This window comes from Lactuca virosa, chromosome 6 (genome assembly GCF_052849685.1).
Source record: "Lactuca virosa cultivar CGN04683 chromosome 6, Lactuca_virosa_CGN04683_v6, whole genome shotgun sequence".
Classification (NCBI taxonomy): domain Eukaryota; kingdom Viridiplantae; phylum Streptophyta; class Magnoliopsida; order Asterales; family Asteraceae; genus Lactuca; species Lactuca virosa.
The window spans coordinates 12,975,472-13,047,246 of record NC_136431.1 but is presented as its reverse complement, the minus strand read 5'-3'; the positions used below and the strand labels follow the sequence as shown (position 1 = coordinate 13,047,246).

The following is a 71,775-nucleotide window of genomic DNA, read 5'->3' as shown; positions in this document are numbered from 1 at the left end:
TCGGAACAACAATGGTGGTAAAGCATTTACATATAACAAAGCATGAGAAGTTCTCAAAATGGTTCCAAATGGCACTTAAGGGGAATGTATTACGCAATCAACAAAATCCAACAAATGGTCCAAAACATCTAAATCAAACGAATAAACGCAAACTTCGAACTCTCGTACGTCAATCAACATCAACAATGATGTCAAAGAGATTACACTATAAGACCCCATTCAACCACCGATTTGAATAATAAAGGGATGCAAAAGCAAATTCAATCAGAAAGACCAAATCACTTAAACTTTTAAGGAAAAGCTTCAGACATCTTCAATTGCAAAAAGCATAAAAATAGAACTGAAAAGAGAAGCCAGACACGAATAAATAAATAAATAAATAATAATAACAATAATATGCAAATCTTGAAGATGTCGACCGATGATGTTGCACTAAAGGACCTCGAAATGACATTAGCAATGAAAAGGAAAATCCACGAAAAAAATAAAAACCAAATGTAAATTTTATTTAAGTTTATTATAGTAGTTTAATAGTTTTTATTTAGTTTATTTAATTTTATTAATTTAATTTTTTTATTTAATTTGTATTTAAATGTGCAGGTTGTCAAATAACACAATTGTGTTTTTATTTGTCTGATGTCGTTAGCTTGTTATACAGTCTTCAGTATTGAACGTGACAAACTCTTACACACATTCTGTACTTTAAGGGACACGGATCACTTTCGTATTTGAACTTGTAGTCTAGTTGCAACTTTGTTTTAGTTTAAATAGAAGATTTTAGATATTTTTAACTTTTTTTTGAAGTTTCACTCTGTAATTCTCTCAATAAACTTTTGATTAGTAAAATATATTTAACATTTTATCTCCGTGTTCATCGTTTGATTTCTTAAAAAAATTAAAAAATAATAATAATAATAGGGCCAAACAGGTCGAGAAAAGCCTCCCTCGGAGCCACCCTGAAATCCATTGTTTCCTCCTCCCATGCCCTCGTAATTCTTTGTTACCCTCGCTTCCTTCATTTTCCTATTTCCCTTGAAATCATTTTTTATCTAGTTCGTCCTTTTTACGTATGTTTACCTCGTTTAACATTATATATTGTACTAATAATTGACATATAATACAAATGTTACTATAAGGCAAGGTTGTAAAAATCGTTCGACGTTAGCTAGTCGGTGGACTGGGGTTAAGGGATTGATCGGCTAGGCGGAGATTAATCGGGGACCATTAATTGTTAATTTGTAAGATTTTAAAAAATTAAATATGATTAATATCATATAAAAGTTCATAAATACCACTAATATCATAACAAAATAGGTTAATATGATAAATACAATACTATTCATATTTCAAATAGTTTCTATTGAGATATAACTTCTTCAAAGTGTTAAAATTTCACCGGGTTCTACTATTTCAGTCATTCTGTATGCATGGATTAATCGTTAGGCGCTCTCTAATCCGTCGAGTAACGCCTAGGGATTAATCGGGACCTAATCGGGATTTTTACAACACTGCTATAAGGTTACTTAATATTTATATTCTATTGATAAAATTATTTAGATACAAGGTGTTTTTTGGGCTCTCCGGGCCTGAGGGCCTCAAGAGGTCCATTTCCCTTGCCCCCCAATATTAATATTAATAGATGGTTGAACCCACCCCCGGCCCCATCCTTAAATTCTTTTAGAAAGTACCCCCTTTGGAAAGAAGTAAGGCTTTCTGCGATTTTTTTGTTATTTTTAAGGTATGGATCCTGGCTTTAGATCTAAACTGATTATCCCTTTCGTGATTACGTGTTCCTGTTGCTTGTTAAGGTGGATTATCGTAGCCTAATTAGACCAAGAAAGCGACTACATGATGAATTTGTTATTGACAAATTTCGGGTCAAAAGAAGGATTACATTCTAAGAGGGTGTTTGGGATTGCTTTACTTTTGGACTTTTTACTTTTCCAAAAAGTCAAAAATATTCAAAAGATGTTTGGCAATTTTAAAAGTTCTTTTTAAAACAAATTTTGGGCAAGGGAAAAAAGATTGATTCTAAAAGTCACAATTTGTGACTTTTTGTGACTTTTGTGTCTTTTAAAAGCAATTTTTGTCTTTTGCCCATCCAAACACTTTTTAAACCACTCCTTTTGAAAAAAGTTCTTTTATAAAAATGACTTTTGAACTGAAAAAGTTATCCCAAACACCCCCTAAGTTTTTCAACTTTGAGCTGAAAAAAGTTATCCCAAACATTCCCTAAGTTTTTCAACGTTTTGTCAATGCTGATGTAGGCCTGCTTTATTTTTGGTTGAATGTAGTCGGCCGAGCCCATGAAAAGGAAAAGAAAGGAGCTGCCAGTGCCAGCTGACTGTTTCTTAAAACATGTTTATTCCTTGTTCTTTGAGATAATTTTGTGGAAAAGGTTTAATGCAAAAGTATATTCAGAATTTAATATCAATTAATGATATCTATCATCACCCATCACTATTACAGTTTACAAGCTTAAGATCTGATTTAATTATTCTTAAAACTAATTTGAAATTTACAGAGAGTTTATACATTAAATATAATATAAGATTCTTTTAGTCGAATAGAATGTGATGTTTAGAGGCATTTTTAGGATATTGTTTTATTTCCTTTCAATAATTTTAATAGTTTCCTAAGCTTGATACGCTATGAGTCCCCAATTAAGGTTTTCGACAATTATAAATAGGTTGTTTATCATCTAAGATATTAATTACAATGAGTTTTGATAATTGATGTGATTTATATGCGACAATCAATTCTTCAAGAACAACGATTGCTCTTATTTTTCTGTCTTTGTCAAGTATCATCATTCATTCATTCTGATTATGTTTCGTATCTTTATACATCATTATATGTTTTCTGTAGTTTACAATAACATTTGACTTATACAACTCGTGACCAACTACATTTTGTTAGACTCGTTGAGCATGTCAATATGACTTTTGAATTGCTATTTTGATGCATATATGACGCCAATGTTAAATATGATGTATTTTATAAGTTTTTCTAAATTTGAAATTATTTTAAAAGTCTTCATTAATTATTCATCTAAACTGTTATCCAGGTTAATGTGTATGTATGTGATATGATTGATCGATAGGGATGGTGATAGAGATGGTAATGAGAAGGATATTTGTGATTTCAGTCATATACCCGAATATGACATCATATCATTGTCATGTTTTGTCGGTTACTTGATTAGTTAATAACCATCAAGTTTGCGGGTATATATGCGAATTTCATGTATCTCACTTGTTATCTTAATATGTTAAAATTTACCCTTTGGAATTTCCATTACCTAAAACTTAATTGCAATTTCATCCAAAAAATAATATCTTAGAGTGCATTTAGCTATAGAAAACGGTTTTCGGTTTTGTGGGAAAAGATTATACAAAAAGAGTGGGGTTTTTATTTTTAGTGTTTAGTAGAAAATTTAAAAAACGTGTTTGGTTAAAAATAATTGAGCTTTTATTCTTCATTTTAGAAAAATTCTAAAACGTGTTCGAATGTGTATTTTCTATCAATTTTCATTTTTCATTTTTGTTATTTCAAATAATACAATATTTAACATACTACCTACGTAACATTTAGTAAAGGTTGTGCATTATTCCCAAGGGCACATCAAACTATAGCTCTCCCAAGCAAGAATTACAAAAATGCCTTATGTGTTATAAATTTGAAGAATTGCATAATACATTTTGCATGAAATAGAAAAAAAAATTACAAAAATTGTCCCGGTATAATAACAGTATTTGTCCTTATATCTTTACATTTTTGTTGATTGGGATAAAGATGGGTACAAAGTGGTAGGTGTGATTATGGGGTAGCCGAGTAGAGATGGGGCGTAATTGCGGATGTGGCATGTAGGTATAGATGTAAGGTATAGGTGTAAGACTATCTGCATCGATTCTTGCAGATGGCTTTCAACTTCCCACATAGATATATTAATGTTCCACGTAAGCTCACTTCTTGCAAACATTGCAACATGATTTGTGGGCCCATCAACCATTAACTTCATCTTTTTTCAATGTTTAAAAATCAATCAAATATTGTGTCATTATTTTCTCTTTCTAAAATTGATAAATAGGTTAACTGATCCACCATTTGCAAGGAGTTAGATATTACATCGGTGTGGATGTTCTAAGGACCATAGTTTAGCCTGACAAATGTAGGAATCATAGTGTGTGAAGATGCGCCTTTCCTTCGTGCACTATGGTCTGCATTGGTGATTTAAAGTGCCCCCACTGGGCGCATCTCTGTTTCCTTTGTCTTGCACACCGCGACTGCATCCAACCGTGATCTATTCGCCCATCAAGTGGTTGAGAATGTGGTTTATGGCTCTAAAGCGGGGAACATTTTGAAGATGCGTAGGGTCCATTGAAGGACTAATTCTGACCATGTTGACTGATGTTGACCAAGTTCTATGGTATCTTTCTTTTTCTCTTTTTAGTTTAGCTCATTCCGAGCTCATTTTAGTCTTGTTCTAACTTGAGGACAAGTTAGGTTTAAGCTTGGGGTGATTTGATAGCTTATTTTATTTCCTTATTTTTATTAGTTTATCTTAGATTTTTAGCTCTTTTTATTAGTATTGCATTGTATATTCTTTATTTTCTTTATCATGGATCGTATCGGGGGCTTGTTATGTTGCATGAGGAATTTTGCAGGGTTTTGGAGCTTTTTGTGATTGTGGATTTGAGTGAAGACGGCTTAGTGGGCTCCCGAAGCATTATTGGGCTTGGTGGAATCAAAGAAGAAGAATTGGGCTTCGAAAGTTATTGGCTTGGATTGTTTGGGCTTGTGAAGATGGATCATAAATTTCTAATTTTGGTCTTGGAGCATCCATTTAGTGGCTAAATGATGATTGGTGGATTCAAATTACATGGACAAGGGGGGACCAAAGGAATCTTTGGTAGTGGAAGGGTGGAGTAGTGGAATGGTGGACCAATAGCATTCCAGCAGCATTTGCGCGGGTGAAATTTTGGCTGCGCGGGTACCCGCGCAACTGCCCAGTTTGGGTATTTTGGTCATTTGGCTCACAATAACTCTAGGGGATCAGATCTAGAGGCTCATTCACGAATTTTCCACCATTGGAGACCTGCAAGTGACGATTTGGAGAGCAAAATACTCAATTTCTTTCATCTTTTCAAGTCTTAGGTAGATTCTTGATGCAAATTAATTATTGTTCTTGTTACTTTGTTGCCATGAGTGGCTAATACTCTTATTTGGTTGACTTTGGCTGAAAACCAATGAATGTTTGTGGGTTTTGAAGGATTTATGTTGATTATCAATTTATTCCATGTTTATGATTCTAGTTTACAATTCTTATGCTTATTTGATGCTTTGATCATGAGCTTAGTATTTGATTGAGCAATGGTTGATTTGTTTCATTGATTTTGCATTGGATCATTGAATTTATCTAGAACAAAGGCTTTATGATGGTAGAAATCATCTCTAGCTTATGAATCATAGCTCCTTTATGGATGTGTAAGCATTTGACATCCTCTAGGAATTGGGGATTCCTTCATTCTTAAGGCTAATTGATTTCTTGGGATTAATTGCTTCATTTGACCCTTGATCTTAATTAAGAAGGTGTGTTGTGGGCTTCCCCAACCTCCATACTACCTATGAGGAATCTTGGCATATCATGCTTCATGATTGCTATAACCAATTTGGGATGAAGGATAAGCTTTGTATTAGATCCTAATGATAAACACACAAATGTTCATTGTGTTGAATTGCCTTAGTTAACCAATTATTCCCAACCTTTGAGCATCTCATCAACTTGCTTAATTGCAAGGTTTTTAGTTATTCAAGTATTTTAGTTTTCAAGTAATCAAACACCCCCCCCCCCCCCTTTTTAGTTTAATTGTAGTTAGTTAGTTTAATTTCACTAGTTCTATTGAATTGCATTGGTGATTGAATACAACCATTTCCCCGAGGATCGATACCCCTTTTTACCATTATATTACGTTTATTTAGAAATCAAAGGGTGTAATTTGCTTGGTGGACTTGACATCCCACCAAGTTTTGGCGCCGTTGCCGGGGAAACTGGTTATTGTTATTTGATTGTTTATGCCTAGGTCTACAAGAACCGGTGAACTACTCTACAATCCGGAAATTGAAAAAGAAGCAAAAAGGTTGAAAAAGTTAGCCAAACAAGCAAAGCAACAACAACTAGTTCAAGCTTCTTCCTCTTCTCCAATAATCAACATAGAAGATCAAGTTCACACTTCAAGTGATACCGACACCGAGCCGAGTTCTCCAATTGTTGGTCAATCCTTTGAAGACATTCCGTTTGAAAACCACATAGCCATGAATCACACTCTACCTCACAATCCTAACCCAAACCCAAACAATCAAGATGCTAATACCCCACCCCATCAACCAAGACAACAACAACAAGAACCTCTCATTGATATGCCACCTTGGAATCAAGCCCCTCCTCAAAACCAACCCAATTATCCGCAACCACAAAACCAACAATTCCACCATAACAACCAACCTCAAAACAATGCTTTTCAAGTTCAACAAGTACATTACCCAAATCAACCCAATTACCAACACCCTCCAATATACCAAAACCCAATGTACCCCCAACAACAACCTCCCTACGACCAATACCCTAACTACCAACCTTATCCACCACCAATCTACAATCATCAACCATACCCATATCCACCTTACCAACAACCACCCAATTACTTGCAACAATATCCCAATAACCCCAATCCACCCAATCCCCCTCAAGAGTTGACACTTCGGCAAATGATGGAGACGGATGTTACTCATACACCTCTTGCTATTGTTTATCCCGCAAACCGCCGAGGGATTGAATTGAAGTCAAGTTTCATCCATCAACTAACCAAGTTCCATGGTTTGGATAGAGAAGATCCTCAAAAGCATTTGAAGTCCTTTCATATGATATGTGTTAGCATGTTGCCCGACAATGTGACATTGGATGATTTCAAGTTAACCGCATTCCCACTCACCTTGGAAGATAAAGCTAGAGAGTGGTTATTCAACTTACCACCGGGATCTATTCACACATGGGAAGAGTTACTCAAAGCCTTCAATAGCAAGTTCTATCCCACCTCCCGAATTTCAAGCCAAAGAAGTGACATTTTGGGGATTCGTCAAGGGGAGAATGAGACTTTTCATGATTTTTGGGAGCGATTCAACAACTTATGTACAAGTTGTCCTCAACACAATATACCCGAACAACTACTTCTTCAACAATTTTATGAGGGTATGAATGAAAAAGATCGAAGGATGATTGATGCTTCAAGTGGTGGTGACATCTTCAACAAGACACCTCAAGAGATAAGATCACTTTTTGGAACCATTTCTCAAAATCAAAGGAACTTTGGGACTAGAAATGACATGAAGAGAAATTCTCCACAAGTGGTTGGTGAAGTTAGCAACACTCAACACTTGGAATCAAAGCTCTTGGATTTGACTAATGTGTTAAGTCAAATGGTGGTGGGAAGTGGTCAACAACTGATGGTATGTGGTATTTGTGCAATGACGGGCCATTATACGGATAAGTGTCCCACACTTGGAAGTGAACCGGAAGATGTGAATGCAATGGGCGGATATCAAAGTCAACCAAGACCCATGGGATTTCAAAACAATTTCAACCCAAATTTGAGGAATAACCAAAACAACCCTTATCCACCAAAGCAAAATCCACCAAATCTTTTGATGAGACCCCAACATCCACAATACCAATCCCAAAAACCTCCATATCCACAAAATTCTTATAACCCTCCAAATTACCAACAACCTCCACAACAAGGCCAATCAAGTGGTACCCATCAAATGAGCCTTCAAGAACTTGTCACTTCTCTTGCTCAAAGCCAAACCCAATTTCAACAAGAAACCAAGAATACTTTCTCCAACATTCAAGCACAAATTGGAGACTTGGCAACCGCTCTCAACAAGATGGAACAAAGGGGTAAACTTCCATCACAAACCGAGAAGAACCCCAATGTGAGTGCCATCACCTTGCGAAGTGGGAAAACACTTGGAGAAAGTCAACCTAAAAGAGTTTCAAGAGAAGACGAAGATGAAGTGATCATTGTGGAACCTCCAAAAGTTGTAGTTCCTCCAAAGGAACCGGTTGTGCCAAATGTTAATCAACCCGATCCTTCCAACAAACCCATCAAACCATTGGTCATACCACCGCCTTTTCCATCCCGGTTGGCTTCCTCAAAGAAACAAGAAGAAGAGAAAGAGTTTCTTCAGACTTTCCGCAAGGTTCAACTCAACATTTCACTATTGGATGTCATTAAGCAAATCCCACGTTACGCCAAATTTCTTAAGGATTTGTGCACCAACAAGAGAAAATTCAAGACAAATGAGAAGATTCAAGTCAATGCAAATGTATCCGCGGTCATCCAAAAGAAGCTTCCACCCAAATGCAAAGACCCGGGAATGTTTGCTATACCTTGTACCATTGGTGATTTACATGTTGAAAGTGCCATGCTAGATCTTGGAGCCTCAATCAATGTCATGCCATACTCGGTTTTTCAATCTCTCAATGTTGGACCTTTGGAAGAAACCGGAGTCATCATTCAATTAGCGGACAAGTCAAGTGTATTTCCAAGAGGCGTGTTGGAGGATGTACTAGTTCAAGTCAATCAACTAGTATTTCCCGCAGATTTCTATGTTATTGACCTTGAAGAAAAGACTCCTTCCAAGTCATCTATGATTCTCCTTGGAAGACCCTTCATGAATACCGCTCACACGATTATTGATGTCCACAATGGGAAGATCACCATGGAGTTTGATGGAGAGACCATTCACTTCAACATCTTTGAAGCAATGAGATATCCTAGCAACATATCTCCATTGTATCGAGTTGATGTGATTGAGCCAATCACCCAACAATTATTCGAGTTATCAAATGGGGATCTTTTGAAGATGGTGCTTAACATGAGTCTTGAAGGTGAAAGTTTGAAGAATACCTTGGATTTGTATACATTGGATTCCGAAGTTGAAGATATTGTGAAGGCTCTAGAAATTACTAATTCCACAAAGAAGGATGTTTCTCAAGTTGCCTTATCTCATTCTCCAATCAAGATGCCACCTTCCATAATCCAACCACCCACACTTGAATTGAAAGTCTTACCTAGCCATTTGAAATATGTTTATCTGGGTCAAGATGAGACTCTACCGGTGATTATCTCTTCTCAATTGAAAGACTTTGAAGAAAACCAATTGATTGAAGTCTTGAAAGAGCATAAAGAGGCCATGGGGTGGACCATAGCGGACATCAAGGGGATAAGTCCTAATGTATGCACTCACAAGATACTCATGGAAGATGATTGCAAGCCTAGGAGGGAAGCCCAAAGACGATTAAACCCTCCCATGATGAAAGTTGTCAAGAAGGAGATAATCAAGTTACTTGATGCGGATATGATTTACCCAATTTCCGACTCCAAATGGGTTAGTCCGGTGCAAGTGGTTCCCAAGAAAACGGGAATCACGGTTGTTGAGAATAACAAAGGCGTAATGGTACCCACTCGAGTTCAAAATGGATGGAAGGTGTGCATTGATTATAGAAAGTTGAATTCAAGCACACGGAAAGATCACTTCCCTCTTCCTTTCATTGATCAAATGCTCGAGCGATTGGCGGGCAAATCGCATTATTGTTGCCTTGATGGATACTCGGGTTTTCACCAAATACCCGTTGCCCCCGAAGATCAAGACAAAACGACTTTTACATGCCCCTTTGGCACATTTGCCTACAAGCGGATGCCATTTGGATTATGCAATGCCCCCGCCACATTCCAAAGATGCATGGTGAGTATCTTCTCCGAGTATGTTGAAAATATAATCGAAGTGTTCATGGATGATTTCACCGTGTATGGCAATTCGTTTGATGAATGCTTGGGTAACCTTAAGAAGATTTTGAAAAGGTGCATTGAGAAAAAGTTGGTGTTAAACTTTGAGAAATGTCACTTCATGGTCAATCAAGGAATCATTTTGGGACACATCGTCTCCAAAAAGGGCATCGAAGTTGATAAAGCCAAAATTGATGTCATCCAAACCCTTCCTTACCCAACATGTGTTAGAGAAGTGAGATCTTTCTTGGGCCATGCGGGATTCTATAGAAGATTCATCAAAGATTTCTCAAAGATCACGCAACCAATGTGCCTCCTTCTTCAAAAAGATGTCGATTTTGACTTCAATATTGCATGCCAAGAAGCCTTTGACAAACTTAAAGACTTGCTCACTTCCGCCCCAATAATCCAACCTCCAAATTGGGAGCTTCCATTTGAAATAATGTGTGATGCAAGCAATTTTGCTATTGGCGCGGTCTTAGGTCAAAAAGAGGGCAAAGCATCCCATGTCATCTACTATGCCTCCAAAACCTTGGATAATGCTCAAGCCAATTACTCCACCATCGAGAAGGAACTTCTAGCCATTGTATTCGCCTTGGAGAAATTCCAGCAATACCTTCTTGGGACAAAAGTAATTGTGTATTCCGACCATGCCGCATTGAAGTATCTCATGACCAAGAAAGATGCCAAGCCACGGTTGATTCGTTGGATTCTTCTTTTACAAGAATTCGATCTTGAGATAAAGGATAAAAGTGGTGCCGAAAACCTAGTTGCGGATCACTTAAGTCGGTTGAATATTGGTGATTCTTATTCTCCTATCCTTGATGAATTCCCGGATGTTTGCCCGGAGGCCGTGCTGCAAAACCCTATTTCGTACTATACACTTTAGCCTGACAAATGTAGGAATCATAGTGTGTGAAGAGGCGCCTTTCCTTCGTGCACTATGTTCTGCATTGGTGATTTAAAGTGCCCCCACTGGGCGCATCTCTGTTTCCTTTGTCTTGCACACCGCGACTGCATCCAACCGTGATCTATTCGCCCATCAAGTGGTTGAGAATGTGGTTTATGGCTCTAAAGCGGGGAACATTTTGAAGATGCGTAGGGTCCATTGAAGGACTAATTTTGACCATGTTGACTGATGTTGACCAAGTTCTATGGTATCTTTCTTTTTCTCTTTTTAGTTTAGCTCATTCCGAGCTCATTTTAGTCTTGTTCTAACTTGAGGACAAGTTAGGTTTAAGCTTGGGGTGATTTGATAGCTTATTTTATTTCCTTATTTTTATTAGTTTATCTTAGATTTTTAGCTCTTTTTATTAGTATTGCATTGTATATTCTTTATTTTCTTTATCATGGATCGTATCGGGGGCTTGTTATGTTGCATGAGGAATTTTGCAGGGTTTTGGAGCTTTTTGTGATTGTGGATTTGAGTGAAGACGGCTTAGTGGGCTCCCGAAGCATTATTGGGCTTGGCGGAATCAAAGAAGAAGAATTGGGCTTTGAAAGTTATTGGCTTGGATTATTTGGGCTTGTGAAGATGGATCATAAATTTCTAATTTTGGGCTTGGAGCATCCATTTAGTGGCTAAATGATGATTAGTGGATTCAAATTACATGGACAAGGGGGGGACCAAAGGAATCTTTGGTAGTGGAAGGGTGGAGTAGTGGAATGATGGACCAATAGCATTCCAGCAGCATTTGCGCGGGTGGAATTTTGGCTGTGCGGGTACCCGCGCAACTGCCCAGTTTGGGTATTTTGGTCATTTGGCTCACAATAACTCTGGGGGATCAGATCTAGAGGCTCATTCACGAATTTTCCACCATTGGAGACCTGCAAGTGACGATTTGGAGAGCAAAATACTCAATTTCTTTCATCTTTTCAAGTCTTAGGTAGATTCTTGATGCAAATTAATTATTGTTCTTGTTACTTTGTTGCCATGAGTGGCTAATACTCTTATTTGGTTGACTTTGGCTGAAAACCAATGAATGTTTGTGGGTTTTGAAGGATTTATGTTGATTATCAATTTATTCCATGTTTATGATTCTAGTTTACAATTCTTATGCTTATTTGATGCTTTGATCATGAGCTTAGTATTTGATTGAGCAATGGTTGATTTGTTTCATTGATTTTGCATTGGATCATTGAATTTATCTAGAACAAAGGCTTTATGATGGTAGAAATCATCTCTAGCTTATGAATCATAGCTCCTTTATGGATGTGTAAGCATTTGACATCCTCTAGGAATTGGGGATTCCTTCATTCTTAAGGCTAATTGATTTCTTGGGATTAATTGCTTCATTTGACCCTTGATCTTAATTAAGAAGGTGTGTTGTGGGCTTCCCCAACCTCCATACTACCTATGAGGAATCTTGGCATATCATGCTTCATGATTGCTATAACTAATTTGGGATGAAGGATAAGCTTTGTATTAGATCCTAATGATAAACACACAAATGTTCATTGTGTTGAATTGCCTTAGTTAACAAATTATTCCCAACCTTTGAGCATCTCATCAACTTGCTTAATTGCAAGGTTTTTAGTTATTCAAGTATTTTAGTTTTCAAGTAATCAAACACCCCCCCCCCCCCCTTTTTAGTTTAATTGTAGTTAGTTAGTTTAATTTCACTAGTTCTATTGAATTGCATTGGTGATTGAATACAACCATTTCCCCGAGGATCGATACCCCTTTTTACCATTATATTACGTTTATTTAGAAATCAAAGGGTGTAATTTGCTTGGTGGACTTGACATCCCACCAGTAATCCCCACGGACTCTCCCTCCGAAGAACTTCACTCTCACTCATCTCTCTCGTTATTCTTTTCGATTTTGTCAAAATGTCAATATACAATACAGTACACAATTTGACAATACGACATCTTAACTTTCTTATCTGCGGGCTGAAGTAAAATGGGTTGGCTTTTGGATGGCTCGAGCCAAGCCTCAAAGGCTCAAACCGCTAATGACTATCGGTGGTCGACTGGTCAGGCGATGATCGATGAAGCACGGATGGATCGGCGATGGAGAGGAGGAGCGTTGGTAGAAGGTTCGCCGCCACAGATGGAGCAGCGACGGCGAAAGCTTGCCTCGCCTGAGATGGAGCAACATCGACGATGGAAGGAGGCAAGGGAATGGAGATGGATTTGAAGCAAGGAACGACGATAGATAGATGATGAGTTAGGTTAGGTTAGCGTCGGGTGGGAGATTGAGGAAGACACGCTTATTTATTTAGGTCTAAAGTCAGTACCATAATTATAGGGATTATTTTTGGAAGTTACTAAACAAATTACTAAATTACCCTTATTTATTTATTTATTTATTTAATTTTTTATTTAATTTTGATTGGTCCACATTTAAGCATACAATAACACAATAATTATTTAATTTTCATTGGTCCATATATATATATATATATATATATATATATATATATATATATATATATATATATATATATATATATATATATATATGAAACAACAATTAGTACTTTTAAAGTTATACTTAATTAAAAAAAATCTCTATTCTTACAAAACTTTTGGAATATTTTTTGAATCAAGTATGTTTTATAACTCTTTTTCATTTTTCTGAGAAAAAAATTCAAGAAAACTAAAAAAAATCACAGCCAAACTAAATTTTTTTTACAACAAAACACATCGTTAACAATTCATATTTCCAACAACATCAGGTTTAATATATAATAAATATTATATAAGACAAAACTGTACAAATGGTCCATGTGGTTAGCTGAAAATTGTCACTTTGGTCCAAAAAAGTTTGGACTAGCACCGGAGGTCCAAACTTTTCATTTTGTTGCGACTTTGGTCCATTTTGGTTTTAACTTTTTTATAATGACGAATTTGCCCCTGATATTTACTTTTTTTTATTTCTTTTATATTACAATAATTAAAAAAACAAAAACATTTTTTTTTAAATAACCACTGGAGAACAAAATTCTTACAATAATTTCTCTCTCTCTCTCTCTCTCTCTCTCTCTCTCTCTCTCTCTCTCTCTCTCAAATCCATCAATTTTTCCACAGAAATCCTAGTCTTGACTTGAAATAACCATCGGAGAAAAAAAAAACGGCCACCGGAGAAGACGAACAGAGAAAACAGTGGTGAATCCGGCGACTCTGACGTCTAGCACGAGAATGTGTTCGGCGACTCCTGTGTATGGCAACCAATATTGTTAGCGTATCTGCCCAGATCTAGTCGTTCCTAGTATCATCGTCATCTTCCCCACAAAGAAACCCTCAACCACAAGTGTTGCAACCACTGTCTTGAAACCCTAACGAAAATGTGAAAACCCTCGAAGGAAAATCTGTCTCTCCTTCTCTATCTTCCTCAGAAAACCCTAGATCTTTCATATCTTCGTTCTTATCCATCGATTCTTCTCTGGTTGACGAAGGCTATCAAATCGGAGGGTTTTCAAGATCAAAGGGTTTTCATAGAGGTTCAACAGTGGAGGCGGTGTGGACACGTGGTCGTGGTAACAACTCCGACGAAGGGTTTCCAGATCGAAGGGTTTCTAGATCGATGACTCCGCCGGCTCCGATGAAGGGTTTCTAGATCGACGACTCCAATAGGTGGGGGCATTTGGGTTGCTATGAAGCCGACGATAAGCACAAGGAAAACGGGAGGGGGTTGTTGCCCTCTTGACAGCCGAAAAACCCCACCTCCGGTGAAGGTTTTCTCGATTAAAATAGAAGAAGAAAAAGGGAGGCAGTAACAATAAGTATGGGGTGTTTGGGTTGCTTGTCATCGAGAAAGAAGAAGAAAATATGGTTGGAACGGAGGGTTTTCCAGAGAGAGAGAGAGAGACGGGTAGAGAGAGAGAGAGAGAGAGATTTATTTTTATTTTTTATTTTTTTTAAATCTAAATATCAGAAAAAAATAAATATGAGAGAGAAAGAGATATTTTTTTTTTATTTTTTATTTTTTATTTTTTTAAATCTGAAAATAAGAAAAAAAAAAAAGAAAATCATATTAACAAGGGCAAATTCATCATTTTGAAAAAAATCAAAATAGATAGGAAACAAGCAACAAAATGAAAACTTTAGACTCTGGTGCTAGTCCAAACCTTTTTAGACCAAAGTGGCAACTTTGAGCAAACCACATGGACCATTTGTGCAGTTTAGTCATTATATAAATATAAAAACAATATCGTCACTCTCTATTTCTTAATTTCCTTGACCCTACATAATGATGAAGTGATCAATAGAGTATATATTTACATCATCACCAACATCATAATAGTTATACTCGATTGTTTGACAATATGCTTCAAAGAGACATATACATGAATTGAACACGAAGCAACTTTGAAAATTCAGAGATTTATATATACATATTAAACACATATGATACATACACCATGCTATAACCGGTAATCTAATGAGACTACCACTTTACATTTTCCATTTCCCGCATTTATAAACTATAAAAAGTACACCAAATACACAGTTTCATCGTTTCAAATTAACACTATACCCATAAAACTACTGTACAAATCCAAACACAATTCACCACAAATCATCATCATCACCATCATCAACAGCCACCCTTGAAGAAGGAAGCACATTCCCCTCCTCCAACTCCATTTCCACCTCAGTTTCAGTTTCCACATCAGCAAGATTCTTCAAATCAACAACCGACAGCTCATCAAGCCACCTCACCACCAAGTCAGCAGCACTAAGCTCATAAACCGGATGCTTACTAGCCACAGCCACACACTTCATTTTAGCATCATGAGCAGCTTCAATACTCAAATTAGAATTCCCAAACACAATACATCTCTCAGGTATAAACTTCAACAACTGAGCTGCATACATGAACATTTCAGGATCAGGTTTCCCTCTATAAACATCTTCAGAAGTCACCACAACACTGAAAACGCCATTAATCCCAATTGCACCAATCGCTTCTTCAAGATTCTTTCGTGGACGGGTTGAAACTAAAGCCATTGGGATGTTGTAACGTGTTAGAACATTCACAAACTCGCGGGACCCATCACGGAATCTGTAGATTCCACCTTGTAGAGCTTGATGGATTTCTTCTTTTCTTGATGACATTCGTTTTAGTTGAGATGGATCTCTTGACCAACATAAGACTTCTGAGATTGCTTGTTCGTTCTTCATGCCTTCGATTCTTTTGAGGAGAAAAGCAGGAGGTGGGGATTTACCTTCTTCTTGTGAAAGTGCAAGCCATGATTGTTTTTCAAGATCTGGGTTGTCTTCTATCAAGACTCCTTCCCATTCGAATATGGCACCTAACCAGCCACAACCCATTTGGTGTTGACGAAGTAATGGGTTTTGTAATGATGGGTTATCTGCTTTATTCTTTGGAGGCCATGACCCTGGTTTTCTGTCTAGGTTATGGTTAGTGTTGAATTGGTTATCGGAATTCTTTTGAAATCTGTCTTCTTCTTTGAAATTGTAGATCTCTCTAGTCAACTCCATTGCTTGAGCTTTGATTGCGTAAACCTTGGACAAGCGATTAGGGTTCATTGCAACCCGTTTACCTGACGATTGTCTCCAATGGTGCCCTAAAATTGGTGTAGGCCCCAACAGGGATGTTGCAGCCATTGATTCGACCATTTTTCAGACTTGAAATTACAAGTTTGCGAAGCTCTCAATAATTGCGGAATCGAAAACCCTAATTTACTGGATTGATTCCGTGAACGGATGAGTATTAAATTGAAGGAATCACTTTTGTGGGAAAACTGGATTAATTATTCTTGATTGTCACCAAAAGGGGGAAAGGTACAACAACAATAAAGATACAAACTTTGGTCGACAACAATCAAAATCCAAAACAGAAATCCCCAAATTCACCCGAATTAAGAAATTACAACACCAAACAGCTTAAACACGTCCGATTCTATAACAATTGAACTCCAGAAATCGAAAAATATGAACAGAAAAATTAAAAAAAAAGGCAGTTAACTTAACCAAATTGAAACAAAAGAAGAAGCTTAAAGATTAAAGCTAGGGCTATATACAGTACATGTGATGATGATCATGATCATGGAAGAAAATAAAAAAGGAAAAAGGTGGTGAAAGAACCTGAATTAGGAAAGTGGATAGAGGATTGAGAAGAAGATTAGCGATTAATTTGGGGGAAAGAATTTATGTGGTTTATAGGAGGAGGAGAAGAGGGAAGTGTTGCGTGCCGCCGGAGACCGTAGAGTTTGGAATGCATACGTGTCGGATGGTGAACGTCATCCTTTATTTTCTAGAATTGATAATATTATAAATATATAGTATCGAACTATCGACACGATAAAAATAATCCGGAATAATTTTAAGGGATGAATAAATGAACAAATACATTTTCAAATTTATTAGGTTAGGATTACTAGTTTACTATTCCTTGTGAAATATGAAAATCTCTAAATGAGGGTGTTAGGAAGAAAATTATGAATTAAGGGTATAGATTTTTAGAGTTTTACATAATTTATTAGCATAAATTTAACAAAAACGATTAATAAATTCCAATGATGTCTTATATATATTCCAATACTATTGTAAAAGATTTATCAAGAGATTAGTATATCCTAAAATTGATGCGTGCTAAAATTTATTTGTGGATTAATATTGTAGGCCTTAGCCGGCATATAATTTATTAGGTTACTATTACTAGTTTACTATTAGATCGTTAATCACTAAAGTAAACCCATGAATCATAACCGAAACATAGACCAAATTCTGATTCTAGTTTGATTAACTCAAATGTGATGGTGTTTGTTGATTTTATAACCATTTACTCGGATTTTAAAGGTTAACTAAAATTCATAGCGCGGTGGCGGTAGTGCGTGAGTTTGAAAATTTTTGTAAACTTTTACATTTTCGCTTTTAAGATAAATTCAAATAATTAAAAAACTTTTATTCGTCAATAGAATCTTTTAGCTTTTGTTTTAAACAAAAAGTTCATAATACAAAACTCTTTTAACGAGAATTCACTATGCCTACGAGCATCTTGTACAAGACTACTTTGTCGATGATGTCAAGTACGCTGAAAAGTTTCGAAGACGATTCCAATTGATGAAACGATTATTATTGCATATAGTTGATGATTTGAAGAATATGTTTGAATTTGTTTCCAACTGAAATGGATGCAAGATGTAAGAAAGGTTTTACTCCGCTGCAAAAAAGCACAACTACGATTTGTTAATTAACATAGGGCATAAGAGTCAACTCATTAGATGAGTATATATGAGGATGTATGAGCAGACCACACATGATAGTGTCTATAAGTGTGCTAAATGTGTCATTAAGGTTTACGGCGTACGATATTTGTGTAAACATACGTTAAATGACATGTAACAAATGTATGTGAATTATGAAAACAATATGGGTTTCCTGAAATGCTAGGCAGCATTAATTATATGTAGTCGTAGACAATGTGCCTTAATGCATGACGTGGTTAACTCATGTGAGATGATCATAAAAGCAGTAGTGTCGTATCATCTATATATTTGACATGCACTATTTGATGTCGCGAGTCCCAACAATGACATTAATGTTTTTTACCAGATATCGAATGACATGCATCCTAGAAAGGCGTATGACTTGTCATTTGAAGTGAATGTAGTATAATACAAACGGGGATAATATCTTACTGATATGATATGTATCCTAAGTATTCTATATGTCAGTGGCGGAGGCTCTTAAAGGCCAGGAGGGGCCATGGCCTCCCCGATTTTGAGGATGATAATACATAATTACATATATGTATATAGGTCAGTTACGAAAAAAAATCATTAATATGACTAACTGGCCTCCTGATTATGAGCTTCATATAATTATGTAATATAACTCATAAAATTTACTTTAAGAAACTAGATAAAGAATCAACTAAAAAGTCCGCAAATCACTGAAAAAATCAAAACCAACCTTCATTCATTCGGAAATCAAATCAAAGAAGAAATTACTCTCACACTACATAAAAACAAATAATCATAATCTAATTAACAATTTTTTTAACTCAAGTTTTGAGTTTATAAAAACAATAAACCAAAAATACTTATTCCGGCCACCGGAAAAATATCTCAAAATTGCTCGTAAGAAAACATCATCGTTGAAAGAAGAAATCTCAAATCTGACCAGAAACCGCAACAAGTTGTTTTGCTCCTCACACCGGTCACGAGACTCCTTGCCTCTAACCTCCGTCGTGCTCTCTGTTGGCTGCTGCCCTTTCCTCTCATGTCTCCTCACCACCGGCGCAACAATGAAGTTGTACGTATTCCCTTTGCATCTCTCTTTTTCCTTCCATCCTACTCATAGATAATATTGTTTATACCTTGATTACTGTGAACAAATCTATAAAAAAGATATGATATAGACTTTTGAGTCTAGAAGCTGCTACTGTATAAATAAGTGAATACTATTACTTTATTAAATAGAAACTTTTATTTCTAGCTTGTTATTACTAGTTAGTATAGTTAGAAATTTATAAAGAAATCGTTAGTAGCTTTAGTATAGTTAGAAACTTATAATAAAACATATTTATTAAGTTTATTTATATGTTTTTGTTTTTTAAAAAAAAAATGATATAGTCCATGTAGACAATAAAGTAATTACTAATTATTAAGATATTAATATATAACAGTATGACATACAAGGTAACTAAAATCCTAATATAATAAAAATCATAATCCTTATATATTAGAAATCGTAATGTATCATGAAAATGTAAGACTATAAGACAAGCAAACAAAATAAAGAAATTTAGAAATCATTAGCATGGTTAGAAATTTATATTAAAAACTATATTTATTAAACTTGTTTATATGTTTTCGTTTTGAAAATCTTATTTCGGCCCCAGTAATTATAGTCTTCGTGTTCCGCCCCTGCTATATGTGTCGAATCATGGATATGTCCAGATGCAAAAAATGATTAAAGTTTAAGATAGTTCCATAAGAAGCTAGGAAGGATGTGGAAATAGCGTTTGATGTAAATATGCATCATATTATATAATATTGTTTTAGAAGATAAAGGAAATGTGACATACTACTGTGATGAAAACGAAATTTTACAATCCTTTGAAGTAGTAGAAATTGATATGTAACACTACATAGGAAACATAATGGAAGTACATAATTGAGATACACATCACAACATTTGCGCTAATTTAGTAAAACATATTTACAAAACTTGACTGCATATATTGTCGATGAGGATCCGGACAAGGCATCAGATGTGGATTCGAAACGAAGATTCAAAATGATATACTTAATAAATTATTCTTATGTTTTAGTTTCTTTTATGCAATTTTTATCATTTTAGTTTGAAATAATGAGTTTTTTTTATTAATTTTGAATTTATTTATAAATAAATTACATTTTTATATATTTATTAAAAAACTTAAAAAGTAAAGAAGTGAAATGTGACAATTTCCTATCCGTGAGAAGAGTAAAGAGAAAATGACGTGGCGATAAGTTCGATGAAATCAGACCCCTTTGTCTAACTCGGGTCAACTTCAGCATGAAAAATACGAAATCGGATTTCGTAACTCATAAACATACTCTTTTTCAAAATGATTTTGTTTTATATGTAAGCGACACTTATGCATCTACGATGTCATTTAAGTAGGCCTGTCGAAAAAACCCGAAACCCGTTCTACCCACCCGACCCGTTCCGAATTCGGGTAAAATGGGTCGGGTAGAACGGATAACGGGTATGAACATTCGGGTAATATGTTAACCCGATAATAATATAGGTCGGGTTTTAGGTATGAATATTTATTTTCGGGTATACCCGAATTCGTTTTTTAAATAATATCAAATATACAATGCAGTCACGTACGCACACTTCAAATAAAACAAAACCATTCGTTTCCTTCTTATGAACGACGGCTCGACAGTAGACGCAAACTTGCAAAGGGAATACGACGCTGAAGCTGAAGTCTTGAACCGTCATCACAATTCTCAGTTTCTCACCATCGCACGGAATGGAATTAAAAAAGTACATAACATATTATAAGGATTTGTGTTGTTATTATATATGTACTTGTTAATTGTATGAAGTATTTTCCTACCCGATTCTTTATTAAACCAACCAACATGTAAAAATAAAAAAATAAAAAAAAAATTATCAATAAATGTCATTTAAGAAATTTTCGGGTATACCTGATAATTACCCGACTCGACCTCAAACCCGAATACCTGAAACCCGAAAACCCGAATTATAATATAGGTCGGGTATCGGGTATTATTTTCTTAAGGAAATACCCGTTCTACCCGACCCGTTCTACCCGAAACCCGAAAATTTTACCCGTTCGATACCTCTACATTTAAGTTGTGGATTATAATATAGTGAATTTATGTCACCAACTACAAAACAACAAGATCAAGAACCTACCCCTCCTATCACACCACGTTCAAACCCCAAAAAAAATTAGAACCAGTCAATGATGTGGTCTATAACCCCCAATAAAACAAAATTACCAAATTCTCCCCACACATACGACTATTCATATCACACATTTAACGGATCCTTCTTTTTGACCCCAAAGCTTACATCAAACATCCTAAAGGTCCACATTTTCCCACGACAAAGATGCCCATGCCCACCAAACACAAAGACACCGAAAGAGAGCAGAAAACACACGGTATCAAAAGAAAAAATGAAGATGCTTTATACAGCAAGACAAAGAAGTTTCATGAGCTTAATAAATTAAGCACTTAATATGCACAGCTATATATGATTGTTTCTTTTTGACTTAATATGAACATAATAACTTAATGGGTCAAGCCAAAAAGCTTTTTTTCGCCCATTTTTTGTTCTTTTTTTTCGCCCAACTTTTCTCACGCTAATATTTTTAAAAATTGTAAAATTTGTATTTTTTGGAATGTAAGAAATTAGAATCCAATAGTCTTAAAAAAAAAAAAAAAAAAAAAAAAAAAAAAAAACCTTTTATCCAAACAAATATCATCATTTATTTTACCCATAATATATTTAAATGGGGGAAAATAAGAAAACATCCCCAAACTGAAACCCAAGGGCAAAACAGACCTTTCACAAAATTTCCTGGATGGACAACCTATCCGTCTAAAAAACACACAAGAATTTACCTAACTGTTGTTTTTGATTTGTAAGCTTTTCATAATAATGATAATGATATATCTCAAAGAGATGCATATACGATTCCAACTATTAAAAGTCAAAACTAGTCTACATGATGATCACTTGGTGGTGGTGGTGGTGGTGGGAGGTTATCTTGGTCCTCAACCTTAGACTTGTTAAAGGATCTCTGCTTTTCCGGCTCATTTACTTTTTTAACACCACCATCACTACTGGCGGCAGTAGGAGGAGTAGGGTGGTGGTCACGAGGACTGACCAGCTTCTTTTCAACATCTTCAAATTTTGCAGTGGCCCATGGTGCGGACCCCACAGTCTTTGCAGAACTGGGCCCATCTATTGTAAGACTCGATGCTTCATCTCTAGAAGCATACCACATGTTACCACATGCAGTACACTCAAGCTGTTACACAATAGAAAATACAAACCTACTTTACTCTTTTAACAAAAATAGCCCCTCTACTTTACTTTACTTTACTTTTCACCCATAACAAAGCTTCTTACCTGATATCTATCTGCATGTCCAGCTGATATGATCTCTATCAATCGCACTTTTTTCTCTGTGCATCTTTTACATCGTGCATCTGTCATCTGTTCACATATAATAAAAAAAACATACACCAAACTCTCATTTTACTTTTTTTTTTTTTTTTTTTTTTAAAACACCAAATTAATAGAAAGAAAGAAATATTACCTGCACTTGAGCATCCTCTTCAGGCTCTTTACTTGCTATCTCCTCAGCTGTCAATCCCTCCTAAAAGTTTTTTCTTTATTTAGATTCTGTGTTTTTTTTTCTAAAAAAAAATCAAGATTGTAAATAAAACACATACCTTCAACTCATTAGGTGACATGTTAAATATTTTTGAAGCTTCTAATTCTCCCTTAAGAAGGCGACGTGCTAACTGTGCATTTTTCTGTAAATAAAATATTGTACGCGTTAAAACATTGTTAATTAAAGATGCTAATTAAGAAGTGAAAAGTTAAAAAAAATAATAATAATAATAAACCTTGAGATTAAACCATAATTGACGCATTTTCTGATTATATTTCTGATAATCAGAAGAAAGAGACTCATGTGAAGCTTTCTCAAGTGCAGCTACAGCAACAACAGCATCAACAGGCCACAAAGGTTTTGAATTTGATCCTGTTACTTTATCATTCTTGTCTTCAGATACATTACTGCAGACATATTGAACACTTTCTAGAAGCTTCTCAAGCCATCTATCACGATGATGATCACTAGTTACAGCATTGTTCTTTGCAAGAATGTTGTAATATTCTGAAGGATTACTTGTACAGCTTCCTGGTGTTTCTGATCTTGATAATGGGCCAGATGACCTGTTTGTTGTTGTTTCTTCATCTCTACTAACATCTATTGGTGTCATGTTCATGTTCTTTCTTCTCAAGAGTCTTTTACTTTTTAATTGATCTTCTTCTGTGTCATGATCTTCAAGCTTGATGTCAGGAAGGTCTCCTAAACGTGACATGGTTTTCTGAACAAGTAAGTCGATTTCATGCTGCATGTTGTCTTCATAATCTTTGTCTGTAAGCTTGAAGAGTCTTTTGAAAATGGTGTCATAGACTTTTTGGACTATAAAACCAGGGTGGAGTTTACGACTTGGGATCTGTTTGTTTGCAGGGATGAAGTGGACAACACATTTGTGCATTACAGATTCAGCTGGGACTTCATCTCTGTGAAAACTGTAGAACAGTTCCCGTGTATCACTTGATAGCCAGTTTCCACCATTTTTCTTTTCAGCTTCTTCAGGTCTGTAAAACCATTGTCCTGTCACCATTACACTCCCATCTTTTGTCTCGGTAATATCCTGTGCATGATATGTAAGTTAAGAATCAAGTTTCCATAAAAGTTTTGATTTAGAAAAGTAGATAATACCTTGATTATAGCCACATATGGCTTCTTGTTTGGTCCTTCAGGATCAGGAACTAAAAGCACAGGATCCTCCTGCACATCCACAGAGACAGAAACATGGTTGCATGAACAACTTATTCATGGTCCACAAGTTTAACATCAAACAGAGTTGGAAATTTTCTATCTGACAGAATAACTGAACAGATAAATAGATCACAGTGTGTAGCTATCAACTGAATTTAGCAAAGCCAAATCCTAGAACTCCTCTTTCATGAGCTTGAAGAATCTGTTTCATAATTCACAAGTCCTACAATCTATTTAGATGCAGATAATAAAACTGCAAAATGCTTCTCTATAGAATAACCAACAGATACGTTAAAATTTTAGTTGAGAAGAAAGAGTTATTACTTTGCAGGCAGACCAATCCTAAACTCTAGACTAATTCCCTAGATTCTCATAAAATTGCTTTGTGATTCAGAAGTATGGCAGACTATGTAAGAGAACATCAAGCATGCTAAACCACATAACAAGGAACAAATGCAAAGGAATCTGAATTATTATATGAAAAGGCACTCACAAGTTCGTAAGAAAGGCCATCAAATTCGAACGATTTATAATGATTCCTCCTTGTTTTCCCCTTTCCTGAAACCCTAACAACGTCGCCGATTGGTTTCGCGTCTTCCACAGGTACTTCTTCTTCCTCGTCATCTTCTGGTGGCGGGGAAACTTCTTTCTCGTCCTCTTCATCGTCCTTGGGTTTTTTCTTGTCTCGTTTCGATTTGGCTACTTGCTTAATTGCTTCTTCTTCTTCTTCTTCGTCATCATCTTCGTAAAACTTCATCCTCTTTCTCTTCCGCTGACTAGACCTCATTTCCGGTTCTTTCGGTGATGGCTGCGGAGGCGCGTCGTCTTCCTCGTCATCGCTGGAAGCTAGGTACCTCCTGTCGCGCATTTTTGTTACTGGGAAATTCTGGTGATGCCTGTGTCTGTGACGAGAAGGCGGGGGAGCTCTATACTTTCTTTTTGGGCTAAAATAAAAATTACACGAAATTACGCAATCAAGTATTCAGTAGCGTGGTTTACCAATTTTAACACCGATCACAACCATAGAAAACGTTACGTCTTTTGTCTATAGGTTTTTTCTTCTTTTTTGGTAATTTATCTATGACAATATTGTAAGAATGGTGAATTTGGTTGTCAAATATGTTGTTTTGGTTAAAAGGTTTGATGGTGCATAATAGTCTTGTTTGATGGTGCATAGTAGTCCATACAACACCTAAAAGATGAATATGCTCTTAAAATAGTTATTTTTAATTTCCTTTTATTTATTTTATTATTCTTTTAATTAAAAAAACTAAAAAGAAATTTCATCCCACCCCACCTAAGTTATGACTCCTACCAATCCCTCTTAAGAAAACACACACATCATCTCCACCAAAAAGAAATCCCACCTCACAACCACCCTGCCACCACCACCTAGATTTTATATGAAAATGTCCCAAATGCCATGAAAAATCCAAGCTTTATGATCCACAAATACAATCAATTGAGTGTTGATTTACAAGATTTGAATTCTTGTAACAATTTCACGTCATGAATCCCAATAAGAAATTAGGTTAATCCTTCGATAAATGGAGTTGCTCGATACACAATTGTCACACTCAAAATCTCCAGTATCACATCATTCATCAGCCGATTCGCATCCATAAACATCTTTATCATCCCTTCCTCCATCTTCGCCACAACAGTTGTTGGAGACACCTTGCCTGAGCCAACTTTCACATTTCGATCACCACCACCACCATCGATCAACACCACTACCACCATTTAACACCACCACTCTCCGGTTGTTCAGAATCTATAAATGAACTACATCACCTTGATAGGGTTTTTAAATCTAACCTTGCTCTTTCTCTCTTTTTCTTTTTCTTTCTCTCTCTCTCCCCCCTTCTTCAGCGAGTTCGATTTCAACCATACTTCACTCTCTATTTCTTTCTCAAGTGTGAGTGATGTTGATTTGTGGTGAACTGTGTATTCTCTAGCGAGTTCGATTTCGACCATACATCTATTTAAGTTCGTCTCCTTCATGTGGAAATCAAAGCACAATAAAACCATAGATCAGAGAAGTGCAAAAAATCAAATTGAATCTGGAATAATTTGAAGTAGTTCAAGAACCTAGAGGGTTACAGCGATTCAAGATCATGCAAGAATTGAGAGCCACTAAATGGTTAATTGTCGAAAACATCAACATTCTCCATTAATGCTCGATTTCTTCATTGTTGTTTGATTTCTTGTCGAATAAGAAAGGGAATGGGATATTTGTTATGCTCGTTTTCTACATGTGTATGTGTGTGTGTTTTAATCTACATGTGTTTATGTACAAAAATGGTGCAAAGAGAGATAAAGAGAAGGGGATGGCATGATAGGGGTAAGGGTAGACGTAGAGAGATAAAGGAAAGGGAGATAGTAGGTCATTCTCTAATATTTGATTACTTAAAATCATTAAAATTAATATAAAAAACAAATATAAGGGGTACAAATCGTCTTTTTAGGTGTATAGGGACCAAAATCACTAAAAATATCTTAAATTGCACAAGTGATGCACCACTAAAACTTTTTTGACCAAAATCATAGTATTTTGTCAACCACGATGACCATTTTTGCAATTTTGTCTTTATCTATTGTAAGAGACTTTTATCTTTTTATTTTATTTTGAACGTTTCAAAATATTATTTATTTTTTAAAATTAAAATTAGGTTCTCTCTCCATTTCGGGTTTGTTTTCCATAACATTTATGTTTTCTTCTTGAGTTTTTAATAAATTGGGAGGGAGGTTATAGAAAGGGATTGAAAAGGAAATACAAGTAACACATGGTGTTATTGAAATGTCGTTTATACGATTTAAACAACCTTTAGTATAATATTTTTTTTAAGTTCAATTGTGGTAAATGGTTTCAAAACATCAATTTCAAAATAGTTTGTAAAACATATTTCAAAGTTGGATGCGAGACGAAGAGGTTTTCAGGATTTGATTGATTCACTTAATATGATGTTCATGAAGTCGGATGGATCTGCTGACATCCGTCAAATGAGGATTCAGTGATTAGTGTGACATCCATATTTTCACGGTCAGAAAATACCTTTTTATTTATGTCTATTTTAAAACATAATATTCTTTATATTGCGGAATTTGTCCCATAAAAAGTATTTACGAAGAAATTTTTTTTATTGATTTATTAAAACTTTGGGATGTCATAATTGATACGAGAAACATAAGAATAAACGTAGTCATTACATGTCTTACAATATCTTTTATACTATGACCTATATATCCTTGAATCTCTCATCAGATTCGAGCATCATTATCTTCGTATTGTTTCCTGTGATACAAAGAAATTGAGTTCTTTATATCCACACGCAGTTATCAAAGAAATCTACAACTTTCATTTTGACTCTGTCAGCTAATTCTCACTTTATTTTTAAAGTTATATTTTTATAGGCTTGGACTGTTAAAATCCATATAAAAATCATAACTCTCTCATGCGATATCCGTTTTTGACTGTCTTTATATTCATGGATAGGAATTGACGAGATCTTCAACTCTCATTTATATTGTTTTTCCTAACAATCTACTGATCTTAATTTCGGTTTCTGTGTCGCATACTGTTACGCTGAAACTTGGAAAAATCATAACTTCCTCATACAAAATTAGATTTGTATGTTCTCTATATGTACACCCTCGGGTTTATGACTACTATGACTTTTGTTTAGATCACTAAGGTTAATAAGTAATCTATCTCTGATTCATATTTTACGACGCGCATAGTCGTGTCGGTTTAATCGCGAAACTTCGAAGAAGCATAACTTCTTCATACGAAGTCGGATTCGGGTGTTCTATATATCTACGGAAATCGTGTTGATGTTTCCTACATTTTTATGATGATTAATTTGGATAAAAAGTAATATATCTATACTTCAAATTTTATAAAACGACTGTTTATATTGAATTCTATTGGAATGCGAAAATTGGGTGTTACAACTCTCCCCCAATTACAAAGATTTCGTCCGCGAAATCACGTTCCTTGCGCTCTTGGACGTCACCCTATTGGAGTCATCGAGATCAACTCGTGATCTTAGTTGACGTTGCTGCATCGAATTTGCCTATTTGCACTTATTTAACCGTAGAACTTTGTTTTCTTCGTAGACGTACTCCCAAATTCCTCGTGAAAATTTCCAAAACCGGAAATTCGTCGGTTTGCACTTCCAGAAATTACATTTACGATTGAAGATCGCCTTCAAACGTGAAATATCGACACAATAGACTCATTATAAAGCGACTAACTTGGGAAACGATCTCTTAATGGAATTTTTTTTCCGGAACATGCCTCTAAAAGGTGTATGGTATATCGTTCTTACTTTGTGTTCTTCGACAACTTTCTACACTATACGCTTAAAACACACACGAATCTAGATTGACAGTGGTTTTTCTACCTAATTCAGGTGTTCCAACATCCTGAAATTTATCTAAAACCACTGTAACAGGTTTGTTGGTTCGGAAAACACTGGAACCATTAATCTAATATTGATAACGGACTCGTTATAAGTCTTTCTCATCTTCCAACTTACTAGATTATAATGAACATTGGGTTACCAATAACCTTCTCGCATGGCTCTAACTACTTTACCTATATCAAGGTTCCACTATTGTTCGAGCAATTCGTTCTTATGCCCACTCACAATACGTCGTGACACTTATCCAACTATTGGTTGAACCTGGATCAACAACTTGATCTATCAATCCTATTATGTATAATGTTGATACATCTAAAATCCTTGTAAAGCACTACCACTCCTCTTAATCGACATGTCTATCCCGAATGATCATCTTCTAGGCGTCTCTATACGCATTTTAGACGATGTTCATACTATGCTTTTCTACTTGACATCGATCCTACGGTTTCTGTCCTTTTGGCATAGGACCACTAAGTCCTTATTACGAGCTTAACTAAGCTTTCCAATTCTGACGTATCCATTGAATATTTGACACCATCTATGGAAAACTACGCCATATATTGAACTCCTAATCCTCTGCTGCGAGGATATATTCTTCATTCGTGAACGTACGAACCTAAATGGTTTTCTTGGCTATCTGAGTCGTACTGACGTGACAGACAAAAAGTAAAGAAAAGTTAGGGAAATACTGACGTGACAGACAAAAAGTGAGAGATCCTTCTCGTACATACCATCGGGTCTTAGAGGAGGGAGTATAGGGCCTTTGAAAAATTAGTCTATTAGGCTTAAAATTAATAGGCTTTTGAAAAGTTAGTCAATTAAACTTAAATATAATATGTCACACCATATAACGATATAAAACCGAGGTCCTTTGGCATTTGAAGGGTCCATGACGATTATTCAGTTTGCCTTGGCCAATGGATCGGTCCCACATAAACAAGACAACTAGTAAACCTATGATGGGAGGTCAAAGTACTCAATTTTGTAAAAAATATCTCAAAATTATTGATTTTAATTGTTATAAATAAAAAATCAATGACTTAATAATGGAAGTGACTAAGAAAAGGTGTTACTATACATATTCATTCACTTAAATAAATTGTTAAATAGGAGATACATATATATTATTACATTTACATGGGCAGGGCCAGTCCCGACATTTTGGAGTCCCCGTACGATTTATATAGTTTGGGCCTTAAATTTCTTTATATATATATATATATATATATATATATATATATATATATATATTCAATCAAGTAGAATATAAAAAAAACTCATACCTTTTATTCCAACATTAAACAGTTTTATTTATTGTACAAGACAAATAAAAGTATGACTTCAAATATTTCAATGTAGAAACAATCATCAAGTTATGTCTTTTAGATTCATACTTTTCCAATTACAAATAGCATATCAAACTATATAAAAAGTATGAAATCAAGAAATTAAAGGAAATTGAAATCATATAATAAATATCAAATACCAATTTATGAATGGTAATGGTAATTCAAAATAAAACAGACATTTAGAACTCAAAAGGTAATTACAGATACTAAATTTTTAAAAACACTTGGTGAACAATTAGCAAGTTATTGGAAAAAAGTAAATGTAGAACAAAATACTAGCATCCATTACTAAAAGTAAATACAACACAATATTAGAAACAACATTTAGCTTTTTGCACTAAGATAATTACATCAATAGATATTATAACAAAAAACGGAAACCGATAAGAAAAATGGAAGGAATCGAAATAACACAACACAAACATGTTTGCATAGTGTTTAGGCCAACAAAAACCAAAAGTCGGAGACGGTATGTATATTGAAAAAAATGATAATGATGATTTATTTGAGCTAGCGACAATTCGCTTCCTGAAATTTTTTATTCCATGTTTGCTTTTGTGATTTTGCTTCCCAACTTCTCACCTCATACTAGAGCCGGATTGTTGCTTCTAGTTTTTGAGAAGTAAGAAATAACAAAAAAGTAAGAAAGAAGAACAAAAAAGTAAGAAAGAAGAAAGAAGTAAGAACTCAAACTTTCTGATTTGCTTATGATTTTCGAGGTTATTGGGACCAAATTGATTTCTTCTTACTTTGAATAAATAATGAGATCGTTGGTGCCCAGGATCGTAAACGATTCACTGCCCAATAGCCATCATTACTTTTTTCTCCATGCGTAAATCGTAATCAGCGACCAGGAAGGAACCGAATCGTTTTTTTCCCCAAAATTTTGGATTTCCCGCTCTACTACTCTCATGCGTCGCGCGATATTGGAAGTTGATAACACAAAACCTAATCTCATTTGGGCCAAAATCAGAATCAAGGCTAATACTCTAACCAAATTTTTGGGCCCTAGTGGGCCCTGTTCATGGACACCTTTTGAACACCCTCAGGGTCGGCCCTGTACATGGGATATACAGAACACAAAACGATTTAAGAATACATATAAATTTCCCTTAAGAAAGTAATCAAATTATAACTTTTATAAGTTAATCATAACTCGTTCAAATTGCATGCACCATGTTTAAATTCATATATAGAATCTATAATTTTTGGCGCCACAATTAATGCTCAAATCTTGTCCAATATTTAATTAAAAATATCTGTGCTTTTAATTACACGCAATTCCCAACAAAATATAATAATAGATATTGGTAATGAGTATATTCTATATTAGTTATTGAGACGTGTACTGTGGTAGTGTGGTTACACATTATCTTATAGGCCCTTTGTTTAAAACAAAGCATATCAAGTTTCGATCCAAATTTTTTCTTTCATTATATTATTGGTGATTGTAAAATATTTATATAGATTCAAAAGTTTGTTTTGTTTTATTTTAAATAGATTATACATAAGAAAGAAGGCATTTTTAATAGATTGACGTTTCAAATTTTATATCATACGTTGCTAACAAATTAAAAGAATACATTTACAATTTCATTGTAAATGTTTAGTGTTTATTTAATTAATATATTTATAATATATGATTTTAATGTTAATTATATATCTGTTAAAATAAAAGTTTCTTAAGTATATATTTTATTTGTTAGTATATCTCATATTGGTATGATAGTGCCTATAAAATATATGTATGTTGGAGTTCTTACTCTTTTTATTTTAAGAAATAATCTTAAATTCCATATATATCTTATATTGTTTATATATTCATATTCATTAAAAAATAACTTTAAGTGAAACTGATTTTTAGATTATGCATGAAGCAAATTTTACAAATCTTACAAGTGATTCCTCTCATTTGGTAACATTCACGAAACCCCTCAAGGTTTGAAGATGATCAATTGATCTCCAATCAAACAATTGTCTATTAATTGGATAAGTATTATAATATTATACTTAACACAATAATGACTAAGTACGGTTGAACTTACAAAACGTAAAAAATAGAAGCATAATTATGGATTATAATCGTTCACTTGAGTTGTTATTTTGAATTCAGTCGCTCAATTTTTGTAGTTAATAATAAAACCTGCAAAACTAGAACTAATAAAAAAAAGGTTTAGATTGTTATTTGTAACGAATTTATTTGTAAAGAATTTATTGTGTGTGCCTGTAAGTTAATAATACTAACTCGTCGTTTAGAAAAAAAAAATAGATCATATTTTCTTTTTAAACTTATATTTTCGGCCTAAAATTTTAACTTTTGTTATAAATTTGGTTTGAACATTTACGAATTCATCTCAAATTTAGTTTAATTTACAAATTTGTTTTCTTAAAACATTTTAAAGACCTTTTTTTATAACTTTTTACAACATCTATTAAGATTTTTTTTCTTAATATTTTACAAGTTTTTTATATACTTTCAAAAAAAAATTAAATTGTTTTAGCAATTTTTTTTTTACATTTTTATACAACTATTTTAAAACTTTTTTATAATATTCTTAAAACGTTTCATATACTTTATTTTATATATATATATATATATATATATATATATATATATATATACTTTTTTATAACATCTAATAATATTTTTAACCTGTATTAAAGTGTAAATAAGTTTTAAAAAATATAAAATAATTTTTCTTTAACAAAATATTTCTAAACATTATATAAAACTAAAAAAGTATATGTGAAATGGTTTAAAAATAGTGCAATTTTTTTAATAAGAAGTACTTAAAAATTATGAAAAATAATTTATAAATTAAATTAAATTTGAGATGAATTCTTAAAATGTTTAGACCAAATGCATAAAAAAACGATTACTTTTTTAAAATATAAAATGTTTGTTGCCAATTAGAAACAAACACGATGGTTTATTTCCAAATAACGATCTAAACCTTAAAACAAACCGATATAACATGCAGTTTATGTAAAACACAAAACTATTTGTCTGTAAAATATTATTTGGAAAAGGCACATAAATATTTCAAAGCACAAACATATTAACTTTATAACAATAATAAATAAAATGGAACCTTTAACCCCAAATAATTCTTCCATGCACAAAGTCTACATAGACAGTTTTGTCTATCGAAATCGCTAAGTTGGTCATCTTATACTCATGTTATGCATGTTCCCTTTTAAGAACATCTCATTATTTTTTTTTATTTTCGTCGAAGAAACATGATAATTACCAAAGTAGTGCGTTTATACTTTATATTGGAAGTTACTTTAACAAATCGATAGGAAATTTTATCTCATTTTAAAAATCAACACAAAATTACATAAATGAACCTTATGATTTATAAAAATCACAAAGCCAAGCACTACATTTTTTTTCTTGACGAAGATGGTCTTTATAGTTTCAATTATTTGCATAGTTGGTCACCGACCTATCTAAAATATATTTTCTACCCTTTTTATTATTGTGTATCTTTTACTTATTTAAGTAGTCCTTATATTATTCATAAATTAGAAAGAGCTCCACTATACCCATAGACTTGCACAATATTTTTTTTCACTTCATTCTTCTATTGTCCACTTGCCACCACCATACACATGTCATCACCATCGTCGCCGCACCTCCCATTCCCATAACCAAAAGACACGATGCAATATCAACCTAGGATGCTCACACTCACAATATCAGGGTCAGTCTTGAGGATTTAAATATTCTCAAATGTCCTGGACGAGCCAGGAAAAAATGGCCATTATCGCTATTATAAGTTTTTTATTTTTAAATAAATATATAAATACATATATAACATAATAAAAAAAAATGGTCCCCAAAAAAATTGGGTCTTGTGCAGCTGCTCACTTTGCCCCTCACTCCGCGCCCCATGCACAATATATTAACCAATTTAGTTGACTAATTCCATATAAATCAAAGAACACATAACACAATGTGCACACAAAAAACTTAAAATAATAATAGATACAAAGTCATTTAAATATGCACAACCAATCAATGTCAAAATGCATATAGATATGCACAACAAACAAATAATTCACCCATATATTGGTGAGAGAAATAAAGAAAACATAACACACAAAACATTAATCAAAACTAAAAAAAGATCGAGAATGCCAAGAAATACACCTCTTTGTGTGTATGTGCTTTGTATCCATATTCTTTTTGTAGGTTTGAGATTGAATTGCACATCATAGATAACATTAAAGAATAAAAATAACATCACATGTGTGAACGATGCCCGATAAATTAAATGAGGCAGAAGGGGAAAAACCTCTAGCGTCGCTATCCTCTTCTATCTACAAACAAAAATCATAGTTTCCATACCTCAGTCTTAATCGGGAGAGCAAAAGCGTCAACAAAGACGAAGGGTGACAATCCACAAATGAGTAAGAAAGGGAATAGCAACGACACAAGTGGTAATGGTGGCAATCCAAGTTAGTGTGGTATGTTTGGCGATGGAGGGTTCAAGTGGAAATTGGGGGGGGGGGGGTTAAGGTTTATGTTAGTTTATTTATATAACTTAAGACTAATATAGATTAAACTTAAAAAATAAAAGATAAAAGATAATAAAAATAATAGAATATACATTTTACATGGGTTATGGACCAACCACACAAGAAATTAAAACTATATATACCATCTTTATCAAGAAAAAAAATTAAATACTAAACCTATGACTTTATATAAAACAGAGACTATTTACATAAATTTATCAAAAAAACAATAACTAGACACGTATGACAATTGATAGTTATAGACATAATAAATTTGCAATAGCACGAAAGAAAAGAATCAAACAAAATATATATTTCCTACATAACAATATAATATTTTTATTACATTTGTACTTTATAAATGTAAAGTAATAGAAAGAAATATTAATTTCATTATATAAATAAAAGTAGAATAAGTAAGAAAAAAATCTTATATAGTTCAAATCAAATTTTATCTAACATTGTTCAAGTGTTCCGTAAAATCACAGGGGTTAAACTGTAACACCATCAATTTAAAGGGAAGTAAAGTGATTTTTTAGTCGAAATTAAAAAGGAATTGCAAAATGGGTCAAAGGAAAGAAGATGCTTTTAGCAGACATCACCACAAACCATGGCAGCTCTATGTCTCTCCTTCTCTGTGTCTTATTGTGGAACCATGAGAGAGACTGGTAGATCATATACATACATACATATACGTACAGTTACACGTATACAGATTATACATAGAGAGAGAAAACCCTATCATTAGTAGCAATAGCAGCTCTCTCACTCCAAGGCATGCTTTCTCTCTCCTCTCTCACTCTCCACAGTTCACCTTTTGCTTTTGTGTTGTTTGTTTGATTAGTGTTCGTATTGTTTGCTCCCTTTCTCATCACACCCCGCTCCTAATTTATCTACATTGTGATTTGCTCTTCGAGATCTTTCTTGAGTTGGTGAAAATGTGTAGTGTTAAGAACTTAAGGATCGGGAGAATAATGGAAAATACGGTCTAAAGATCTGTTGGGTTTTCTGTTTCAAGACCTTACCTGAATTAGTGAATATAAGCAAATTAGCATTTACACAAAAGGTTGAAGCTGATGGAAGCTATGATTTTATAACTTGTGTTGTGTTTTCGGATACTTAGGGTTCACTTTATCAAGATCTGGTGGGTGGTGGTGGGGTAGTAGTGCCAGATCTCCCAACAATCATTGGTGCTTTGTTTGGCCTGCAATGCAAGCGTATGTATATATAATTGCAATTATATTACTTTTTAATCATCTTGTTTCTTTATCATTATCACTATGTCCTCCACCTGTTTGATACTTTGCTTCAAAGAGATATCTTGAGTGGTTGTTTTGATTTTTGTAACAATTAGGGCTCAAATATTCTGTGAATTGAACTTGTCTCTCAAGTTAGAAATTAACTCCTGCTTTTGCTTTTAGTGAGATCAAAGATTAATCACTGTAACTAACTGTATGAGATTCGTGAAAGATGGGGTAAACGTGAATCCTTTTCATGACACTATTATATTCAAAACTCTTTACTGTTTGTTGCTTTTAATTCTTTATATTTTTCTAAATAAACTTAACCGTTGTGTTCTACTGATTAAAGGCTGCAGATCTTATTATAAATGGGTCAAGATTTAGAGCTGGATTTTGAAAAGTACTGTGTAGTGGATGCAAGTCCCAAGACTGTTCTTCCTTCTCCTCATCATCATCATCATTCAAATCTTGAAAAGAGAAAGGTTAGAAAGAAACCTAAACCCAAGTTGAGAAATGAAGTATCATCATCCTTGAGTCAAAACAAGGAATTTACAGAAATAACCTTCAATCGATACCGAAGTGCATCCTGTAGAACTGCTCCTTCAATTAGGTTACAAGTTGATGAAGAAGCACCAAGAAGAGGTTCTGTGTATCAAAGCTCCATAGAATCAAGCAAAATGAATAGAATCAGTGAAGGGAGAAAGAAGATTGAAGTTTCAAGAAAAAGTGATATTCCATTTTCATCTGAGATAATAGTTGATTCCTTATGTGGTTCAGATGAGGATACTAATAATAATTCAGTCAATTCAGTCAACAAGGAGAATCTTTCCATTTCAATCCCTTTACATAAATCTCTATCTTCAAGATTATCAATCCCCCAATCTCCCACCAAATCAGAAACCGATTCTTCTTCCTCGTCAAAGACTCGTTTCAGTCCTTTCAGAAAGATGTTTGACCCCTTCACAAAGTCAAAGTCTCACAAGATCGAAGAACCGAATGAAGCAACATCATCAAGAAAGACTACTTTGAGAAAATCATTGCTAAATGATTTCTCAAACACCGATGAGGGTAAGAAAAAAGATTCTTGTAGCTCAATCCTATCATCATCTTCTTCTTCTTCAGCTGCTCACTTGAGTGGGATTCTTAAGGTGAGAAACAAGAATGGGATGCCATATTTTGAGTTTTCTGTAAAGAATCCACATGATGTTTGGGTCGCAAAAACATGGAATATGGGAGATGGATTTAATTGGGTGTATACTTTTCACATGGCTCAAAACAGAAGATCAAGTAATGTCAGTGGACATGGATCATCTAAGGATCATCATCATCATCATAGAAATGGAAGTAAAGAGTTTTTAATGATGGCTCAGATGCAAGTTTCTTGTTATTTATGTACAGAATTGATAAATCCAGGAGCTTTCAATAACTCCATGCTCACAGAATTTGTGTTATATGATCTTACACGCCCAAAAGAAACCCAAATTGACCAAGAAAAAGTCAACAACATTAATTCTTCAAATTCAAATCCATGGCCTGTGAAAGATTTACATCCGGATCTTGAAACTGCAGCCATTGTTTTACAGTTTCCATTGAAAAACAAAGAAGGGGATATGAGAAATCATGATCTTGTTGAAACTTCAACCCCAACAAGAGTTAATGTGGTGATTCCTTCAGGTAACCATGGTTTGCCATTGCCAGGTGGCGAAGGTGAAGCTCGTGGTGGGGCCTCCCGGTTACTTGACAGGTGGCGAATGGGTGGAGGTTGTGATTGTGGAGGGTGGGACATGGGGTGTCCCCTTGTTGTTTTTGGCAATCATCACGTGAAAACAGATGTGGAGATTTTCTTCAAGGTAAAGGTTTTTACTTTTTTTTATTTTTATTTTATTTTATTAAAAAAGTTATATAAAAACTTATAATGAGGTTAATGGTTATTTTTTTATACAGGGGAGTAAAGAGAAGATGCCAGGTTTGACCATGAAGTTGACCGAAGAGGGACAATATGTGGTTGACTTTCATGCACAGTTAAGTTCACTACAAGCTTTCTCCATATGTGTTGCTATGTTGCATGGAACAGAAGCTTCCATTGTTGCATGTGGAGGAGATGTGAAGAGGAAGATTTTGAAATGTGATTCTTTGAGGGTTTTTATTGAGGATGAAGTCAAACACTTGATGGAGGCTATGGCAGAGGGGCAAAAAGGGAAATCAAGTAAGAATGTTGATGAAATTTTATCTACTTTTGTAGTTAATCCACCGTTTTCTCCAATGTCTCGTGCATGAATGATGAAGCCTAAAATGATTTTGCATAATCTTTAGATAGGTTTAGTTTGTTAGGAACAATTTGAGGGGGAAAACAAAATTGTTTATATTGTTGGTTCATTTAAGAATGCATGGGAAAGAGGATTTTTTTTTTTTTTAATTTTTAGTTTTAGTTTTGTAAGTTATATGAAGGTGGTGTAGTAAGATATGGAGGAATATTTGTATCTCTGGAATGATAAATAATAAGTTGGTCTGTTATACAAAAGAATGTGCATTCCCTTGTTGTTGAACAGAAAGATATTGGAAGTTTGCAAATGTGGGTGGGTTCTTTATTTCAAGAAACTTTACTTCAAAACAAGCATATCAATAAAAGATAAACAAGTTTTTATGCCATGATATCTATCTATCAAGAGGGGAAAATACCTTGGAGGATTCGTAATAACTTAACATCATAAACTCTATTTCAAGGCCGAAATACTAGATACTTATTTGTTCACAAAAAGAAATAGTCAAACCATTTTGGCATTAAACGATGTTTAGAGTTGCACTAATTACGACTAAGACTGTATTTTTGCCAAGGGTAGAATGTCAATTATAATGTCTAAAATAACTTAGATTATGAACCAACATTTGGCTTAGCAATATCAGGAGTTGACCGATATGTGTCCATCAGCTAAAGCCAAAAGTTGATGGTTCCAGACTTCAAGTTTAGTTGGATACATGTGTAAATGGTTCTATTAGAAAAAAAAACTTAGATTATAAACCAATGAAATTGAAATTTGTGTGTTTGTGTCATGTGCAAAAAACAAGACATCATGTTGGTGCTCAAAATTCAACATGATATTAATATCTGTTTCGGTGTTTGTCATGTTTTTTACGATTAAGTATGAATTAAATAAAATGGTGGTTATTTTATGTTATTTTTGTTGTGTTAATCATGTTTTACTTAAGTTATTTTCGTTTAAGTTAAAAATAACATGATATCGTTTCGTGTTATATAAAAAAGCGTTGTATTGTGTCAGATAAAAACTACAACACAACTGCCTAATTTAACACCTTTACTATAAAAACTACAACACAACTGCCTAATTTAACACCTTTACTATAAAAACTACAACACAACTGTCTAGTTTGACACCTTTACTTGACCGTCACATGTGCTTGAAATCTTTCAAATTATTTCATTGAGTTAAGTGTAGAAGCAAGTACAAGTTATTTTTATTTTTATCATTTTTATATATTCTTGCCTTATCTGTTTTATCTTTTTAGAATATTAAAGTGGGGTATTTGTAACTATGTTGAACTTATGAATCTTTGGATTTATGAATGTAGATGGCTGACGTATACTTGATGGGGTCATTTAGGATCATCTTTTTTTGTGTTAGTCAATATGTATGAACTATGAAGTAGCAAGTGGGAAAGCATTTGAATCATATGATTAGATTATATAATGATAATAATAATATAATATATTATGCAGTTGAAAAAATTGGCAACTAATTTCAGCGACATTCTACAAAAAGAATAGTTTCCTTTCCTTTCCTCCCTCAATCCTCACACATCTTATCTTCTCTAGTAGTATATGATAGTATCCTTCTCTTTACATGAATTTTGCACTCTAATGTTACATCTTATATCATATCATATGACACCTAAACTAAAAGAATCAAAACAATCATATCCATCCATCCATCCATCTTCACAAGAATCAATTGATTTGTTTCCCCTAAAAAATGCTTCAATAATCAACAAAAACTAGCTACATGGTTTTTATGATGAAGATTGGAGCTGAATAGGTCTAGGTTCAGCTTCCAAAGAAAATAACCTTTTAAAGGACTCATAAGATGCAAAAAATAGTGCTCCCTGAGTCATGTACATGGCCAATCTTGGAGTCAACCCCCTGATTCCATGCCATCCATCCATTTTCAGAAAATAAAAAAAAAAAATAATAAATTTATTTCTTGAAAGTGAATTTATTAAATATCATTATTACCTATATAGACCCTTGGGTCCTTCATGTTGGGCTATGTCTTTAAGAGTGTCAAAAACACCATGATAACGGTTTACAGATCCAGGTATCTACACAAAATTTATTCAAATCAATCATTCATATGAGTATCTTTTATTTATTCAAATCTTTTGTTTATTCACAAATGAAAAATGTTAAAAAGTAAACACAAAAAACCTGTGTCTGCAATCTTGTTTTCACCACATCAAAAGGAGTTGTAAACAAAGCAGCAGTAGATCCAGCTAATCCTCCACATAATAGCTATAAACAATGAGTATTAATTACTAATTACTAATTCCTAATCACATTCTATCACCTAAACTTGAAGATCAAAAAAACAAACCGTTGATAGTGTGGTTGGTTGAGCATGTGCTTGATGCAAAGACATCAGCTTTTTCAAACTCTCATATGTATAGAACTAAAACAATAAATATGAAACCTTTGTTAGATTTTACACTCAAAAATTTAAGTTGGATTATATCTAATCTAATCTAACCTTGATAATAGAATGAGGAACATTCCTACAAAGTACAGCTCCCCATCCATTGTATAATGATGAAAAGCCTCCCTTCCCAACAATCCCCCAAAAAGCATTCCTGTGAAATTACAAAATTACAAAATCAGTTAGTTGACCAGAAAAGTCAAAAGTTATAGTAAAAAATAGGATCATATTCATATTCATACCAACAGCTGTGATAATGTGAGCCGACTTGCATCTGCTGCTTTATTCGCTCACTTGGAGTAAAAACAAATGATGTGGCAACACTTGCACAACCTCCAGCTATGCAATGAGCCAATGATTGATGCTCCTGAAATTTGTAAAATTAAGTATCAAGAAAACTAATTCTAAAATATATATGGAAGAAAACCCTTTCACCTTGGCAAAAAGGGGAAGCAAAGCCCCCTTTACTGATTCATAACTGAAAGTGTAAATTGCAGAAATTGGTGCTGAAGAAGCAATATTGCTTGTGATTCCGCGATAAAGTCCTGATAAACCTAAAAAAAAACAAGATTATAATCAGTTTTAATGAAATTCCTTCAATAACAACAGAGTAACAGACACAGTGCATAATACCTCTTTCAGATATAATTGACTTGCTAATATATGGAATGGATCTTTGATCTGTTGGACATGACTGAATGACAGTCTTCACTGTATCCATGGGGTGCAGACACAGGCTAACAAATATTCCAGCAAATGCTCCAGCAAAAGCATGCTCTTGTTTTGCAAGTTTATATGATGTTGATGTACAAACTTCATGGTTGACAAATTTACTATCTTGTCCCTCTATGATCTCACTTAAGTCGTTCTCTTTCTCTTCTATAGGATGAAGAAGATAATCTGAGCACAGAGACATAACACTTGCACTAGTTTTGATCATATTGTTTGTATTTTCATGTGATGTAGTCACATCATTAAGTCTAGTAGCATCATCTGGATCGATTGTTTCAACACCATTTATTTCTACAGCATTAGAGCAGTAATCGGTTCTTTTCTTATACTTTGCTCCTGAAAGCTGTATGTCAGTCATCCATCCATATACATTTTGGAATTCATTCGAGATCATTACACTAGAAATCCTTTTTTCTTTGCAGGATCTCAGAAGGTGGTAGCAATGGTGAGAATCACTGAAACAATCAAAAGAAGAGAGTTTTTTGGCTACATGTAAAGAATCCAGGTCTTTTTGCACATCTACTGTAGGTGAAACATGAGTTTTAGCTTTAAGATTGATCGAGACATTCTGAGTTTCAGAGGGAATAGATGCAATTACATTCCCTTCTTCTGCTGGATAATAAAATGTGTTTGCTTTTTGAAGGTTATCATTGTTCTGTGTTGATGTTCTATGGCGTAAAACGGGAAGAGATGAGGTGGCAAAATTCCATAATTGTCCAGCTCCTGATATGAGATCAGTAGTGCTGACTATGGATGATGACCTGGATTCAGCTTTTTGAGAAGGTTGTTTCCTGTTATCATGGGAACTGGGAGCATAATCTTCACGAGTAACATCCACAAGGTCAAAAAAAGGTCCTCCATGAGGATTATATCTATAGTTGATTGAAGGTTTGACACTTGTACGAGATTGAGAATCCCCAGTCATTGATGTGATACAACTTTCAAGAATTCCATTTGAGAAGAAAGATTGCAGGTGGAGAAGTAGTAATACAACTGCAAAATCAATCACATCATTGTAACTTTATTAAAACTTGCTCGGAATATAACCTAGAGGTCTTAAAGTTGAATCCCTTTGTGTATTTATTGCCTATTGAAATCAACAACTGTGAGTCATGACAAGCGAAAAAAACTCAATGACTCTAAGAACAGAATCATATTCGAGTTCAGAATATGTAGTACTTGATCAACCAAAGCAAGTCAACCCTAGGCAATACCGAAATCGCCAAAACCACAAAAAGGAAAATGCAGATTGAAATCACATCAAATTAATAGAAAAAGCCAAAATCCAAGTACTACTGACATGAATTTATCGAAGCAAACGGTTCTCAATTTCTAAACAACAAGAAAGCGTATACAAGTTCCTATCAATGGTCACATAATATCCAGATCTTGTGCACTACTTCTACAGTTCTACTAGATTTGTGCAATAATCCCACACAATAAAAATTTACGAATAATTCGAACAAGCGTAGGAAAGAATTAGAAACCTGGATGGATTGTTGGACTGCGATAAAGAATGAAGCATAGGGCTTAACGTTGTTGGATTCATTTTCGTAAAGCTAATTTCAAAGGAGTGAGGGGTTTAGTGGAGGTTTTATATGCAATGAAATCTATAATAGGGGTAACGAATCTATCAGATCACACAAGTTACAAGTATCATTCCATCCAATTTAAAAGAAAAAGAAAAAAAAACATTTTTGCCTATTTTTTCTGGCAACTGTTTTTTAGATAAATAGGTCCTTTATTTAGCAATGAGCTTATTATTAAAAAATATTTTATATACAATTTTTGCATATACAGTTTCAAAATACATACTCTAAAATAAACATTATTACAAAATATGTGATATACAGGTTGCTATTACAGTTGGAAATATATAATATTCTATTCTACTTCTAAGTTGATTAAAAATATTTACTTAAAAGTATTTTATGTTTAGCATTATATAAATACATTTAAATTAATATTTTCTGGATGAATGAACATATATACTTCAATTTAAAAGAATATATTAATATGTTTCTTTAGACCATAGCATGGAGGCTAACAATTTAAGTCCAAAATTGAGGGTTTAAAGAATCAATAAAACTTACTTATAGAAAATATTATTATAAACTTATTATTTTATGATCAAATAAAAAATTTGCTTATCAAAAGTTAATTTTTATTTTATGTAATTGGATTATTATATTAATTATAAGTTTATAACATAGACTTTTTTTTGGATTAAAACTCAATTATAAGGCTGGAGAGAGTGGTGTCACGCTCCCTCATGAAACCACGGTGCCATGTAGACACCATCTCATTCTTTACCACAAAAATGAGGTTTTATATCACACCCAAGGAGTGGTGCCACACTTGAGTTTTTTTTTTTATTAATAATTTTTTTTTCATTGTTTGTGTTCCAAAGGGTAAGAAAGTCATCCAATCACAATCACCCAAGGAGTGCTCCCGTCTGCTGCCATAGTGCGGCCCTAACCGCACCCAAACCGGTGGGGGGGCGGGGGTAATAATTATAAAGTGTTTGTCGGTTAGTAATAATATAATGTGACATAAAGTATGTAAGACCCATAATAGTCTAAGGGTCTAAAATATAAATATAGTTTGTCGTCTTGAAATCATGTGATTGCAATATAATGTAACTGGCTTTTTAGAGCCTATAAATAGAGCTTTGCCCATAAAGAATAAAGGAGGAGGGGTGTTCCGACCTAGGTGGCACCGGAGGTGCGGTCTCTACCGCGTCCACTCCCACCGGTCTAACACTCTTAATTGTTGATTTGAAAATACATATAATAAAGTTAAACTAAAAGATAAAAGTACGGGTCACTATTTTATAGCATTGCAAATTCTGAATTATGATTTTCTTTATACAGTTCTAATGTACTTTTATAGCAAACTTATTTATCAAACCAATAAACCATCGCATACAAAAGTAATATAAACAAGTACCGGCAATTACAAACTTAGACAAACATGCACCAAATTTATTTTTAATTCGTGTGTTAAATGAATCAGATAATACAATTTGCATGGAAGAAAAACATAATTCATAGTATTATTTTATTATCTTTTTCGGACTGTTTCAAAGATCTTAAAGATTTCACTTTGAAAATAATTTTATTATAACTAAATGGCAATACAAACATACGATAGCAACTAAATAAAAATCTTTTTTTTTTTTTTTAATATTTTCCAAGCCCAAAAATTTGTCATGAATATGTTCGATTAGATTGTGAACAAAAACGGAAATCATTGTGTAATGTTTCTAGGCATTTAATTTTCCTTCTTTCCTCTTTATATTGTATACATGTCATTGTTATCATAATATGACATTGTTATGTGGTGGAGTTTTTCTAAATAGTTTCAAATTTCATTAAGATTTGGATAAGACTATAGTAATATGAACTTATGGTAGTTAATTCATTTTGTGCCAATTTTTTGGATTCACTTTATAAGCAAGTGAGAAAGATTGTCTTTGTGACAGTAAGAACCGACAACTTTTTTACATGTTTAATGTTTTTAATTATTAAAAGTAGGAAGTGACTTACAACATTCTAACTTATTTTAATTTCAAGCTTAAAGACCAAGTTTGTAATTTATTAATGATTTATATTAAAGAATATGGCATATAACACACTTACAATATGTTTTTATATATATTTTTTCTATCTTTTGTTACCTCTAAATTTATCGATAAGCATGTGTTCGATTGCAACATGCTTTTGTCATGATTCAAAAAATAATCACCATGCTTATCAAACCATATTATGAAGTGGTTTATAAAATTACAAGATTGGAAATGTATGGTACACATGTGTGGTATAATGCTTGTCTCATAAGGTCCCAAGACCCATAAGAACAATTGGATACCCATTAAGATCAATATTCTTATATGGAGGATCATGCTTCTCAACATCCATGCTAGAGAGCGTCTATCTCATAAGTGTATTATGGTGGACTCGTCTATCTCATAAGTGTATTATGGTGGACTCGATTACCTGCCCCGTTTGTTCCTGCGGTGTGGAGACAATTGACCATATTTTCGCAGGTTGTGCCGAGTTGATTGTTTTATGGTCACGTATTGCTGTTTGGTGGGGTCTTCAAGTTCCGACTTAGCTTTCTGTCGAGTCTCTTATCTTGCGGTCAAATTCTATCTCCTTGAGACCAGGTCAGCAAAAGGTCTTTAATGCAGTGGTTTTGACTTGCTTTTGGTGTATTTGGAATTTCAGAAATTCTTCGATTTTTGGAGCGGCTACTCCTAGGAAATCTTTAGTTTTTGATGATGTTGTTTATAAGTCATTTTTTGGATTTCTAATAGGTGCATTAAAGCAAAGATTAGTTGGAGTTCTTGGCTTCATAATCATATTTCTGCTACAACTTTGATGTAATGGTTCTTTTCTAGCTTCTTGCTAGTTTTATAAAATTTCACCGTTAAAAAAAATTGTTTAAAGTAAGATAGTAGAGGTTGACAAGAAGCATACATAAGTTATTATTTGTAAGATATCTGACTATAAATATCAATCAATAAAATATGATGAAGGCATTTAGTAAAAGAGAAGACAAAACTTCAAAAATGGTCCCTGTGGTTTTCGAAAACATCAAGTTTAGTCCCTAAGTTCAAAAAACCTCACAGATGGTCCCTGTGGTTTCAAAACTTTTAACAAATGGTCTTTTTCGTTAACTCCGTTAGCTTTTGGCCGTTAAGTGGAGGGTATTTATGTCATTTCACTGCCACAGGGACCATATATGAAGATTTGCCTTATTTTTTTTATAAAAAAAGGAAAAATATAATTATTTAATATTAAAGGGTCCCACACACACACACACACACTCTCTCTCTCTCTCTCTCAATAAATACATCGTCACCATTGGGTGCTCAACCACAACCACCCCGATCTCCTTATCATCCTCCTTCGGCCCCTCTCTCCAAACTCCACCTCCACTGTCGCTTTCTTCTCTTCCTTTCCACCACTACCACTGCTCTCTCCCTCCCATCCCTCTCCATAACCTCACCACCACAAAAACAACTTGACACCATTATTACTCACTACGTATTCATTGACTTCGTATCTGCCCTAGCTACTTCCAAACCCGAACCCTAAGATCAGATCTTGCCCTCTGTCGTGATACCGAACCCGTTGGCCACATCATCCTCAGCCTCTACAGCAACCTCTTCCCTGTTATTGTTTCCAATTTCAAATCCATGTGCACTGGTGTCTCCGGTTACTACAAAGGAACGCTAATTCAGAAGATCTTTCCTGGTCAGTTTTTATGGCGGGACATCAAGGACAGAGGGATAAAGGAGAAGTAAAGCCACCGGTAGGTTTGGTTAGAATAAAGAGAGTGTCGACCCTATGGCTTGAACCTATAGCTGGTTAGATGTTTTGTTGATTGTAGTTCTGTTTTTGGAGAGTTGAATTTGATACAAATTGGGGTTGATTTCAGGAATACTGATGGGGACTGTATTTGGGATTGTGATTCTTGCTGGTTGGCGGCAGATGATGAGATATCGAAGCAGTAAACGAATTGCTTGTTTGGGTTCTTTGATATCTTTGTTTGGTTTTGATTAACCAATTTGATTGTTAGGGTCTTACTTTCACTACTGATTTTGTTGATGTTAGGGTTTACTGTAATCTGTAATTAAAACATAATTTACCATCAACAAGAGTTGTATGACTGCAATTAGATGTTTTAGTGATCATAGACTATGAACAAGAAATGGGTTATCAGGGGTTTCTTTTCATTGTTGAATTTCCATGCTTCTTGAACTAAACATGATGAAGTGAAGAAGGGGGGATGAGATTAAAGTAATGTTGTTGGTTTGGGTTTTGGTGGAGGAGATTAAAGTGAAGAAGGAGGGAGTAAATTTGTTCATTTGACTGTATTATTCAAAAGGGTTAGGAAGAAGACGAGAGAGAAAGAGAGAGTGTGTGTGTGGGGGGGGACTCTTTAATATTAAATAATTATATATTTTCTTTTTTTTTTATAAAAAAAAAATAAGGCAAATCTTCATAAATGGTCCCTGTGGCAGTGAAATGACATAAATACCCTCCACTTAACGGCCAAAAGCTAACGGAGTTAACGAAAAGGACCATTTGTTAAAAGTTTTGAAACCACAGGGACCATCTGTGAGGTTTTTTGAACTTAGGGACTAAACTTGATATTTTCGAAAACCACAGGGACCATTTTTGAAGTTTTGTCAAAAGAGAAACATCTAAGATGATGTAGAAGAAATTTCTTGTTTGAAATTATGAACTTACTCTAAAGCTGATGTTTAGTACAAAATTTTCTTGAGTATATCAATAGTTTAACTTATTTGTTTTCCAATGTTGATTTTGATAATATTATTTATAACTTTATATCCGAAAGTGTAGAATAAGTATATTTAAAAATTAATGTATTTTTATTAAGTTTCGTCTTTCGAAAGAACTTTTTTCAAAATATGTTTGGAATGGCCGTGTGTAACACTCATAAAATTCGTGAAAAATTTAAACTTTTTGTAACATCCGATTCCCGGTACGTATTTAAATAACAGTAATTGCATTTTTACACTGGGACTCGGCTAGTTGGAGGCCCAACTCGTTGAGTAGACTAGACTCTTGGACGCGGGATTTAAGTAACCTACTCGACGAGTCGGAGAGCCCGACTCGGCGAGTAGGACTGTCTGGATGAAACCCTAATATTTAGGGTTTGCACCCTATTTAAGCACCTTACCTTGTCTCAACCCATCCTCCATCGTCCCTCCCAGTCCAGAAAATCCCTAACTCGAAACCCTAATCATTTATTGAGTGTTCTTGAGCTTTTTGGTGCCATTTGTGTGTGTTTGAAATTTTAGAAGGAGAAGGAAGCTTGAGAGATCAAGAGGAAGCAAGAAGATCCAGAGGTTTTGGCACATTTCAAGCTCATTTGAGGTATAAAGCTGAAACCTTGACCATCTATCTCTTAGATCTCTAGTTAGGGTTCATTTCTATCTTTTCTAAGCCTTAGAAGTGCCATTTTCGGGATTTTGTGGTTATAAAGGGGTATGACTTCAGATCTGGAACCATTGAGGGTTCCTATGGCATAAAGGTGCCAACTTTATTGCCATAAGAGCCCCATGCATCTTGTTGACTCCATTTTAGGGCCATTTGAGCCAAATACCCCATGCATGAGCGTTAAGTTTGTAACTTTACGTGTATTATGGACCCTAGGAGGCTAGATCTATGTTTTGGATGTGTTAAACCCGACTGAAATCAACTGTATGGACATGGACCTTGGGGGACTCGGCGAGTCGTTCATGGGACTCGACGAGTCGGGGTATGGTTCCCCAACCCTTTTCTGCTTGGATCGAACTGGTTGAGTCTAGAAGAGGACTCAACAAGATAGATGTGAAACTGGACCTGGAAATCATGGAACTCGACGAGTTCAAGAACAGAACTCGGCGAGTTCAAGGCAAGTCCCAACTGCATGAAGACGTACTCGACGAGTGCAGGAGGAACTCGGCGAGTCTAGGGTTGAATGTGCCTTCTTGCATGAAGAAGGACTCGACGAGTCAGTTGAAGAATGTCCCGACTTTGTAAGAAGTAGAACTTGGCGAGTACATGAAAGACTCGGTGAGTAGGATCGAGGTCTTAGTGTTTTGAGGATTTGGGGACTCGGCGAGTTGGTGGGTCAACTCGGCGAGTCGAGTCAACCAGACGTTGACTTTGACCCAGAGATGACTTTGACCAAGGTGTTGACCTTGACTTTGGCTTTGACTTGAGTAACCCTTGTAAGGGTTAAGAGTATGTAATGGTAAATTAAGGAAGGTTGTTACATGTAGGAATTGAGAGGAATTGATCCCGGCAACGAGGATAGTTCAGACACTTCACGACATTGAGGTGAGTTACCTTCCAGTAGAAGTGGGTCTAAGGCACCAAGGTCGGCCCACTAGTAATTGATTGTAGTAGAGATGATTGTTTTTGTGATAATTGTCTGGTGTGTTGCTATATGATATGCTTTATGCGCTAGGATGCTATGATTTATGGGTTAGTAGTGATAAAGGTGTTATAATCCCTAGTTACCGTTTGAAAGATATCGAAGGGGTAGATAGTACCCGTGCATGCCTAGCAGTATGATCATGATATGTTATTATGTGGTAGTGGAAGGGGGAGAAATATTCCCCGGTTACCGGTTGAAAGATACCGAAATGGAGGTTAGCTCCCGGTTACCGGTTGAAAGATACCGAAGGGGAGGTTAGCTCCCGGTTACCGGTTGAAATATACGGAAGGGGAGGTTAGTTCCCGGTTACCGGTTGAAAGATACCGAAGGGGAGCCCTGCTCCCAGCTATGCCAGACCGATACCGGTTGAAAGATACCGAGGAATAGGCATTAGGTGGTATGTGGTATGATGAGGGAACTCACTAAGCTTCGTGCTTATAGTTTACAGTTTTGTTTTCAAGTACCTCTTCATCGAAGGGGAAGGAGCCGGCACGGTAGCAGCGCATCGCACACACACCCGATTTCCGCACTATGATGTCCTTGGGATTGTACTCTGACATTATTATTATTCCATGACATGTTTTTATGACATTTGACTTATGGGTTATGAGTTTGATATGATATCGATGTTGTTTTTCAGTAAATGGTTTTATAAATCACTTAATTAAAAACGAAATTTTTGGTCTTGAAAATTGGGATGTTACACTTTTAAAACATTCTAAAATCATCATTGTTTACAAATTGTTTCCAAAATAAGATTCATATCAAAGAAATCCCAAAATCGTGAAACAAAAACATGAGGAGGTGCACGATCACGCCTTCGCCTTCCCGCGATCCTCAGAGGTACCTGAAACATAATCCAACAACTATAAGCCCAAAGCTTAGTGAGTTTCCCCAAAAATACGACTAAAAAACATAACAAACACATAATACATAAATGAGTCTTCAGCATGACTGGACCGCCTCGCAGGGCCTACAGCCTATCTGGACCGCTCCCAAGCCTTCGACATGACTGGACCGCCTCGCAGGGCCTACAGCCTATCCGGACCGCTCGTCGGGCCTTCGGCCTGACTGGACCGCCTCGAAAGGCCTTTCGTCTATCCAGACCGCCCTGGGTCTGTTGGCCTTCAGCAAAAGCAGGACCGCCTCAACCCAACCACACAAACACATGTCGACATATACATAACTCATAAACACATAATCAATTAACAGGCAAGCGCAAATCATACACATCAATAAGAATAGCATCATCCTATCTACCAGGAAACCGATCTAACAGATTACTACCGCAACAAGCATACGAGAAACCAGGATAACAATCTAACAGGGCCGGCCTTAGTGCCTTCGACCCAGAAGCATAATGAGGAAGACTCACCTCACAAGTAGTGTTGAACCGGTAAAATCCAACTCCAAAACTCAGCTCCGAACTCAACAACCTACAACCACCATATGACCATTCTATCAAAACCTCAAAACACCCAAAATGCCCTCAAAAGTCAAACTTGGTCAACCATGGGCAAAGTCAAAGTCAACAGTCAAGGTCAACAGTCCATGTTGACCCAACTCGTCGAGTGCACATGCCAACTCGTCGAGTTCCTACAGTATCCAGAAAAGAAGGAAAACCCGATCCAACTCCTCGAGTTGTCAGAACAACTCGTCGAGTTTTCCCAGTTTAACTCATTCAGTCCTTTTTCATCCCTTCTAATGCTCAAGAATGTAGATCTGGTACCCAAGAGCTGGAAAACCACGTAAAGTTGCTAACTTTACGTCCGTGCATGACACCAAGAGGCTAAGACACTCAAATATGGCTTAACCAAGGACTTAGAACATGAAGGAAGCCTAGATCTATACAAAGCTTGAAACATTAAGCCCTAGGAGGCCACAAAATGCCCAGATCTGAAGTGGCAACTTCAAGAAATGACCAACCCAAGAATGACTCCAAAATGAACCAAAAGTGACAATCATAATCAAAAGATAAGAGATAGAAACATACCAGTCACAACGTCTGGTGCTGTCCTGGCCTCCTCGGCAGTGAGCTGGAAAGCACGATCCCGAGCCCTCGGGGGCTCCGCCCTGCCCTGACTTCCGCCAGTGATCCTCAATGTAGCTCGTGCGGGGGCCTGCATCGGGTTTGCGGAGAGCAACGAACAGTTGACCTTCACATGGCCAACCTGATCACAATGATAGCAGATCCTCATACTCTGAACCGGGGCGGGCTGGCGGCAGTCCCTAGCATAATGCCCCTCCTTGCCACATTTTTGGAACCCACTACTAGGTATCACACCGCTGGGTAGAAACAAACTGTCGAATATCCGTCTTGAGCATGCTCAAGTAACGGGTCATCTGAGCCTGATCCGAAGCAAACTCCAAGCAAAACATAGCCCTCTTAGTAAACATCCGGGTGATCTCCGTCACCGACTCCGACCTCTGCCTCAAATCCAAAAACTCCTAAGCCAACCTCTCACGCTCAACCCGCGGTATGTAACGAGTATGAAACATCTCTCTAAACTGATCCCAAGATACTGCAACCCTCTTCTCTTCAGAATACGATCCTGTAACAAGTCTCCACCAATCCTTCGCTCCGGACCTCAGAAGGTTCAGAGCGCACATGACCTTCTGGTCAGCAGGGCATGAACATGTGAAGAAACACCCATCCACATCAGATAGCCACCTCATGGCTACAATCGGGTCCTGAACTCCATCAAAAGTTGGGGGCTTCGTATTATCGAAGTCCCGATACTGAAAAACCCGTCCTAGTCCGAAACCTGCAGCTGCCATGGCTGGGGAGGCTGCAACAGCGGCCGTCTCAGCAATGGCTGCGTAGCGATCATCAAAGAACTCCATCATCGCGATCTTGATAGACCCAAACATCTTCGGAATCTGACCCCGGACGATAGCAACCACCTCTTCACGGATGATCTCCCTGACACGATCCTCTATCAGTGCTGGCCCATCCTAACTGCCAGCTCTCATGCCCCGACCCGGATCCGGTCTCGAATCGTCTCGTAACCACCATACTGAAAATACACCAGGAAGATATCAGATAATCCACATACATAATGGGGAACCAACTCCCAACGAAGACCTAGGGGTTGTGACTTCCTTGCTACGCATACGGTTCCTGTGCTTTTAGTAGTACGGGCCCATACTACCTTCCACACCTACTCGTGTTTGTCTCAAGGATCATAACAACACCCTAACAATACTCATAAGCATAAACGAACACACAGTCATCACTCCTAGAGGAAAACTAAACATCTCGCGAATGGCCGGCTGACCACACACAACTCAACCATGAAACTTCCACAAACCCTGCAGCACTCGTTTATGCTAGCCATACATAAAACTGGACCCTATAGACATTCGAATATCTTATCCTACCATAAGCCCTTCATCAAACAAGAACAATAATGATGTCAATTCCATAAAAAAAACCCTAGGATACCAGGCATCATATAATCAGGCAATTCTATCATGCAATTCCTGAAGATCCCTAGCCTATCACTAGCATGTTGTTCTAACATCTCATAATATCAAATAATAGCATGGTAATTTGGGGTCTACTTACTGGCTCCAGCTGACCGTACACATCGCATCCTCCTTTAGTACTTTGAAAATCGTTTGAAAATCATTTTGAAAATCTTTTCCTTAGTTTGAGACTGGATTCACGCGAGAGTTCCTCCAATTCACTCAAACCAGGGCTCTGATACCAATTTGTAACACTCATAAAGTTCGTGAAAAAAGTAAACTTTTAAAACATTCCAAAATCATCATTGTTTACAAACTGTTTACACAATAAGATTCATATCAGAGAAATCCCAAAATCGTGAAACAAAAACATGAGGAGGTGCACGATCACACCTTCGTCTTCCCGCGATCCTTAGAGGTACCTGAAACATAATCCAACAACTGTAAGACCAAAGCTTAGTGAGTTTCCCCCAAAATACCACTACAAAACATAACAAACACAGCATGCATAAATGAGCCTTCAGCCTGACTGGACTGCCTCGCAGGGTCTACATCCTATCTGGACCGCTCCCGAGCCTTCAGCATGACTGGACCGCCTCGTAGGGCCTACAGCCTATCCGGACCGCTCGTCGGGACTTCGAACTGACTGGACCGCCTCGCAAGGCCTTCAGTCTATCTGGGCCGCCTTGGGTCTGTTGGCCTTCATCACAAAGCAGGACCACCTCAACCCGACAACACAAACACATGTCGACATATACATAACTCATAAACACATAATCAATTAACAGGCAAGCGCAGATCATACAGATCAATAAGAATAACATCATCCTATCTACCAGGATACCGATCTAACAGATTACTACCGCAACAAGCATACGATAAACCAGGATAACAATCCAACAGGGTCGAACTTATTGCCTTCGACCCAGAAGCATAGTGAGGAAGACTCACCTCACAAGTACTGCTGAACCGGTAAAATCCAACTCCAAAACTCAGCTCCGGACTCAACAACCTACAACCACCATATGACCATTCTATCAAAACCTCAAAATACCCAAAATGCCCTCAAAAGTCAAACTTGGTCAACCATGGGAAAAGTCAAAGTCAACAGTCAAGGTCAACAGTCCATGTTGACCCAACTCGTCGGGTGCACATGCCAACTCGTCGAGTTCCTATAGGTTCCAGAAAAGCGGGAAAACCCGATCCAACTCGTCGAGTTTTCCCAGCTTAACTCATTCAGTCCTTTTTCATCCCTTCTAATGCTCAAGAATGTAGATCTGGTACCCAAGAGCTGGAAAATGTAACACCCGCAGATTCGGGCTAGTCAACTAAGATATAATAAGCGTTAAAAATGATTTTTTTTATATAATATTATCTAGGATAAATAATCTTAACCAAAGTAATAGTTAGGTTCAACAATTATAACTATTTGATGTAATAAAGAAGAATTATTTGAATACTATATGTTTCATGATTATCATAATATAATAAAATAGGAAAAAACATTCGAATCGTTTGTAAATCGTAAAAATAAGTGCGATAAAACATATATATTATTATATATTTAGAAAGTACACGTCGCCCCGATCCCGAAAATATAAATTTCGTCGAAATCCGAATCCGTATGAATTAGATATGATTTTATAAGATATAAAAGTCAGCCGCGCACAAGGAATATGTGACGTAAAAAGCTACGAAGAGAATGGTTGACTTTTAGCTAATGCCACCAAAACGAAAATCGTAGTACCCCTTAAAATAGGATTTTTGAGAAAAAGAATGTCAAAAACGGAGTTCGTATGAGAGAGTTATGATTTTAACAAAATCATTTAATTTTATAAAAATATGAACGGAAAATAAAGTCAAAAATTAGCCGACGGGGTCTAAACGAAAGTTGTAGATCTCGTCTATAGCTACGCGTGGATATAAAGAACGTCAAAACGGAGTTCGTATGAATGAGTTATAAATTATAATAGCATATTTACGTCTTAAAATAAAGTATAAATCATATATACGTATACATATGTATATATCATTAGAAAGGTATCGACGATGCGGTCGTTATAAGACTAGTGTTGAGTACTTTTGACATTAGTTTAGTACAAATATCGTTAAATCTATTTAAAATAGTATTATAAATGGGTGTTTAGTCGTTTATATAACTAGAAGGTCATTAAGTAACTATAGAGGGTAGTTTTTTAAAATTCAATTGCTATAAATAAGAGCCTCTAGGCTCTCATATTTCTTGCATCATTCTCTTGAGTCAATAGTCTTTCTCTTCTTACCCCCCTGAGCATTTCGGTCCCTCATGATTCAACTTCTCTTTCTGTAGTTTTAGTATAGTAAGGTGAGCGTTGAAGCGCTGCAAGAATCTTTCTTAGAAAGATTCAGCGACGAAGTTCTACGCCTGCAGAGCCCAGCTCCTAGCTAAAACTCCATTGTAAGTAAGTTATGTTTACCCTACTTCAAGTATACCTTATGTTTAAACTTAGTATCGTTAGTATGAACTTATAATAAATATATGAGCTAGTATTATGACTTATATAGGTGTCGTTATAATGTATTTTTAACTACTTGCGGTACGGGGAATCCGGTTTGAAGGGCCGCCTGGGTTGTTGGATTTCAGAAGTGCTTTAATGCCAAAATGGTCCTGCCCTCTGGTGTTTCATGTCTGCCCCTGTCTGTATATACTGTCTGTATATACTAGTTGAAAAGTATTGTCTAACGCTTATATAAATAATAATACTAAGACTAATAATTAGTCGCGAGAAACATTAGACTAAAATCTAGTGGTAATAATACTAGGTTTCGTCGAAGAAAATTATATTAAGAAGCGGAGCGTTGTCCGAGTTTGGAGTCATCACTTTAACATGTGAGTGATAGTTACTTTCATCTTACACCTAGATATGAAATATTTAATATAAATTACGTGTTATGTGTGCATATTATCTGTGTACTTAATATTTATGTTGGATGAACAAAAATATACATGTTTTAATTGTTTTAAACTATATATGTATTTTATACCTATAATTATGATGGGTAAAAGATGGGTAGATTAAAGATGAGGTGAATTATGAGTGATGAAAGATGAGATGAATGATGAGCGATGATATATGAGTGGTAAAATATAGTGAGAAGCGATGACCCAAGCGATGACCCAAGCGATGGCCCCGTCATCTAGCAGAGTATAGATGACAACCACAGACTATTCTAGATAGTCCAGTGGAACACTAGCAGGCTCGCAACCTGTAGGTGTTGTGAACGATGTGTTCACCCGGTGTACTCTAAAAACCCATTGACATGTATTGCGGGTGGACTCTCTAAAATAATATTGTCCATAAATGAGATAAACCCTGGCAACTATGGACTTAACGCCTGTTAGATGAACCCTGGCAACTATGGACTTAGTGTCTGTTATATAAACCCTGGGAACGATGGACTTCGTGCCTATTCCTTAGGACAATCCTTAGGAATAAATAATGAGGAATAGATGATTCTTAGGGAAGATACTTAAGAATAAAGAAGATAATGGGGATGGGTAATTGGGTTTATTGTTTGATGATTAAACATAATAACTTTATTATTGTGGGTTGAAAACCCTATGTACTCACCAGGTTTCCCAACCTGACCCACTCAGTTTATTTGTATCACATGTGTTGATACGAAGCTGTTGGAATAGTGTCCAAGGTCATTAACTATTGGTAATATTTCTAATAATAGCAGGGTCCTTTTGGGTTGCCCTCAAGACCCAAATTGAGTAGAATAAATAAAGGAGAAATTGGTTTATTAATTATTATGGTTAATAATTAATTCGAAACTAATTGGAAATATATTTTGGGAATTAATTAACAGTTTAATTAATTAAAGGGTTGAATGTTCATTAATCGATAGTTGGTTAATCAGGAATGTTCCAGAACCTTATGGAATTAGGGTTGGATGAAAATCACTTCATCCCACATGGGAAATGAGTGAAATTTCGTGGTTATACTCCATCCCACATGGGAAGGAGTACTAAACCTAAGGATGCATCCAAGGCTATAAATACGACCTTAGGGATTTCATTCCTCCTTGCACCTTGGCTTGAAGTATTCGCCAACCCTTCTTCCTCCTCCCATAGGGACGATTTCTAACAACTCGTCGAGTTTTCCTCAACAACTCGTCGAGTTGGGAAGCTTCCAACACGTCGAGTTGAGGCCTTCAACTCGACGAGTTCAAAAGGGAAAAATTACATTTTTAAGCCATAAATCTCATACTTAGGAATCGGGATGTTACACCGTGTTCAAATGTCATATTTTTAGACAGAATAACCAATAACAATTTTCATAGATTTGGGTTTTATCACATAGGCACATCGGGTCATGTAATCAAATCAAATTATATGACCAAACTGTTGGAGGAATTAGGGTTTATGTTGGAGATCTGGATATCTCTTAGATCGTGTGAACATTTTCCGAACTGATATTTTTACCCTATGCCTGGGTTGCAAGAAATTCAGCCCTGGATAATCCAAAAGGACACTTACGAATCTAGGCACAAAAATCGTAAGCCAAATTGCTAGAAAAATTCTATGTTCGTCTGAAGAAAAAGAGAGCTAATAATATTCGTGTGTATTTTCTCAAAGAGAATGGTTGTTTATTTATAATAAACAAGATTAGGGTTTGCCTCTTAGGGTTGGCCGTCATGGGTTGCTTTTGAAGCAAGTCAGGGAAATCTGGATTTTAATGAGGATTTAGGGTTTCCAAAACTAACGAATTTCGTTAGTTTTACCATAATCACCCTCAAGAATTTGAAGCCGACTCTGTCCCTTGGACCCCGTTAGGGGCGCTGCCCCTTTGGAAACCCCGGACCCAGGGGCGCTGCCCTTAATGTCAAATATGTGAATATGGGCTCAATTATGGACATAAACATGTGTATGCAAATTAAACATCATCACAAAACCACATTTACACATGTCTGAGACATGAGTATGTTATGATCATACTCATGTATGTGTGGACATAAATATGTGTGATTATCTAACCACCACCTATGGAGATATTTGGTGAATTATGTATTTAAATATTCAATAATCCTTTTATTACCATAACAACATGAATACATGAGAACTGCCCATGATCACCACCACCAAAAGATCGTCACAATTGTCTATTAATCACCACCACCGACAAAAATCAATATCTTAATAAAATCAACCCACTTTTACAAAGCCAATAGAACATGCATACTTTCGGTACAAAGACAATACCTTTATAGTTTGTAGGTCCATTTGCTAAATTTCTAAAGCAATTTTGTCTATAATCAAAATGATAAAGATGTCATAAACGTTTATAGTACTTTCCTCCCTCATCTCTCCTTCATTTTTGTTATGTAAGTTCCATCTTTATTTCAACTCATATCAAATAAAAAAAACACCCCATGATCCTTATCTTTCATTTCTCTAATAGAACACCTACAAAATAAAGTATCAAACAACAGATGGCAAACATCAACCCTAAAACTTGTATAACATAATCCAATTTCCACAATCGATCAAGAAAATCTTGACCTCTTTACCCCTAGATCTAACACTCTAACACTGTTTTCATATATTAAATTTTCACAACCACAATTGTTTTCCCATGAACACGAAGTTCATGAATAACATAAAGTCAATGCTAATCTATCTTACGTAACAGTCATGCCATTAAAGATCAATCTTCACCTTCTCACACCAGGTTTGACCGAAGAGCTTCCGGAAGTTGACTTTTTACCACTAGAACCTGAAAACATCATTCAATTTAGTAACAATTTTCACAATGAAATGATCAATTAAGTAAGATGATGTACATACTTAATGAGACGCGTGGCAAACCCTTGGTCAATGATGTTCTAGAAGGTGGTACTGTAAGCCGTTGTGAAGATGAAGAAGAACCTGTCTGCACCGGTTTTCTAGAAGAAGTAGCCGCCACCGCCGCCTTTTGCGGGGGCCTCGGAAGTTTAGCCGGTACATTCGGCCTGAAAAAAAAAACCAAAAGAATTTACAAAAAGACGAATTTGCCCCTAAAGGGTAAAAAAGACATTTGGCTAAGAGACAGACTCACTTCTCAACAGGCGGTTTTGAAGCTCCGGGAAAAAGAGTCAACTCAACAATACTACTGAGTGAGCCATCAGTCTCTGTCCCCATTGAAAGTCCACCATCAGAAATATCACTTAATCTCTCTTCTGAATCATCTTCCCCTAATCCCAATATCTCAATATCATCATCATCATCATTCAGATCTTTATGGGAATTACTTTCACTCAAACACTCGCCACGTGGCGGCGTCCCATTCGTCTTCCCACCCCGTAACCTCGCCATCTCCTCATCTTTCTTGCTCAACGCGTCTTTCAAATTACTCACCTACATTAAAAAAAGTGTTGTGTCATGTCATGTTAAACTACTTCACGTAATGTGAAATGACGAAAATACCCTTGGGGTTTACGGTACCTGTTCCATGAGCTCACGAACGCCCCTCGCGTCTTTATTACTACGGGCTGCACCCAACTCGACACCTGACACTCTTTCAGCAAATTTCAGAGTACTGATAGTTTCAGAAAAGGATTCCACATCAGGATTCAGCTGTACAAACATGAGAGTTTTTGCTTGTCCTCCTAAAGAGCTCTGTAAGACTTGAGTCAACTTGCTATTTCTGTATGGGACGTGTTGACTTTTTTGGGCAAGGGCAAAAATGACATCTCCTAAAGCGGATAAAGATTTGTTGATGTGTTGAGCTTCACGGAGTCTGTCTCCTGTTGCTTCTGACCGGTCAACCCTTTCACTTCCCGCAAGGTCAACCAAATGTAAGTTGCCACGTAGGACACCATTTGTCTCCAAGTCAACTCCACGGACATGAACAGTCAACACACTGAATCATAAAAGTTTTACACCCGTTAAAAAAAGGAATACAATGTACTTTACTGCAATTTGCCCTTAAAGAAAAAGAAATTATCATAAGTTCATAACCATTCTCACCTGTGGGACCGGCTGCTTCTTTCATTCAAAGCGGTGGCCCCCACAGCCCGATTTGTTAACCCTAAATTCATCAATTCCAAAACATCTGCGGTTGATGTCACTGGGTGCATGCTGGCATCGGGTACTGCTAACCCGTTCGGTTGAGTAGAGTTCCATATCCCGAGTGTGTGGAAAGTCAAGGTCAAAATTTTTTAATAAAAAACGAAATAAAGTCAAACTACAAAGTCAAAGTCAAGGATATCTTCTTTGAGTAGTGTCGCTCGTTAACAGATCACGAACTTGTTCATTATATATTTCAACCATTTGAACACCGATTTCGTATTCAAATGAGCTTCTTCTTGTTTGGGAGAGATGAAATAAATCATTTAAAGCTCGATAATTTACTCCCCAATCTTCTGGAGATGACACATTAGGCCCCGTCTAGAAAAAAAAAAAAAGTCAAATATTGTACGATAAAATTTAAATTTATTAACATAAAGATTTAATAATCACCATAGTATATGTCTTCCCAGACCCTGTTTGACCATATGCAAATATGCATACATTATATCCATCTAACACCGACCGAATGAGTGGTTGAGTGTCAACAAATACATCCTCTGTAAAAAAAGATTATAAATAAGTCATTAGAATGTGTTATGTGTATATAATATAATACAAAATGATAATGGTAGAAATAAAAAAACCTTGTGTTGCTGAAGGGCTAAAAACTTTATTGAATTTGAAGAGTCGGTGGCTTTCTTTGATTTGTTTTGAAGGATTTGTCACAATTAATTCACCATTTTCGCCAATATACTCTATGGTTGTTTGTTTTTGACTTTGACCCTTGAGAAATGGCCTTATACGACAATAAACCCTAATATTTCCTGTAAAAACAATAAAAAAAATTAGTAAAAATTGTATAATGATTAATGACACATTGTGTTTATATCTCTATATGCATTTAAATACCTTTCAAATCTTGTACTTCATTGTACAACTTCCGGTTTTCTGTAAGGACTGTATGGTAATTTTGTGCAGCATCTACAAGCCCTTGAATCTTCATGCCTATTCAAAGTCACAAAATGTCAAAAAAAAAACATGATGTAAAAACAAATGTCGTTTAATTTATGAAAAAGGATAAATGTAAAAAGGTGAAAATTTACCAAAATGATTAATTTCTTCAGTGTAAATCTGCTGTGTCTTCAAAACTTCTTGCTTAATGGATTCAGAACCCATTCTTAATTCCTTTAAAGATCCAGACTGGAAATCCATGAAGTTTTTGTAGCCACGTTCTTTCTTTTTCCATCTTAAGAACTTGGATTCTGTGAACTTTTCAAGTTCTTTCACCTTCTTTCTTGATCCAATAAGAAGATTTTCAAGATCTGTTATCTTGTTCTTGAGCTCAGATTCAACTTCAATCCCATGTTTTTCAAGTTGTACATATCGAGTCTCATATGTATCCCTTGTGATTTCTATTTCCTGTTTTAATTTAGAAATCTCTAAATTACTCTCATTTTTCTCTTGTCTAAGCCTAATTAATTCTACATCTTCAAGTTTTTTTATGTCTTCTATCTTCCTCTTCTCAGACTTAATAAGCTGCAGTTGGTTCTTAATGAGTTCATTTTCTTCTGCAGCTCCAATAACAAGAGATCCAAGCACTTTAAATTGTAATTGGTATTTCTCCTCACGTGTCTTGTATATATTCTTTTGCTATAAACACACACAAAAACAAAACCAATATTATATAAGTTTAAAGTGAAATTTGAATATTTCTAGAAAATCTTTAAGCTTTACCTTCTTGAAATATTCTGCTTGCTTTGAAATTTGTTGCTCGGTCATTTGAATGAGCTTTTTTAATACACTGGCGACTCTCTACATAATAGAAGATGAACTTATTGAAATGTTTTATAGAAATGGTAATTTATCAGAATTTAGAACCCAATAATTGACTTACATCTGGTACATCTTCTTTCTTGTTGTCAATGGTGTCATCAAGAATCTTGTGAACAATTTTAAAAAGTGATCGAGAAGATGCATTCTGTGTATAGAAGTTGAATTTGGATTAAAGTATAGAAAAATTAGAGCAAAATGTAGATTTTACAGTTTAATGAAAAGGAAAAAAGAAAAGCAGTAGATTGTTAACCTCTAAACTGTTAAGTTTTGTCAATTCTGGCACTTCAGCAGCAGGAAGACATGTGCCATTGCCATTGATTAAACCATCTGATTGGCTGTTTGCACTTCCATTTGAATCTTGGTGAAGATCCATTACAAACTAGCTCAACTTTTGCTTCCTTGAATGTTCGGAGATAGTGCTGAAAGTAAGAATAATTGTTAAAATTATATGTAAAACCCAGAAGAAGATAACAATCAAATGAGACTTTTCCCAATTTTCATAAAAGGGTTTGGGCAACATTGTTAAACAATTCTAAATTCCATTATTCTCGACCCCCAATTTCAAATTTCAGGAAAAGTAACTCGATTTCATGTATAAAACGTACGAAAAAGAATTACAACCCCACAAAAACCCTAACGCATTTATCAAAAGCTAGCAGCATTACCCAAAATCTAGTCAAATCCAATTTATAAATTGAGCTAAATGATGAAATAAATCCATACGAAAGCATTCCATCGCAGATCTACTTGAAGTCATATACAGAAAAAAAAATTAATAAAGCCACATGGAAGAGATAACATACCTTAAGAAGATCACCGACTAAACTGTTGAACAGAAATAGTAGATTTTTGTTAAAATTAACATTAAGGGATAGGGTTTACGTTCTAATTCTACTGTAATTTCAAACTTTGAAGGTGGATCCACGAAATGCGTATGCTGATTGAAGCTGGTTTTTTTCTGAGTTTTGGAGATGAGAGATTGGATGAAAAAGGAGATAGACGACTCTTGCTGGCCTGCTGCTTCTTCTTTGGCTTTGTTCCTTTTACTTTTTTCAAAATAAAAAAATAAAAAAATTGTTTTATTATGAATTAATTCATCAGGATTCCATTTGCATTCCATTCCCGCCTTGTATACTTGTACCCATCTTGTTGGAAGCTTTAAATATAGACCGATTATAATTATAATTTCAAGAAGATGGTATAATCTTTTAATATTTTGGTAAAGCTTTAAAACTTTATGAAGATTTAAATGTATGTAGATTTTATTGATATTATATCATCAAAGATTTAAGATAATATTTTTAAATTTAAAATGATGAATTAGTATTTTTAACCATTATAGTTATTGAAGTCTCTTATGTTGGAGTAAGTGTGTGATTTATAGGTTACAAAATTAATGACTTGCAAGTAATTGCATATTTGATGTTACATATCAATGATTTCGGATAAAAACCATTTAGCTGTCTTACCTTTTTTAATGTAGTGTTTGCAAACGGGTTTTTGAAAAAAGAAAATTATAGTTTTAAGAATTTTAGGGTGCGTTTGGTTGTGGAAAATTTTCTAGTTTTCTAGGAAAATTTTCCAAGAAAAATAGAAATTTTGAAAACGCGTTTGTTTCGTTCAGTTTTCCAAAATTTTCTAAGAAAATGAAAATTTCCAGTTTTCCAAATTATATGCAAATTAGAAAAAGTGATTTTTACAGTTTTCCAAAGTTTTCCAAATTTCTAACATGTAAATGAAAACTCCTCCGATTTCAACCAAACGCGTTTTCTAGAGGAAATGGGAGGGTTCGTCTGAATCCTCGAAGAAGAGAAAGAATGGTCACCAAGATAAGAGGGGTGACAAGCCGGACTACTGTACGAATTGTCACTCCTCACATAAGGGGTCATGCAGTAGCGACACCATGAGATGCAGACGATGTGGAAAATTAGGCCACAAGCAAGAAGAGTGCAAGAATGAGCCGCTCTGCTATAATTGTAGGCAGACGGCCCATATTAGTACTCAGTGCCCAAATCCTAAGGTTTAAGCAGCTGGTAATGAGAAGAAAGATGAAGTGCCTAAGGTGAAAGCTCGTGCTTTCAATATGACAGCTGAGGAGGTTTGACGCATTGATGAGGTAATTCTTTTGAGTTTTTATTAGTTAACTCTATTTGTGCTTATGTGTTAATTGTGCTTATGTGTTATCTGTGATTCCGTGTTATTTGATGCTAGTAATACTAAATAGTGGGTATCCTTGAACTTTTATGATAAAGTGTGGTGTACCTCGAACTCCGTGAGTCCTGATTTCAGATATTTACGTGGTTGTGTTTGATCTAGTCATAGGGCGTGAAAAGTTTGATATGTGTGAAATCTCTTTTGGTGAACACACTTTTCCTTTAACATTGATTCTTTTTGGAGTATAACTCAATGAGGCGACCTAGGAATAAGAATAAGCAGAGATATAGAGATCCCGAAGACGGAATCTTTTTAAGGAGGGGAGAATTGTAACGACCCGAATTTATTGCCGTCATCGATATTACTTTCCGTTAGACAAATATTATATTCATAGGATTATTTTGGTTTTAAGGTTATATAACGAAATAAATTAAAAAAGAAAGATGTATTTAACATCTAAAAGAATTAATCAATAAATAAGAGAAATATAATTAAATTAAAATATATTAAGGAATTATTAGGGTAAACTTAACTCATTTAAATGGTGTTAATTATGTTGAGGGGTTGTTTTGTCATTAAGGAAACTCAAAAATGTTAAGTTATTAGGGTTAGGATTGTTAGGAATTAAATTATGAAAGTTTAGGGACTTTCCTTGAAAAATCAAATGTAACCCCAATAACTAATTGACGTGTTAATGAGATTGATGAGAGTACGTCCGTTTTTGGGTCACGATGGCAACAAGAGTCGATCCAATTAAATCAGTTCTTAACGTTGTTTATTGGGGAATTGAGTCGACCAAATCAAGTTCGTGGCCTCCTTTTTCTTGTGGCATCGATCGGTTTTTAGCAAGGAAAAATAAAACGATCACGAAGAGGGAGAGGGGAAGGAGACCCCAACGAGAGGAGAAGGAAGGAACAAGGGCTGCAATCGTCGACTTCTTGAAGAAGATTGGAGTTGTGAAATCGATCCCAAGTGTTGGTATGTATTAATTCTTCATTCTCTTGTGTCCATGCTTCAATTGCTAGTGATTTGGTTCACATAATCTTCTTCTTTTCACCTCAATTCTAGTGAATTATCATATGTCGGATTTTCAACCTTAATGGGTGTGTTCTTGGCTAATTGTTGCTGTCAAAATCCTTCTAAAAACACTCTTTTATGTGTTGTTGATGGTGCTTAAGGATTGGTTGGAATTGTGAAGTTAATTTCTCTCTTTTGGTGTCAAAAAAAAATTCATGTTTCTATCACTTCAATTATAATGATTTCATGTTCAATTTAGACTATGTTTTGGACCATTCATGTGGTTATCAAAACAGTTCCTAAGTTTCTTTTTATGTGTCTCAATGATGAAGAAAACTCCAACCCAAATTGTGTTTTCTCTTTTTGCAACATACATTGTTTTTCCCATAAAAGCAATGTACTTTGAGTCATGGTTTGAAGTTGAAATTGTTATTTTAACTTCTTGACATGTTGCTACTGTTAAGTACTTAATTTTCATCTTTAAAGTTGATCTTGGTTATGGCTTAGTGAGTTAAGTTGTCAAATAACCCTTATAATGCATTGCTGGGAAATTCTGAAAATTTCCCATTCTGCCCCTGTGTTGGAAAAATTATAGAAAAATAATCATAAATCGAATTAATAATCTGTAAACTCTCAAAGTTTCCATTTTGAGTCTAGTTTATCCATGAATTTTTCCAGAACCTGTTGTTGCTTCTAACTTAGGTGAAAATCGCCTTTTTCACCAGCTGGTCAGAATTTAGCTGCATTGATAGGCAGATTTGTAAAAATCATATAAAATTATAGAAAAATCGTTTGGACCTTCAAAAGTACATTCTGAAAAGCTAAAAGTCTGAACTTCTATAATATGAAATAAAAAACGAAAGTTATACAAGTTCTAAGTTTGCTAAACCAGCTCTAAACAGGTGGCTGTTTTGGGTTCAAAACTAGGAATTTTACTTGCTAATTGATTTATGTGTTTGGCTTATAAACTTGTCATCTTTGGCATTGTAGAACTCCTAACCTTGTTATTTGAAATGTAATAGGGGCAAGGGTGATACTTCAACCAATACAATATTTGAAGTGTGAGTTGGTCATATTTTTTTGGCAAAGGTGAGTCAACTTGTGGTTTTAAAAGTACATTGTTAGGAGTATCCCATATCTTAGATGGATTGGGATGAACCTAGTTATCTAGGATGCATGTGCCATTTTGATGAATGGTTGTTATGCAAATATTGTTGAAATGTTTTATGTGTAATGATATCTAGGGTGTTGCATGCTAGACTATTCCTTGTTTGGTGTGAGATTTGAGTTAGGGTCATGCTAGATTGAGTGAAGTTAATGAACATTATGTGATGTGAGCATGTTAATTGTTGTTTGAGAATATTTGTTTAAAATGTTTTAGGACAGGCATGTTAGTGTTGTATCAACTTCATTGGTGTATTGTGTATGGAAATAGTGTGTGATGTAAAATGTAATAACTTCATGAAATTACATGTTTGCATGAAAATAACCCTTAAAGAGGTAATATGTTAATAAAAGAATATTCATAATAATTGCATGGTTACTTGAAAGGGTAAAGTGTAACTCCTTAATTAATTAATCATTGTTAAATTAAAAAGGGGAACACACTAGCGGGGCGAAGGTTAGAAACCTAGACATAGGTAAATACCCAATCCGGATATTATGATGGCCTAGTGGGTTGAAAGATATCTATAGGAAAAAGAGCTTAAGCCAACTGTGACGCCGACTGGTTTTTCTAGACAACAACTCGGGACATGGTCTTGGTACACCTTGGTATACCGGGACTGGAGTGATGTTGGTCAAGCGGTGGGACCAGCGCAAACATCACGTGGGATTTGGGAGGTGTATCTATTGGAATTGGCACCGCTTGTACCAATCCTGAACGACAACGCATGTATACGTATGTGTACAGTCGGAGTAGCGAACGCAGCGCGCCAGGGGCAATGATTACGGGTGAGAGTCGCGCCTCACTTAGTGCATTGGGTCGTGCCGGTCACGTTAGTAGCGAACGGGGTCTAGCTTTGGGGAGGTTTTTGCGGTGAATAAATAGACCCTAACTAGGAGGTAATACTTTAATAATTACAACGATGAGCGGTGAGTGATTATTAATGTAAAGCGGAGAAACAAAATATTATATATTAATATTTAAGCGGTGAGATTAAATTAGTTACAGCGGCGTTGAGGAGAGTAACTAATAAAACAAGCTCTAACTGAAGAACTAAAATAAATTGAGCTAAATATGTGTTTGTTATGTGGTGTGATGTTGTATGTCTTGCTAGTGAGTCTTTGACTGTGTGTGGATGTTTTGTGTGAATCCATCTATGATATGAGTGTTCTATTAACACTGTACTATATTGACTCACTTAGCTTATGCTAACACCTGTTCTTTGCTTGTTGGTTTTTGTGGAATGGAACAGGTAGCTTGACATGATGCCTTGGTGAGGATGGGAATCTTTGGGTAGTATAATTTAGTATCTTTAGTTATGATACCATTTGGACATGTTGGGTTTTCATCATCATGTTTTTGTGAACTTTATATTATGATGAGTTTATTTTGACATGAAAGTAACATTGGTGATGTTTCTGAAACAATCATAATAAGTCTTCCGCAACGTATTCTGTTAAATAAGTGTTTTAAAAATAGAAAAATTTTGGATGAAAAATCACGATGTTACATTAATAACTCAAGACAAAATTGCAAGAATAGTCCATGTGTTTAGTTGGAAATTATCACTTTGGATCAAAAAGATAGAGACTAGCACTCATGGTCCAACTGTTTTTTCATTTTCTTAACATTTTGATCCAGTTTACTTTAAATTTTTTGATAATGACGATTTTGTCTTTGGTTTTTTTTCAATTTTATTTATTTATTTAAATATTTTTATAATTAAAAGAAAAATAAAAATACTCTCTCTCTCTCTCATAAATTCAAAACACATACGCATTCATATAAACACTTAAGAACATAAAGAACACTTGTTGGCTCTATTATCCGCCACCACCACCACCCGTCGACCACCAGACTCTACCACCACCATCGTTATCCACCAGTCTATGCCACCAACATCATCTTCGGTGACTAGTCTCCTTCCCTTGTTTTTCCCTCTACCTTCATCACCCCCTTCACACCCACGATCGACCATCACTGCAGCATATACTACCCATAGTCACCATCTCCCTTCCATGTTCTTGCAAACTCTGATGATGACATTCCATCAATGGCTTTATATTCTGCTTTTGGTATTCCAAGATGTTCACTATCAATGTCCGTCAGCTTCATCACAAAATCAGCAATCTTATCATGATCTGAAACACTTCAGTCGATTTATCCAATATTATAAGCATATCCAAGTACCAAATTTAAAGGACCAGACGATGAGCGACGAATCTTCACTAAATTGTAGCATATAATAGCGAATCAACTAGATGTAACGAACAAAATGCCAAAAGACAATCCTAGATTTAACTTTGATTTGCAAATATAACTGATTGTCTACTGTTAGGCGTGTCAAACCCAACAAATAATAGGGGTACAACAGACTCCAAATACACTGCTTTAATGCACTAAAAGGTAGTACAAGGCAAGCAGGGTCGAACCACAGAGACACGGGATAAAAGTCTATACCTCTTTGCGCAAGGTACTTTGGTCACAAAGGGGGATTTGTTTGCAAAAGTCAAATAATGGAAATAACAATCAACTTTGAAACATGCAGAAAATGAAATAGATTTGTAAACAAGTTGTAAAAGTGCTTCCAGTTCTAGTTCTCAATGTTGTCATTTAACCTGATTATGACTTGATGCAATTTGTGATTACTATTCTAAGTTGGTACAGAAAGATATTAACACGCTCTAATACCTCTCGCTTGCCAAATTATCTAACCAAAACACGCTCTTTAACTAGATCTAGCTTTACTAATTCAACCTAAACACGCTCTTAGATTGTATTGAAAAACTGCATTAAGTTTTGTACAAGCTTCCCAACAATGTTTATTTCTTCTCATACGCTCGGAAGTGTGAAAACATGTGATAAATGTTCTACAATAAGAAAACCTATTGTTTGTTACCAACCATTAACTTTATAGAACGATTAGGTGCCCTAAAAGTTAATTAACTACACAAAAATTAAATTCATGAAAGTGGCCAATCAAACACAAATCAAATTTAAGGATTCTAGTTTAAACAAGAACATAATCACTAGAATAGAATCACAATTCAAACATCAAATCATATGCTTCAAGTCAAGCAATCAACATGTTTCGAACAAAAACTAGAAACTAGGGTTTCTTAGCCACACATGGCTAGAACAAGATCACAAGAATAAAAGATGGAATTAATGTGCAATTACAACTTACAAATACTAGAAATAATGTTTCCAAATGATTACTGATCAATCCCTTGCAAAAACCTTCGAAATCCCCTCTCAAAATCTGCTATGATATGTTCTGTCCATCTCAAAATGGCCCTCAACCCGTAATATGAAAGATAGGAAAAACTGCCAAAAGTTGGTTTTTGGGTCGAACACGGCCCGTGTTAAAATAGGCTAAACTGACACGGCCCCCATTTTGGTCAACACGGCCCGTGTTTATTTTGCAGTGTAAATCCAACACGGCCCATTTTGGTCAACATGGTCAACAGCTCCCATTTTGGTCAACACGGCCCGTGTTTATTTTGCAGTGTAAATCCAACACGGCCCGTGTACCCCTCTGACTCCGAATCCAAACTTGATTTTTCCAACTTTTTCGTTCTTCGCCCGATCATCCCGAAATCTTCACCAATGCTTCCCGGCACCTCCCAAAGCGCATTCCAAGCTCCGGTTTACCTGAAAAAGACATGAAAGTGTGCAAATAAGGTTGTTCTAGAGACTAACATGAATATGATGAAATGCAAGAAAAATGAAGAACAATTATGCTAAATAGATGCATGAAATGGGACTAAAAGGTGTGCAAAAAGGTGCACAAATTTCACCTGACATCTACTGTAAGTTAACCAAATTGCCTTATAAAATCCCTAATATCGCCTTACAAAAACCCTAAAATCGCATCAATGAAAGGTAGAAAATAGAGAAGATATGTATTACCAGGGATTCCAAACATGAAGGTAACACAATCGTTGTTGTCGTCAGCCTTAATGTTGACAATGTTGTCATTGTTGGCGCATTTTGAGCCCATTAAGAGGTTACAATCGCATCGGTAGTGCTCGAAACCCTCAGGTTTGAGGAGGAGTGAGACAATCGATACATGGCTCGAACCCATGGCCTGTAGTGAGAATCCCGTTGCAAGTTGTTTCAAAATCGAAACCTGATTCACCATTCTCTAGTTGGTGATGATGGTAGCCTGGAACCGTAAATCGAAATGCTTTTCTAACAATCAAGAAGAAGGTTCAATCCAAAATATGAAAGAAATATGGGTTGAAACGAATCGAAGGATTAACAACCTCCGTTCTTCACAATATGAGAGAGAGAGAGAGAGAATATTTTTTTTCTTTTAATTATAAATGTATTTAAATAAATAAAACAACTGAAAAAGAAAAAAACTCAAGGGCAAAATTGTCATTACCAAAAAGTTCAAAGTAAATTGGACCAAAGTGGCAAGAAAATGAAAATCTTTGGACCATGAGCGCTAGTCCAACCCTTTTTGGCCAAAAGTGACAATTTTCACCTAACCATAAGGACCATTCTTATAATTTTGTCATAACTGAATTCTATAAAAATTAAAACCCTCAAAAATTACCAGGTATATTGTAGTCGTTGCACACTATTTGTCATGTGTATCAATAAATCATTTCTTTTCAAGTTTGTTATAAATGTTTGGTACTTTCGCTTATGTTTGCATATAAGAGAAAATGAAGAAATAAGGTTTTCTACTTTTACGACAAAGAAAAAGAGATCAATATTTGTTATTCTAAGTTGTTTCAACCTTTTCAACTATGGTAATAATATTGGCTTTGTTGGCATATGGTTAAGAAGAAAACAAAGTCAAGAAGTTGTTTGTGATACTCACTAGAAACAAAAGGTACACTCCTAGTACTACTTTCACTTTTATTGTTATCATTTTAATTGTTTTTACTTGTAATTTGTTTATTTATTGTTTTCAATAATTATTTATAATTTGTAAAGTAAATCTTAAAATTTAATTGGTTTAGATAAGTAAGAAACAATTTCAAGCTGTAAAATAATTAAATCAAGAGATAATTATCACTATGTCTATTAGAATTAGATAAAAATACACTTATTGATTGTTAATTTTCTATCTTATGTTGTTATTTTTATTTTGTTTTTTAGATAATAACTTCTCAAAATAATAAGTTGTTTGAAAAAACCTATTTGTCCTTTGCTATTTTAGTTTGTTAAACATGCAAGTTCTTTCAAGATCATGATGAGCCACTAGCCTACTAGATTGTTTTCGATGAATATGCCCCTACATATAGTGTTCTTGTTACCAAGAACCAATCCTAGAAAAGAAAAAATTGGGTATTTTCTTCGGGATTGTTTTGAAGTTTTAGTTTTGGTCTCCTAGTTCTTGTCCTGGTGTTTCATCTTTGATTACAATGTAAGCCCCCATTATTTAAAAATCTTTGCTCCTCCCTAGAAAATTGTAGACTAACAGAACCCTGCATCACATACTTTCTTCTCTGTCTAATGTGCTCCATGATGTCCACCGGTTGGTACATTATGACAATGACATATCATGTCCCTTGCTTCCTACCCAAACACACATCTTCTTATGATGTTGTCGGCACAACTCCAGAATATGTATGGCTCGTCCCAAAAGTAGTACTTAATGTTGGCGAAAAACTTATTCTTTTGTTGGCTGGTTTGATTCTTGACTAGATACCCGCTTGCCAAATAGTTGACAATATTCGTAAACCATGGTGCTTCACCCGTAATCACCATCAAGTATTCGTCGGGAAAATTATCGTCAATCTCGGTCTCTTTCAATTCTTCAAGTTCCGGATTTTACAATCCCATATTGTCCTTGATCTCGATCTAGAATTCTTGAAGTAGTTGGGTTTTTATTAAAAAACGTCTAAAATAAATAGTCAAAACTATGAGTTTAGCAACAGAAGTAAATTTTATTTGAATAAAACTAAAACCATTTTAACCCACCAAGGATCTTTTGCAAGACTTAGAAAGATAAAACAACCATAAAAAGTTAAGTGTTACAACATTTGAAGACTTTGATTCTCATTTGAGATAGAAAGTTGATGAAGTGTGACATGAAACTTTATCATAGAAATTCTCTATAATGTATCCACCACGAAAACCCTAAATTTTAGGGTTTGATCCCTATATAAAGGACCTTATGCCTTTGGTCCAACCTCCCTCTCACCCTTAGACAGCCACCACGAAAACCCTAACCCATATTTGTGTATTCTTGTGATTTGGTAGCCACTTGAGAGCATTTTAGTGTTGTTTTGGTGTTTTGGAAGAGAAAGAAGTTTGAAGAAGGAGCAAGG

At 35.3% G+C, this 71,775-nt stretch overlaps 5 protein-coding genes and 1 pseudogene across 8 annotated transcripts; 1 reads left to right on the top strand and 5 right to left on the bottom strand.

Annotated features, from left to right (window-relative positions):
* Window positions 1-15,163: 15,163 nt before the first annotated feature.
* LOC145119921 (5-amino-6-(5-phospho-D-ribitylamino)uracil phosphatase, chloroplastic pseudogene) lies at window positions 15,164-17,058 on the bottom strand (annotated as a pseudogene).
* Window positions 17,059-21,756: 4,698 nt separating this feature from the next.
* Window positions 21,757-24,901, bottom strand: LOC145120336 (bromo-adjacent homology (BAH) domain-containing protein). Its single transcript, XM_079056165.1, has 7 exons — window positions 24,371-24,901; window positions 23,818-23,886; window positions 22,931-23,749; window positions 22,754-22,837; window positions 22,618-22,677; window positions 22,428-22,514; window positions 21,757-22,326 (listed from the first exon to the last, which is right to left on the bottom strand). The coding sequence occupies exons 1-7, from the start codon at window positions 24,743-24,745 to the stop codon at window positions 22,012-22,014; spliced, it is 1,809 nt and encodes a 602-aa protein (XP_078912291.1). The 5' UTR covers window positions 24,746-24,901; the 3' UTR covers window positions 21,757-22,011.
* A 9,855-nt stretch (window positions 24,902-34,756) lies between these two features.
* LOC145119868 (bromo-adjacent domain protein, putative (DUF3527)) lies at window positions 34,757-37,824 on the top strand. 3 transcript variants are annotated; one of them, XM_079055634.1, is made up of 3 exons: window positions 34,757-34,952; window positions 35,768-37,268; window positions 37,363-37,824. In XM_079055634.1, the coding sequence occupies exons 2-3, from the start codon at window positions 35,787-35,789 to the stop codon at window positions 37,693-37,695; spliced, it is 1,815 nt and encodes a 604-aa protein (XP_078911760.1). In that variant the 5' UTR covers window positions 34,757-34,952; window positions 35,768-35,786; the 3' UTR covers window positions 37,696-37,824. The 3 variants fall into 3 exon arrangements, with proteins under 3 accessions (XP_078911760.1, XP_078911758.1, XP_078911759.1); XM_079055632.1 differs by having other exon boundaries at window positions 34,758-35,394; XM_079055633.1 differs by lacking the exon at window positions 34,757-34,952 and adding an exon at window positions 35,429-35,652.
* Window positions 37,825-39,112: 1,288 nt separating this feature from the next.
* LOC145122247 (Mitochondrial substrate carrier family protein) lies at window positions 39,113-42,509 on the bottom strand. Of its 2 annotated transcripts, none has more exons than XM_079057881.1 (9): window positions 42,344-42,506; window positions 40,758-41,849; window positions 40,560-40,678; window positions 40,367-40,491; window positions 40,179-40,278; window positions 40,026-40,100; window positions 39,860-39,943; window positions 39,668-39,753; window positions 39,113-39,574 (listed from the first exon to the last, which is right to left on the bottom strand). In XM_079057881.1, exons 2-9 carry the CDS (start codon window positions 41,779-41,781, stop codon window positions 39,445-39,447), a joined length of 1,743 nt encoding a protein of 580 aa, XP_078914007.1. In that variant the 5' UTR covers window positions 41,782-41,849; window positions 42,344-42,506; the 3' UTR covers window positions 39,113-39,444. The 2 variants fall into 2 exon arrangements, 1 of the variants encoding a protein (XP_078914007.1); XR_013714621.1 differs by having other exon boundaries at window positions 39,529-39,574; window positions 39,860-39,924; window positions 42,344-42,509.
* A 15,174-nt stretch (window positions 42,510-57,683) lies between these two features.
* On the bottom strand, window positions 57,684-62,232 carry LOC145119322 (P-loop nucleoside triphosphate hydrolases superfamily protein with CH (Calponin Homology) domain-containing protein). The gene is made up of 14 exons (XM_079054961.1): window positions 61,953-62,232; window positions 61,400-61,568; window positions 61,211-61,294; window positions 61,051-61,128; window positions 60,420-60,966; window positions 60,226-60,321; window positions 59,961-60,140; window positions 59,767-59,873; window positions 59,516-59,694; window positions 59,275-59,439; window positions 58,750-59,167; window positions 58,364-58,662; window positions 58,114-58,277; window positions 57,684-58,042 (listed from the first exon to the last, which is right to left on the bottom strand). Exons 2-14 carry the CDS (start codon window positions 61,520-61,522, stop codon window positions 57,981-57,983), a joined length of 2,502 nt encoding a protein of 833 aa, XP_078911087.1. The 5' UTR covers window positions 61,523-61,568; window positions 61,953-62,232; the 3' UTR covers window positions 57,684-57,980.
* A 5,245-nt stretch (window positions 62,233-67,477) lies between these two features.
* LOC145121335 (DNA sliding clamp PCNA-like) lies at window positions 67,478-69,629 on the bottom strand. The gene is made up of 2 exons (XM_079057098.1): window positions 69,398-69,629; window positions 67,478-67,626 (listed from the first exon to the last, which is right to left on the bottom strand). Exons 1-2 carry the CDS (start codon window positions 69,627-69,629, stop codon window positions 67,478-67,480), a joined length of 381 nt encoding a protein of 126 aa, XP_078913224.1.
* Between the last annotated feature and the right edge of the window lie 2,146 nt (window positions 69,630-71,775).

What these genes read in the sequence shown, in the direction of transcription:
- LOC145121335 (XM_079057098.1), bottom strand. Translation starts at nt 69,629, where the DNA reads ATGGTGAATCAGGTTTCGATTTTGAAACAACTTGCAACGGGATTCTCA. An exon ending in CTTCATGTTTGGAATCCCTG is followed by an intron (nt 67,627 to 69,397) that starts GTAATACATATC and finishes GAAGTGTTTCAG; the next exon opens with ATCATGATAAGATTGCTGAT.
- LOC145120336 (XM_079056165.1), bottom strand. Translation starts at nt 24,745, where the DNA reads ATGCGCGACAGGAGGTACCTAGCTTCCAGCGATGACGAGGAAGACGAC. An exon ending in CATATGTGGCTATAATCAAG is followed by an intron (nt 23,750 to 23,817) that starts GTATTATCTACT and finishes TATCATGCACAG; the next exon opens with GATATTACCGAGACAAAAGA. An exon ending in GACATGCAGATAGATATCAG is followed by an intron (nt 22,327 to 22,427) that starts GTAAGAAGCTTT and finishes ATTGTGTAACAG; the next exon opens with CTTGAGTGTACTGCATGTGG.
- LOC145122247 (XM_079057881.1), bottom strand. Translation starts at nt 41,781, where the DNA reads ATGACTGGGGATTCTCAATCTCGTACAAGTGTCAAACCTTCAATCAAC. An exon ending in TGCTTCCCCTTTTTGCCAAG is followed by an intron (nt 40,492 to 40,559) that starts GTGAAAGGGTTT and finishes TACAAATTTCAG; the next exon opens with GAGCATCAATCATTGGCTCA. An exon ending in AAACAAGATTGCAGACACAG is followed by an intron (nt 39,754 to 39,859) that starts GTTTTTTGTGTT and finishes AATTTTGTGTAG; the next exon opens with ATACCTGGATCTGTAAACCG.
- LOC145119322 (XM_079054961.1), bottom strand. Translation starts at nt 61,522, where the DNA reads ATGGATCTTCACCAAGATTCAAATGGAAGTGCAAACAGCCAATCAGAT. An exon ending in AGAAAGAAGATGTACCAGAT is followed by an intron (nt 61,129 to 61,210) that starts GTAAGTCAATTA and finishes TCTATTATGTAG; the next exon opens with AGAGTCGCCAGTGTATTAAA. An exon ending in AGAAGCAGCCGGTCCCACAG is followed by an intron (nt 59,168 to 59,274) that starts GTGAGAATGGTT and finishes TTTATGATTCAG; the next exon opens with TGTGTTGACTGTTCATGTCC.
- LOC145119868 (XM_079055634.1), top strand. Translation starts at nt 35,787, where the DNA reads ATGGGTCAAGATTTAGAGCTGGATTTTGAAAAGTACTGTGTAGTGGAT. An exon ending in ATGTGGAGATTTTCTTCAAG is followed by an intron (nt 37,269 to 37,362) that starts GTAAAGGTTTTT and finishes TTTTTTATACAG; the next exon opens with GGGAGTAAAGAGAAGATGCC.